The sequence below is a fragment of the Cherax quadricarinatus genome, chromosome 7 (genome assembly GCF_038502225.1).
Source record: "Cherax quadricarinatus isolate ZL_2023a chromosome 7, ASM3850222v1, whole genome shotgun sequence".
NCBI lineage: Eukaryota > Metazoa > Arthropoda > Malacostraca > Decapoda > Parastacidae > Cherax > Cherax quadricarinatus.
In genome coordinates, this window is record NC_091298.1 from 27,968,076 (window position 1) to 28,040,164 (window position 72,089).

The 72,089-nt window shown below is 43.3% G+C and overlaps 1 protein-coding gene across 1 annotated transcript; it reads right to left on the bottom strand.

Moving 5' to 3' along the window:
* Positions 1–26,936: 26,936 nt before the first annotated feature.
* Positions 26,937–59,330, bottom strand: LOC128686731 (synaptogyrin-2). Its single transcript, XM_053773757.2, has 3 exons — positions 55,415–59,330; positions 46,637–46,817; positions 26,937–31,151 (listed from the first exon to the last, which is right to left on the bottom strand). Exons 1-3 carry the CDS (start codon positions 55,457–55,459, stop codon positions 31,126–31,128), a joined length of 252 nt encoding a protein of 83 aa, XP_053629732.2. The 5' UTR covers positions 55,460–59,330; the 3' UTR covers positions 26,937–31,125.
* Between the last annotated feature and the right edge of the window lie 12,759 nt (positions 59,331–72,089).

The following is a 72,089-nucleotide window of genomic DNA, read 5'->3' on the forward strand; positions in this document are numbered from 1 at the left end:
AACTTTATTCCGAAACGTTTCGGAATAAAGTTGTCTAACTGTTGCATATGTGTCTTACCTAACAACCTGTCGGTATTGTATACCATTTTGATGTTGTTAGGTAAGACACATATGCAACAGTTAGGTATCTTTATTTTGAAACGTTTCGCCTACACAGTAGGCTTCTTCAGTCGAGTACAGAAAGTAGGCAGGAACAGTAGAGATGTGAAGACGATGTAATCAGTCCATCACCCTTAAAGTCGTAGAATTTGAGGTTGTCAGTCCCTCGGCCTGGAGAAGTTCAGTTCCATAGTCAGGAACTGAACTTCTCCAGGCCGAGGGACTGACAACCTCAAATTCTACGACTTTAAGGGTGATGGACTGATTACATCGTCTTCACATCTCTACTGTTCCTGCCTACTTTCTGTATTCGACTGAAGAAGCCTACTGTGTAGGCGAAACGTTTCGGAATAAAGTTGTCTAACTGTTGCATATGTGTCTTACCTAACAACCTGTCGGTATTGTATACCATTTTGATACCATTTTGATGTTCATCTTGTCAGGTACAAGATAAGTCTTAGTACTATTAACTTCTTGGCTATCTTGCATGCAAGATCTTCTACGTAGACAGCCTCCCATTCTTTCTTACCATTGTTCTAACATTAGCATTATGGTGCCTAGTGACCATCATTATTTGAGCTTTCACCTATGCAAATGTAACCTGGCATCGTTTCCCCAGGCTGATATAGTTGTTGATAAATTAGTAAGCTGGTGATTGTTGTAACTGAAAGCAACTGCCACTTGATCTCTTGGATAGGCAAATGGCAGAGTACAGTCATCTGCAAAGGCATGGGATTCTGGGATGTAATTGACCATAACAATGGCCCAAGCACACTTCCCTGTGAAACACTGGCACCGATTCAGTGTCTAATTGACTCTGTCCCATTTATAATTACTATTAAAGAACTACCTAAGTAGTCAGTAAGCCATTAAATTAAGTCAGCCCATAATGCGAAGGCATACCATTGCAACCCATTATTGTAAAAATATAATCTCAATGAACTACTTGCAAAGAAATAAATGAATTTGAATTTGAGAACCAGAAGACTCCTAGTGCTTGCAGTTTTGCCAAGAGTCCCTAGTGCCATACTCGGTGGAAGGCACCAACAATGTCCAAGGCTACTACACAGCTGACCTTGGATTCATACAGTGACTGGTGTAACTTAGTGGAGAGGTTTAACAACAGATCAGCAGTAGAGTGACCATTTTTGAAGCTGTATTGACGTTCACAAAGAAGCGAGTGGTAGTCGAAAAACGTTGTCATTTGCCATGAGATTATGTCTCAAGAATTTTCCCAGTGATTGACTGGATTGACACTGGTCTGTCGTTGCTGATTTCACCTCTGCTTTTCTTTTTATGAACAGGGAGGACCACATTTACCTCTTTCCACAGACCAGTACTGTGCTAAGGAGTGCCAATAGATATAAGTTAGGAGTGATGCTAGTTGGTATGTACTACATCTATCTACCCAGTAATCTTGGGCTCTCCTTATCTGGGCCCACAGCCTGGATCAAGCAACGTCCAGGGATTTAAGGAAGAGATATATATCACCCTGCCTTATTGTCACCTCTGACAACTTTGACATGGTTCTTGCGGGCTAGAAGAGGAGGTTCCCTAACTGGATCAAGAACCTGCATTTTTGCAGCAAGGTGATTAGTGCCCCTTCTCTCTCTAATCCTTTTTCGCTCTACTCACCTCTCTCTCTCTCTCTCTCTCTCTCTCTCTCTCTCTCTCTCTCTCTCTCTCTCTCTCTCTCTCTCTCTCTCTCTCTCTCTCTCTCTCAACAACTACACCACTAAGAGCATTTCAACTTCATAATACCATGGCTCATTCCAGCTCACCTAAATTCTGAGTCATTAATTTAGCCAAAATAAGATTGTGTGAAGGTAGGCGAGGAGTGACAACAGGTAGGCGAGGAGTGACAACAGGCAGGCGAGGAGTGACAACAGGTAGGCGAGGAGTGACAACAGGTAGACGAGGAGTGACAACAGGTAGGCGAGGAGTGACAACAGGAAGGCGAGGAGTGACAACAGGCAGGCGAGGAGTGACAACAGGCAGGCGAGGAGTGACAACAGGCAGGCGAGGAATGACAACAGATAGGTGAGGGGTGACAACAGGTAGGCGAGGAGTGACAACAGATAAGTGAGGAGTGACAACAGGTAGGCGAGGAGTGACAACAGGCAGGTGAGGAGTGACAACAGGTAGGCGAGGAATGACAATAGGTAGGTGAGGAGTGACAACAGGTAGGTGAGGAGTGAAAACAGGTAGGCGAGGAATGACAACAGGTAGGTGAGGAGTGACAATAGGTAGGTGAGGAGTAACAACAGGTAACCGAGGAGTGACGACAGACTAACAGCTCCACTAACAGCCAGCACTTACTGCTATCGCTAGGCTCTATCATCCCCCCATCCTCTCAGCCCTTCTTATCTCTGCCACAGGCGCTGCTGATCTGGCTGCTGTCACCCTCCCAGCCACCTGGCAGCTGTCACCCTCCCAGCCACCTGGCTGCTGTCACCCTCCCAGCCACCTGGCTGCTGTCACCCTCCCAACCACCTGGCTGCTGTCACCCTCCCAGCCACCTGGCTGCTGTCACCCTCCCAGCCACCTGACTGCTGTCACCTTCCCAGCCACCTGGCTGCTGTCACCCTCCCAGCCACCTGGCTGCTGTCACCCTCCCAGCCACCTGGCTGCTGTCACTCTCCCAGCCACCTGGCTGCTGCCACCCTCCCAGCCACCTGGCTGCTGTCACCTTCCCAGCCACCTGGCTGCTGTCACCCTCCCAGCCACCTGGCTGCTGTCACCTTCCCAGCCACCTGGCTGCTGTCACCCTCCCAGCCACCTGGCTGCTGTCACCCTCCCAGCCACCTGGCTGCTGTCACCCTCCCAGCCACCTGGTTGCTGTCACCTTCCCAGCCACCTGGCTGCTGTCACCCTCCCAGCCACCTGGCTGCTGTCACCCTCCCAGCCACCTGACTGCTGTCACTCTCCCAGCCACCTGGCTGCTGCCACCCTCCCAGCCACCTAGCTGCTGTCACCTTCCCAGCCACCTGGCTGCTGTCACCCTCCCAGCCACCTGGCTGCGGTCACCTTCCCAGCCACCTGGCTGCTGTCACCCTCCCAGCCACCTGGTTGCTGTCACCCTCCCAGCCACCTGGCTGCTGTCACCCTCCCAGCCACCTGGCTGCTGTCACCTTCCCAGCCACCTGGCTGCTGTCACCCTCCCAGCCACCTGGCTGCTATCACCCTCCCAGCCACCTGGCTGCTGTCACTCTCCCAGCCACCTGGCTGCTGCCACCCTCCCAGCCACCTGGTTGCTGTCACCCTCCCAGCCACCTGGCTGCTGTCACCTTCCCAGCCACCTGGTTGCTGTCACCCTCCCAGCCACCTGGTTGCTGTCACCTTCCCAGCCACCTGGCTTCTGTCACCCTCCCAGCCACCTGGCTGCTGTCACCCTCCCAGCCACCTGGCTGCTGTCACCCTACCAGTCACCTGGTTGCTGTCACCCTCCCAGCCACCTGGCTACTGTCACTCTCCCAACCACCTGGCTGCTGTCACCCAGCCACCTGGCTGCTGTCACCCTCCCAGCCACCTGGCTGCTGTCACCCTCCCAGCCACCTGGCTGCTGTCACCCTCCCAGCCACCTGGCTGCTGTCACCCTCCCAGCCACCTGGCTGCTGTCACCCTCCCAGCCACCTGGCTGCTGTCACCTTCCCAGCCACCTGGCTGCTGTCACCCTCCCAGCCACCTGGCTGCTGTCACCCTCCCAGCCACCTGGCTGCTGTCACTCTCCCAGTTACCTGGGTGCTGCCACCCTCCCAGCCACCTGGCTGCTGTCACCTTCCCAGCCACCTGGCTGCTGTCACCCTCCCAGCCACCTGGCTGCTGTCACCCTCCCAGCCACCTGGCTGCTGTCACTCTCCCAGCCACCTGGGTGCTGCCACCCTCCCAGCCACCTGGCTGCTGTCACCTTCCCAGCCACCTGGCTGCTGTCACCCTCCCAGCCACCTGGCTGCTGTCATCTTCCCAGCCACCTGGCTGCTGTCACCCTCCCAGCCACCTGGCTGCTGTCACCCTCAAAGCCACCTGGTTGCTGTCACCCTCCCAGCCACCTGGCTGCTGTCACCCTCCCAGCCACCTGGCTGCTGTCACTCTCCCAGCCACCTGGCTGCTGCCACTTTCCCAGCCACCTGGCTGCTGTCACCTTCCCAGCCACCTGGCTGCTGTCACCCTCCCAGCCACCTGGCTGCTGTCACCTTCCCAGTCATCTGGCTGCTGTCACCTTCCCAGCCACCTGGCTGCTGTCACCCTCCCAGCCACCTGGCTGCTGTCACCCTCCCAGCCACCTGGTTGCTGTCACCCTCCCAGCCACCTGGCTGCTGTCACCCTCCCAGCCACCTGGCTGCTGTCACCTTCCCAGCCACCTGGCTGCTGTCACCCTCCCAGCCACCTGGCTGCTATCACCCTCCCAGCCACCTGGCTGCTGTCACTCTCCCAGCCACCTGGCTGCTGCCACCCTCCCAGCCACCTGGTTGCTGTCACCCTCCCAGCCACCTGGCTGCTGTCACCTTCCCAGCCACCTGGTTGCTGTCACCCTCCCAGCCACCTGGTTGCTGTCACCTTCCCAGCCACCTGGCTTCTGTCACCCTCCCAGCCACCTGGCTGCTGTCACCCTCCCAGCCGCCTGGCTGCTGTCACCCTACCAGCCACCTGGTTGCTGTCACCCTCCCAGCCACCTGGCTACTGTCACTCTCCCAACCACCTGGCTGCTGTCACCCAGCCACCTGGCTGCTGTCACCCTCCCAGCCACCTGGCTGCTGTCACCCTCCCAGCCACCTGGCTGCTGTCACCCTCCCAGCCACCTGGCTGCTGTCACCTTCCCAGCCACCTGGCTGCTGTCACCCTCCCAGCCACCTGGCTGCTGTCACTCTCCCAGCCACCTGGGTGCTGCCACCCTCCCAGCCACCTGGCTGCTGTCACCTTCCCAGCCACCTGGCTGCTGTCACCCTCCCAGCCACCTGGCTGCTGTCACTCTCCCAGCCACCTGGGTGCTGTCACCCTCCCAGCCACCTGGCTGCTGTCACCCTCCCAGCCACCTGGCTGCTGTCACCCTCCCAGCCGTTTGGCTACTGTCACCCTCCCAGCCACCTGGGTGCTGTCACCCTCCCAGCCACCTGGCTGCTGTCACCCTCCTAGCCACCTGGCTGCTGTCACCTTCCCAGCCACCTGGTTGCTGTCACCCTCCCAGCCACCTGGTTGCTGTCACCCTCCCAGTCACCTGGCTGCTGTCACCCTCCCAGCCACCTGGCTGCTGTCACCCTCCCAGCCGCCTGGCTGCTGTCACCCTACCAGCCACCTGGTTGCTGTCACCCTCCCAGCCACCTGGCTGCTGTCACTCTCCCAACCACCTGGCTGCTGTCACCCAGCCACCTGGCTGCTGTCACCCTCCCAGCCACCTGGTTGCTGTCACCCTCCCAGCCACCTGGCTGCTGTCACCTTCCCAGCCACCTGGCTGCTGTCACCCTCCAAGTCACCTGACTGCTGTCACCCTCCCAGCCACCTGGCTGCTGTCACCCTCCCAGCCACCTGGCTGCTGTCACTCTCCCAGCCACCTGGTTGCTGTCACCCTCCCAGCCACCTGGCTTCTGTCACCTCCCCAGCCACCTGGTTGCTGTCACCCTCCCAGCCACCTGGTTGCTGTCACCCTCCCAGCCACCTGGCTGCTGTCACCTTCCCAGCCACCTGGTTGCTGTCACCCTCCCAGCCACCTGGCTGCTGTCACCCTCCCAGCCACCTGACTGCTGTCACCCTCCCAGCCACCTGGCTGCTGTCACCCTCCCAGCCACCTGGCTGCTGTCACCCTCCCAGCCACCTGGTTGCTGTCACCCTCCCAGCCACCTGGCTTCTGTCACCTCCCCAGCCACCTGGTTGCTGTCACCCTCCCAGCCACCTGGTTGCTGTCACCCTCCCAGCCGCCTGGATGCTGTCACCCTCCCAGCCACCTGGCTGCTGTCACCCTCCCAGCCACCTGGTTGCTGTCACCCTCCCAGCCACCTGGCTGCTGTCACCCTCCCAGCCACCTGGCTGCTGTCACCCTCCCAGCCACCTGGCTGCTGTCACCGTCCCAGCCATCTGGTTGCTGTCACCCTCCCAGCCACCTGGCTGCTGTCACTCTCCCAGCCACCTGGCTGCTGTCACCCAGCCACCTGGCTGATGTCACCCAGCCACCTGGTTGCTGTCACCCTTCCAGCCACCTGGCTGCTGTCACCTTCCCAGCCACCTGGTTGCTGTCACACTCCCAGCCACCTGGCTGCTGTCACCCTCCCAGCCACCTGGCTGCTGTCACCCTCCCAGCCACCTGGCTGCTGTCACCGTCCCAGCCACCTGGTTGCTGTCACCCTCCCAGCCACCTGGCTGCTGTCACCCAGCCACCTGGCTGATGTCACCCAGCCACCTGGTTGCTGTCACCCAGCCACCTGGCTGCTGTCACCTTCCCAGCCACCTGGTTGCTGTCACACTCTCAGCCACCTGGCTGCTGTCACCCTCCCAGCCACCTGGCTGCTGTCACCCTCCCAGCCACCTGGCTGCTGTCACCCTCCCAGCCACCTGGCTGTGATCAAGCACAGCGCATCAGAGATAGGTTTAAGTCGCTCTTGAGTGACAGTCATGTCAATGTATACACTCGCCTCACCCTCAAAATATGCTCGTGGAATCACTTATTTTGTGGAATTGAGACTGTAATAAGTGGAGGGAACCCCGTGTGTTTACCATAACAATGACGAATGCGAAGCCGCTTAGTGATTTAACCAATGAGGAGAAAGACAGCCTGACGTATCAATTTTGATTGGCAGACTTTTTGTGCCCCGCGATTTTGCTCTAATATTCATGGTCAGTATTTAGTGGTCATTTCTCCCATCTCTATTACCGTTCTTGAATTTATTTTGGCTACAAAGGTGAGGCATGTAGGGGAATTTAATATTACGAAAAGTATGTGGTAGGGTAAAACAGTAATAACAGCGATGTAATAATGAAGTAGGAAACCGAGGCCGGAGTCGTGTTCATGGAGTGGGACGCGGGCACAAAGACCATTAGGATCCATGATTGGAAAATTGCGTGTTGAGGAGGACTCCGTGCAAGAGGGGCACCTCTCCCCCCCCCCGGCCTACCTTCGTTATCCTGGACTTATTGCAATTTGTGTGTCAACTCACCTCCAGATGCGTTAATGGTCTTTTTTTGTCTTTTTGCTCGTTTTTCTTTGTATAAGGAGGTATATGTTGATTATTGGGGTGTGTTGAGGTGGATGAGACAGGCTTCCGGGTGTTGTGAAGAGTGTGACCTCAACCTTCTTGTGTCTATGACTTTCTTCACATATCTCCAGTAATCATTATATTCGCTTTTATATTTTTGTTTACTAAATAACCTGGTTTAGAAAAACACGTAAGCAAACACTATAACATATTTATTAGAAAACGTTTCGGTCCTGGGACCTTGATCACTTCGAACATACTTAATGTTCACAAAAATGCATGCAGAAATGATGACCGCAAAAACGCATGTGTTCAACATAGAGACGATGTTGGACACCTCATGAAATTCAATGAAGCTAAACTAGTTATTAAAGAAGACGACTTAAGACGGAGAAAATGCATTGAAGCTGCACTAATTTCTGTCAGTAACACTATAAAGCAAAAATCCGGTAGTTACAGTATTTCAAAATTACTAAGCAAGAGGATATTACCCATCCTGGGAACTGGTGTTACTTGATGCCAGCAGGTCCCTCTCTTGCCTCACCTCCTTAGTTCCATTACTAATACTACTACTACTACTACTACTACCACCTCTACCCACGCGTCACCTCACCTGACTCCTGCCACTATATATATATATATATATGTGTTTTCTTAGTTTTCTCTGTATTAGGACTGAAGAAGCCACTCGTGGCGAAACGTTTCCTTTAATAAATGTCCTGAACTGTAGATAAGTGTCTTTTTCCACATATTGTTTTTTGTTGGGTCCCTGGTCATGTTGACGTACAGGGCAATGAACAGGCAGACACTGCTGCGCGGTCAGCAGTACATGACCTACCAATTTCATATAGAGGTGTTCCATTAACAGACTATTTTGCTGTAATAGCTACCCACCTTCACCGTTGGCAACAACGTTGGTCAACTTTACTCGGTAACAAACTTCATTCTATTAAACCGAGAATAGGTTACTGGCCGTCTTGTCATCGTGCAAGACAGGTATACAATACCGACAAGATGAAAGTTAAGACACTTGTGCAACATCTGGTTATCTTTATTGTAGACGTTTCGCCATCCAGTGGCTTTATCAATACAGATTCTTGGGCATAATTAGAAAACAGAAGTACTATATACCTGTCTTGCACAACTTGTCAGGCACTGCAACATCATGGTATCTTGATTCAGAGGACATCTACATGACCTTCTTCACGACTTCTACAACTAGCCCATGTTAGGTAAGACACATATGCAACAGTTAGGTATCTTTATTATTATTTGATGTTCATCTTGTCAGACACTGCAACACGTGGCATCTTGGTACAGAAAACACCTTGGACAACCTTTTCAAGTGAGAATTGTTGGATCTGAGAGGGACATGAACTCTCAGTGGCTACATTCTCACTACTACTACTACTACTCTGCACCTCTCCTTCCGACAGTATTTAAGTCTCTGCACTGTCGCTTGATCTTCAGATAGTTCCTGACTATGGAACTGAACTTCTCCAGGCTGAGGGACTGACAACCTCAAATTCTTCGACTTCAAGGGTGAAGGACTGATTACATCGTCTTCACATCTCTACTGTTCCTGCCTACTTTCTGTATTCGACTGAAGAAGCCTACTGTGTAGGCGAAACGTTTCGGAATAAAGTTGCCTAACTGTTGCATATGTGTCTTACCTAACATGGGCTAGTTCTAGAAAAGCACCATCGCATAAACGTAATCCTTGGTGATGGATGGGGTTAAGGCTAGAGAGAGTAGCAGGAGAGGCCGCTGAATAGATCTGGTCACTATAATCGAGTTTCGATAAAATGAGGGCTGAATGTGGGTGAAGGAGAGTTCGACGATCAGCTCCCCATGAAAGATGAGCAAGGGTTTTAAGAAGGTTCAGCCGGCTGTGACAAGTTGCCTTTAGAGAGGTAATGTGGGGTTTCCAGGATAACCTACCTGGAGTTTACCTGGAGAGAGTTCCGGGGGTCAACGCCCCCGCGGCCCGGTCTGTGACCAGGCCTCCTACTGTCAAAGAGAAGGCGTAGAAACCTGATTGTATCACGTTCAGGGATACGGGAGCCATAGAGGTACAAAGGATGATCGGAGATGACAGAGCGTCTAGTGAAAGTAATTTGGTGAGTTTTGGTACTGGAAAATTTAAACCCATGCGTGGTGGCCCAATTGGGAACACGGTCGACTGCATGTTGGAGAGAAACTGTAATGAGGTGACAGTCAGCGCCTGCACAAGCAATAGCGAAGTCATCTACATAGAGTGATGACCAAATATTGGATGGGAGAACAGAGGCCAAATCATTTATAGCAAGGAGAAAAAGTGTTGTGCTTGGAACACATCCCTGAGGGACACATTCAGTTTGGACAAAGTCCGGGGAGAGCACATTATTGACTCGAACACAGAAATGTCTCTCAGTTAAAAAGTTCTTAAGGAAAGATGGTAGATTGCCTCGGAGGCCTAAGGAGTGGGCTTGGGCCAAAATATTATACCTCCAAGTTGTGTCATATGCCTTCTCAAGGTCAAAAAACATGGCAATAACTGAGTGATTATTCGCAAAGGCATTACGAACATACGTATCCAAACGTAGTAAGGGGTCTATGGTAGAACGGCCCTTACGAAAGCCATATTGACGAGTGGAGAGACTGTTGTGTGTCTCCAAATACCACATTAAACGTCGATTTACCAGACGTTCCATCACTTTGCAAACTGCACTGGTAAGAGCGATGGGACGATTGTGGGAGGCTTCATGTCCCGTAGTACCCGGTTTGCGGAAAGGGAGAACAATGGCAGATTTCCACAGCTCTGGAAGAACTCCTTGTGACCAAATAAGATTGAAAAGGCGTAAGAGGACTGCAAGAGCTGACTGATGTAAATGTTGTAACATACGATTATGAATGTCGTCGAGCCCAGCTGTGGATGATCGGCAAGCTGAGAGTGTTGCCTCCAGTTCCTGAAGTGTAAAAGGCACATTATACTGTTCTCCTCTGAGAGAAGAAAAATCCAAGGAAAAGAAACGAGGGGCAGAGATTCAGCCCTAGAGAAATATGGACCAGATGATTGCAAATTTCAATGGCAACATGTAGAGGGTTTGCTATATCAACACCGGCAACCCGCAGAACAGGAGCCGGATCAGGAGAATATTTACCACTCAGTTTCCATACTTTTTTCCAGACTGCACTCAAAGAGGAAGCAGAGGTGATGGTTGAAACATAATCTCGCCAGCAAGCACAATTAGCGTCACGGATGACACGGCGAGAGATCACACGCTTCTGCTTAAAATCAAGAAACCTCTCAGTGGTTCTATTATACTGGAACCTGCCCCACGCAGCACGTTTCAAACGTACTGCACGAGCACAAGCAGGAGACCACCAAGGCACGCATTTCTGAGAATGCCTGCCCGAGGTTTGGGGTATAGAATGAGAAGCTGCAGTTAAAACTGAGGACGAGAAGAGGTGTAAAAGCTCATCAATGGAGGACGAAGAAGGAACCTCACTAAAAACAGTTGTGAGTAAAGGTCCCAATTTGCCTGATCAAATTGCCAGCGTGGGTTATGAAGAGGTGGTGAATATGAAGGGGAAGTAAGAATGATTGGAAAATGATTGTTGTCATGTAAATCAGGGAGAACAGACCAGGTGAAGTCTAGTGCAGCGGAGAAAGAGCAGACTGAGAGATCGATGCAAGAGAGAGTATGAGTACGAGGATCAAAATGGGTGTGAGTACCTGTATTTAAAACATGGAGGGGGTGGGAAGCAAGAAAAGCCTCTAGCTGAATGTCACGGGAATCACAGTGAGACCTTCCCCAGAGGAAATGATGGACATTTAAATCGCCAAGTAACAGAAGTGGTGGCGGTAATGATAAAACAAGAAAGGCAATATCTGGAATAGATAATGCTCGAGAAGGAGAGAGATACAAAGAACAGAGTGTATACCACCTATGCAGGTGGATACGGGCTGCTGTGCAATGCAGCGAAGTACAAACAAATAGCTGATAGTACGGAATATCAGTGCGTAGAAGAAGGGCACTTTTGTTAAAGGTCCCATCAGGAAAAGGATCCGAAGAATACAATAAATTATAGCCTGAGATGGGATAGATAACAGCAGAGTGTAATTTTGGTTCTTGTATGCAAACACCAACAGGGGAAAATTGGGAGAGCAACATCTGAAGCTCACCCCGATTACCCCTGAGGCCGTATATATTCCACTGTAAATAGGCCATGATTGGCAACGATAAAGATACTAGAAATCCGCAGGTAAGGGTAATTATGGACTAGAGGGGTTAGAAAAGTCTACATGTGGTGGCAGCGGAAAACGTTCAAGCAGCGAAGGAACGGTGCGCTGTGAAGAAAGGAGTTGCACAGATGGAGAAGAGGAAAGAGAAGGAACAGGGGGTGGATCAGTGTCCATTGATGGTTTGGTCTCTGCAGTATATTCAGAGACTGCTTCAAGTGTTTCGGCGTTCAGAGACGTCGTATGGGAGACAATATTGGAGATGGAAGGAGGAGGAGTTTGAGTAAAGATCGGAACTGTAATGGACTGTACCAAGGTAGGGGGGGGGCAAAAGGGTGGAGGGAACTGGAGAAGTGTGGGAGGGGACAGAAGAGGCAGAAACCTGGGAGGTGGCAGAAGAGGAAGAAACTTGGGAGGGGACAGGGGAGGAAGGCACAGTACGACGAGGAGGATGAACCTCCACACTTGTAACAGAGCCAGTAAAAGGGGAAGACCCAGGTACAGAGATCGGGAAGGTAAAGTGTGGAGGTGGATGAAGGGAAGGAGGGGTTAAAGGAGATTTTTTTTGACTTCTGAGAAGTAGAGGGACAATTGGGAGGAGGTGTCGTACGAGGTCTTGTCGGTACTGGAGTTTGTGAGGGAGAACATGAAGTGAGAACAGACTGAGGTGTTGAAGTAGGGACGTCTGAGCTCAAGACAGCAAAATAATTAGATACAGGAGTGACTATGGGACTGGCAACTGCAGAGGAGGCTGCAGAAGATGGGACCCTAGAAGGGGGGGGGGACGTTTTGAAACACGAGAATAAGAAACACGGGGTAGTCTCCCTTGGAGGCAGAGATGGGAAACTGCCATAGCATAAGAGAGACCTTCTGCTTCTTTGAGGCAACGAATTTCCCGCTCATTTAAGTAGACCTGTCAATGGCGAGAGTACGAAGGGTGAGCCTCATGACAATTAAGGCAAGAGGGAGGTCGAGTGCAAGACGTATTAGAATGGTTATCGGCACCACAGACTGGGCATTTGGCTATAGATCTGCAATATTTTGCTGGGTGGCCAAATCGCCAGCAATTTCTACACTGTTGCGGTGTAGGGATCACCTTTCGAACTTGTAACCGATGTCCTGTTACATAAACAGAGGACAGGAGTTCACGGCTGTCGAAAGTTAATTGAGCCACATTCCAAGGGTATCGTCTCTGCCCGCAGGCAGGAAGGACATAAGTATCTACTTTAAGGATTGGTAGATCCTGGAGTTCCAGCTGTTCAAGAATGTTGTCACATGTCTGGAAATTCTGTTGGACTATGGTATGGGGCAGAATGACAGCACCACTACAAGAATTGAGAGAAAGATGTTTTTCAATAGTGATAGGAGTAGTATCGATATGAGAAAGGAGAGAAAGATCATGAGCTTGGGTAGCATTCTGGACAGTGACCATGCGCATACCATTTTTGAGAGCATGAAATGAAATATCTCTACCAACATGGTGTAGGAGTGCTTTGCCAATACTATGGTTGGAAAGATAGGCAGTAGAAGAAGTCGGTCTTAAAGTAAAGAATTTAGTCCATTGTGTGGTCCAAAACTGAGCGTGGAGAGGGAGTGCATGATGTGTCGGTCTTTTCCGAGTAGAATGGGAAGGTAATGAAGTAACATCATCAGGAGATTGTCGTTGGCGTTTAGAAGTGGGACCAGAGTTGGTCCAACGCGGGACGGGCTGGCGATTTGAAAATTGACGCACCGTAGAGGGAGAGGCTGGAAGCATAGTCAAAGGAGAGTGAAGGTCAGACAAATCGAAGGAGTCAGTCGAAACCCCGGCACCTGAAGCAGGTGATGAAACAGCACCTGCAAGAGGTACAAAGGCCTTAGGAGTGTCCAAAGAGTGGTCAAAAGACGAGGCGAGGTCAGAACGAGGTGCGGTAACAAGAAGGGGCCTGGGGGTAGTGGGGTCATGGATCAGGAACTCCATGGTTAGGTTACTTCTTTCTTTTTGTTTTTAAGAAAAAAAAAGAAAGAAGAAAAAAAAAGAAAAAAAAGAATTAAAAAAGGGGGGACCAGGGAGGAATAGTTCCTAGGAGGAATGAAAGGGCCAGAAATCTCCCTCCATGCCCAAGAGGACCTCAGCACCGCAAGTAGCGCAGATGCAGCATGGAACCTGTGCCATACCCTACCCTTCAAGCCAGTAAACCAGCAATCAGGGATAGCACCCTCACTTCTGCCGAGCTACTTCGGTGGACAAAAGAGAGGACGGCCGGATATTCGCCACAAAGCATACCTCCTTCGGCCACCACCCCCGAAATCCGAAAGGTGGCTTCCAGAGATACACCCGTCGCCCGAAAGACACCCAAAGCCACTCTCCGGGATACCAAAGAGGGTTCAGGACATCCCCAGGCGATCCAGATTCCACGGCAAACGACGCCACCGCCAAGAACCTCAACGGAATGGGATGGACCTCGGTACCCTTTCCCCTACCTAGGAACTAGTGAGCCTGTGGGAAAAATCCCAAAGGACAAAAAGAGAAAGGGGTAAAAGGGAGGGGTGGGGAAGAGGAGGAGGAAAGGAAAAAGAAGAGGATGGGATAGGGAATTGGGGATTGGGGGGTAATAGGTTCGGTCTGAGGAAGGAGACCAACAAGTCTAATTCCTCAGACTAAGAGCCTCTTCACCACGCCAAGGAGCCTCCCTTGAAGAGCTGGGTATTAACAAAGGGGATATGAATAAGGTTTTGAGGATATCCCTTCAAGAAAGAACCCACAATAATGGATTCAAATTAGGTAAGTCTAGATTTCGAAAGGATATAGGAAAGTATTAGTTTGGAAATAGGGTAGTTGATGAGTGGAATAGTCTGCCTAGTAGGGTTATTGAAGCTAAAATGTTGGGTAGTTTCAAATTTAGGTTAGATAAATACATGAGTGAGAGAGGTTGGATTTATGTGAGACTTGCGTAATGAGCAAATAGAATCGTCAAAACTTATTTCTTGATTAGCATTGAATATTTTGTTAGGCAAATATTTTGTTAGTGGGAAGGATTGTAAAGGACCTGCCTAGTATGGGCCAACAGGCTTGTTGCAGTTTCCTCCTTTCTTATGTTAAGATTGAGACACTTATTCAACATATGGGAATCTTTGCTGTAGAAACGTTTTGCCACACAGTGGCTTCATTAGTCCAATACAAATCAGAAGGGTGTAAGGAGAGGAGGAGTTTGAGGTAATCAGTCCCTCAGCCCAAAGTCGATGTGTTCAGTCCATCAGTCTTGTAGAAAGTACAGCATAGGGCCGGAGAAGTGGCTTTTATACTGTAGTCAGGTGAGTGGAAGCAGGAGGAGGCGGGATCACAGTGGAACCATCCACTAGTCTAAGTAGGTCTTCGTCCAAAGGTTGGACAAGGTTGAAGAATTCTTTGTATCAGGATCCCATGATGCTGCAGTGTCTGACAGATGTGATAAATGGTTTAAAAAAACGACAAGTTGATTGAGACACTTATGCAACATATGGGAATCTTTATTGAGGAAACGTTTCGCCACACAGTGGCTTCAAAAGTCCAATACAAATCAGAAGGGTGTAAGGAAATCAACAAAGATTCCCATATGTTGCATAAGTGTCTCAATCTTCAACTGATCGTATTTTTAAACCAATTATCACATCTGTCAGACACTGCAACATCATGGGATCTTGATACAAAGAATTCTTCATTCTTGTCCAACCTTTGGACGAAGACCTACTTCGAACAGTGGATGGTACCACTTTGACCCCGCCTCCTCCTGCTTCACCTCACCTGACTACAGTATATTAGCTACGTCTACGGCCCTGTGCTGTACTTTCTGAAAGATTGATGGACTGAACACATCGACTCCAGGCTGAGGGACTGATTACCTAAAACTCCTCTCCTTACACTCTTCTGATTTGTATTGGACTGATGAAGCCACTGTGTGGCGAAACATTTCCTCAAGATTCCCATATGTTGCATAGGTGTCTCAATCTTCAGACTAAAACTGAGCGGCATAATCTAAATGAGGCCTCACTAGTGATGTATAGAGCTGTAAAATAACTTTTGGACTTCTGTTACTTATACTTCTTGAAATAAATCCTAGTAATCTGCAGTCTTGGCTTTAGATTTCTGCTTATCATGACTCCCAAGTCTTTTTCACATTGTGTATGATCAAGTTCTACTTCACCTAGTTTATAGCTTCGAGGGTTATTTTCATTCCCAAGGACTAGCACCTTACACTTATCCACATTGAACTTCATCTGCCATTTTTCAGACCAAGACATTAATTTGTCCAAATCCTCCTGGAGTTCATTGGAATCCTCTTCAGAATGATTCATATGGCCTACCTTTGTATCATCAGCAAATTTGCTCATGTCACTTGTAATTTCTTCATCAAGGTTATTAATGTAAATTATGAACAACAGAAGGCCTAAAATTGATCCTTGTGGAATGCCACTAGTGACTGATCCCTATTCAGATTTGACCCCATTAATGGAAATTCTCGGCTTTCTGTTGGTAAGCCATGCCTCTATCCATGCTAGAACTTTGCCTCCTATACCATGAGCTGCCACTTTTCTTAAGAGTCTCTTGTGAGGTACTCTGTCGAAGGCTCTACTAAAATCCAAATAAACAATATATTTTTTATCACTGTCTACTGCCTCAAATGTTCTATTGAAGAATGTCAGTAAATTTGTCAGGCAGAAACGACCTCTTGTGAACAAATGCTGAGATTCATTAATCGAATTATGTCACATGTGCAACATCTTGGTATCTTTATTGTAGACATTTCGCCATCCAGTGGCTTTATCAATACAAATTCCTCTGACCACCACAGAGGAAACAAATCCTCTTCCCAGCAACGAAGGAAGCCTTGGATCTGTTAATTCTCCTACACCTGACATCTCTGCTTCAGCCACTGCCAGTCCACTTGACAGTGCACATACCATCTCTGACCCTACACCTGTCAGCACACGTGCCGACACTATTTCAGAATCTGGTAGCAGTGCTTCATCAGCAAGTGGAGGAGGAAGACATCTACAGCTGTCTCACCCTCCACTAACACAGTACCAGCAGCAGAACCTGAGGACAAATCTGCAAAACACAGGAGGTGCAACAAGTCATAGTCCACCCTCCCAGGCACCTAGGCTGTGCTCTTGCTGTCATCGGAAGGGGCACACTGCCAACAACTGCCTGCGAGATACCAGGTGCAATTACTGCTACAAGAAAGGACATCAGGAGGACCAGTGTCGGAAGAAAAAGGAACTTGACAGACAGGACCACCTGTTTAGAGACCTGTTCTCAGAACAAACCAGCAGGATCTCTGAATTGGTGAACACTCTCACACGTCACCCACTCAGCTACTCCTATCCCAGCACATCTGGTGGTATTGTGCCTTATACAAGACTACAGACCTACATCCCTGCAGCTGCCTCAGTACACTACCTCTCTCAAGGGCAGGCACCTTACATGCCCTACACACCCACCACCTCAAGCTGACCACATCATGAGGAGCCAGTCTATCAGCATCCTGTCGGCCAACATTAGAGGTTTCATTACTAATGTTGGAGAGCTCACACATAGTTTTGTGAACACTCGACGTCCCGACATGATAGCTGTTGAAACATTTTTGGATGACAGGACTCCAGGAAATTTTGCAAAAATTGCTGGCTACACCTCATGGATGAGAAGAGACAGGCAAAGGCAAGGAGGAGGTGTTGCTGTGTGCTTCTCTAAGTGTTCATGCCCAGCACATTGATGTTGCCACCCCTACACATCTTGAAATGATGCAATTAATGACTCCTCGAAGTTAGCTTTAGCTACCGTCGTTAGGACCTGCCTGCAGGTCAAATTTACGGCAATCCACTCTCTGAAGGACTCCTTAATTGTCGTCTGCACAGACGACACGGAAGCATCAAAACTAATGGACGACTCTTCAATCAGTGGTGACGTGTACTTAGCTCTGTGAAGACCTGTTTGTGTGCTCTCTGTGAATCTGAACCAGGATGCCCTCTCTTGAGCAACTTTACCAGCAGCTGTCAGAAGAGCTCAGAGTTGCTAAGCTGGAGATACGGCGATTAACGGAGGAGAACAAGAGGATTCGTAGTAATCCTCCTGTTGTGAGTCCCCAGGTTAAGAGGGGAGCTTGGTCAGTGGCCGGGCAACATGGAACCAAGCTGAGGATCAAGAAAACGGTTGGAGAGGCAGAAACAACGAGAAACCAGAAGACTACCGCAGAAACTTCCATACCATTCTCGGTGCTACCTGACGAATGTGAGTGTTCTACTGGGAATGCCACGAGCACCAAGGAAGCATTGGCAGACGTGAGTGAGACATCCCTAGAAACCCCAACAAAGACCATCGAGAACGTCTTGACGAATTCCACAAGTAGTGTAATGCTACCTGACGAATGTGAGTCGACTACTGGGAGCATCACGACGGACGACGCCAAGGAAGGTAAAAACATTGTTTTTGTTGGGGATAGCCAGATTAGGTACATGGATAGGGCATTCTGCTTGAAGGATAGGAGTAGGAGGCAGAGAGTGTGTTTTCCTGGGGCTGGGATGAAGGATATTGTTAGCCGTCTGGATGACATCATGAGAGGTAATGGGAGAAATCCTATTATCTGTCTCAGTGCTGGAGGCAACCATGTTGGCAGTCGTAGGAGTGAGGACCTGATTAGCAGGTATAGGTCAGCAATAGAGATAATTAGGAGGAAGGGTAGGAAACCTGTCATATGTGGCATTTTGCCAAGGAGAGGAGTTGAAAATGAATGGTTGTCCAGAGCAATTGGTGTCAATTGCTGGCTGGACAAATACTGTAAGGAAAATGCGGTAACATTCATTGACAACTGGGACCTCTTCCATGGCAGAAATGACATGTATGCCAGGGATGGGGTTCACTTATCTAGGTGTGGGGTGGGAGCACTGGCCAACGCAGTGGAGGGAGCTGCTAGGTCTTTAAACTAGGAATAGTTAGTGGTATGGGTTTTGGTGGGAAAACTGTGAAGTCGCAGGGTAGTAATATGAGTACTAGGAGAACTAGTAATAGGCAAAATGAGGTGGATATTGGAAAGCCAGTGGCACTAATTGACAAGGACAGTAATAGGTTTAGTGGAATAACAGAAAGGAGAAGGAAGGGTAAAGAGAACGGAGGGTCTTTAAATATTTATTACACAAATAGTCGCAGTGCTAGGAATAAGATGGACGAGTTGAGACTAGTTGCTAGTGCAGGTAACATTGATGTATTTCAAATTACTGAGACGTGGTTTAATTCAAAAAGTCGGGACATGCCTGCAGAATGTCACATTCAGGGTTTTGAATTGTTCCAAGTAGATAGAAGTGTCGGGAAGGGGGGTGGGGTGGCATTGTATGTCCGAGATCGCTTGAACTGTTGCATAAAAACAGGTATTAAGTCTGAAGCAACACATACAGAGTCTGTTTGGATAGAATTTTCAGAGAGGCATGAAAAATTAATTTTAGGTGTGAAATACCGTCCCCCAAATTTAGATAGGGACCAAGGGAGACTACTATGGGAGGAAATTGTTAAGGCCACAAGGCACGATAATGTAGTAATTCTAGGAGACTTTAACTTTAGTCATATTGATTGGAATTTCTTGACTGGGAATTTAGAATCATACCACTTCTTAGAAGTAGTTCAGGATTGTTTTTTGAAGCAGTTTGTGACTGAACCTACAAGGGGTAATAACCTGCTTGACTTAGTTCTGGCAAACAATGAATCCCTTGTTAATAATTTAGAAGTTTCAGAGGAACTGGGTGCTAGCGACCACAAATCAATTACATGTAGCATTGAATGGAAGTATGATAGTAGGGATAACTCAGTAACAGTCCCAGATTTTCGCTTAGCAGATTACGATGGGCTTAGAGAACACTTATCATCTGTTGACTGGGGTAACGAAGAGAGCTAACAATATGACAGTTTTCTGAACACTATACATGCTGCTCAAAGAACGTTTATCCCATATAAAGAAATTAGATCAAATAGAAATGACCCAAAATGGATGAATAATAGGCTGAAATATCTACTAGGGCATAAGAAAGGAATTTATAGGCGTATCAAAAGAGGCGAGGGTCATCTTATGAATCAGTATATTGACATTAAGAGGGACATTAAAAAGGGAATAAGAAAAGCTAAAAGGGACTATGAAATTAAAGTTACTAGGGATTCTAAAACTAACCCAAAAAGTTTTTTCCAGGTATATAGAACAAGTCAGAGATAAGATAGGTCCTCTTAAAAATAACTATGGGCATCTTACTGACAAAGAGAATGAAATGTGCTCGATTTTAAATAATTATTTTCTCTCGGTTTTTACACAGGAAGACACTAATAATATTCCGGTAATTAATTTTTATAGTGGGCCAGAAGAAGATAAATTATGTAACATCACAATCACTAGTGAAATGGTTGTGAAGCAGATAGACCGACTGAAGCAAAATAAGTCACCGGGTCCTGATGAGGTTTTTTCAAGGGTTCTTAAGGAATGCAAAATGGAAGTCTGTGAACCATTAACTAATATTTTTAATTTATCTCTTCAAACAGGTGTAGTGTCTGATATGTGGAAGATGGCTAATGTAATTCCTATTTTTAAAACAGGGGACAAATCGTCACCGTCAAATTACCGCCCAATAAGCCTGACCTCAATTGTAGGCAAATTACTAGAGTCAATTATAGCTGAGATTATAAGAAGCCATCTCGATAAGCATAGCTTGATTAATGATACTCAGCATGGATTCACAAGAGGCCGGTCTTGTCTAACTAATTTATTAACTTTCTTCAGTAAAGCTTTTGAGGCTGTTGACCACGATAAAGAATTTGATATTATTTACTTAGATTTTAGTAAGGCATTTGATAGAGTTCCGCAACAAAGACTGTTGAAGAAAGTAGCAGCTCATGGCATTGGGGGAAGGGTGCTCTCGTGGATCGAATCATGACTCACAGACAGGAAGCAGAGAGTGTCAATAAATGGGGTTAAATCCGAGTGGGGATCAGTAACAAGTGGCGTTCCACAGGGATCAGTCTTGGGCCCGTTGTTGTTTATAATATATATCGATGATCTTGATGAAGGAATTACTAGTGATATGAGCAAATTCGCCGATGACACGAAGATAGGTAGGATAATTGATTCAAACGTAGATGTTAGGGAACTTCAGGAGGATTTAGACAAACTCTACTCTTGGTCAGAAAAGTGGCAGATGCAGTTCAATGTAGATAAATGCAAGGTTCTGAAGCTTGGGAGTGTCCATAACCCTAGCACTTATAAGTTAAATAATGCAGAACTTAGTCATACAGATTGCGAAAAGGACTTGGGGGTTTTGGTAAGCAGCAACCTCAAACCAAGACAGTAATGTTTTGTAAAGTAAAAGGACACAAGTGCAACTAATGTGACATTTATTGTGGCAACGTTTCGCTCTCCAGGAGCTTTATCAAGCCATTACAAACAATACATGGACACAGAGGGTATATAAAGGCTCAGAGTGAGGTGAATACTAGTGAGGTACCATTTCGATGTTCACTAGTGGTAGTAGTAGTAGTAGTAGTGGTAGTGACAAAAGTAATACAATATGGTAGAGCAATTAATTCGTACATGAGTAAATGGATATAAAAGCTATTACTTGGGTAACATAAAAATAGGTTGGACAAATATAAACTGGAATGAGGCAGCTTGTTTCAGTGTTCACTCTGTGCTTTGTGTAGTATAACAGGAGAGACTATGTGATGGCAGGGTTTACTGTTTTCAGGAGGATTCTTGCTAAGACTTCAGAGATGGTGAAGCTGCCGTTGTTTTGTTTAATTGTATTCGAAACAGCGATCAGTGCTGATTCGAGGCACTTGCGTCTGCGGAAATTAGTTTCTTTGATCACTAATTGGGCGTCTCTGAATTTCATGAGATGATTGGTGGAATTTCGGTGTTGTACACAGGTGTTGTTCAGGTTATCGTTCCTACATGCGTTAACGTGTTCATTGAGGCGGGTGTCGAGGTTTCTGGCTGTTTCACCTACGTAAATCTTGTCACAGCCTCCACAGGGTATAGTGTAAACTCCTGCATTGACTGGTTCGTGGTGTTTGGATTTTGTCCTGGTTATATCCTTTATTGAAGTGCTAGAAGCGATGGCGACTCTGGTGTTAGCTTGTGAAAGTGCTTTTGAGACGTTCATTGCAACCTGACTGTTGGGAAGAATTATAACTTTGCTGGGAGTGGTGTTGATGCGTGGAGAATTTATGATCTGAAGAGCTCTTTTCTTGCAGTCTTTGATGAAAAAAGAAGGAAAATGTAACTCTGTGAATGTTTGGTGAATGTATGTACACTCCTCGTCAAGAAACTCAGGACTACAAATTCGGTATGCTCTTAGGAAAAACCCGATGATGATGCCTCTTTTGGTCTTGGTATCTTGACTGGAATAGAAGTGTGTGAGATCATTTTTATTGGTGGGTTTCCGATAAACTTGAAATCTTAGGTTGTTGTCTACTTTGTGAATGAGGACGTCGAGGAAAGGTAGCTTGTCATTGGACTCTTCTTCTAGTGTAAACTGGATCGCCGGTTCAACTGCGTTGAGCCTTGCCTGAAGATCCCGTACATCAAAACGTTTTGGAGTTATTACGAGGACATCGTCCACGTAACGTAACCAAGCGACGCTTGAAGGGATGATGTTGGCGAAGTGTTCGGACTCTAGGTGTTCCATGTATAAGTTGGCTAGGACGGCACTTATGGGGGACCCCATTCCCATGCCGTAGGTTTGTTTGCAGAGCTTGTTATTGAAAGAAAAACAGTTGAAATTAACACAGAGTTCAATTAAGTCAACAAAATCTCCGGGAGGTAGAGGAAGATTAAGGTCCTGATTGACTTTACGTCGTAGAACCTCGATGGCTTTTTTGGTAGGTACTTTTGTGAAGAGGGAAGTCACATCCAAACTGCTTAGTTTCTTGTTACGGATGGAGAGGTTACGGATGCGGTTGAGAAGGTCACCTGAGTGTTTAAGATGAGCGAGGCTGATGGTCCCCAGAAGGCAGGAAAGATGTTTGGCAAGAACTCCGGCTAGTTTGTGTGGAGCACTGCCTATTCCTGACGTGATTGGTCTGAGAGGAATATTGTGTTTATGGGTCTTGGGTAAACCATACATGTGTGCTGGTTTGGGGTTGCTTGGTAACAAGTACAGAAGTTTCTTCCCTTCTCTAGTGCGTTTGAGTATTTGTCTGGTTTTGTATAGAAAATCTTTGGTGAGCGTCTCCCACTGTTGAGTGCTGATGGGTTCGTATGTAGATTGATCATTCAAAAGGTCCATCATTTTAGTGTTGTAGTCACTGGTGTTGAGGATGACGACTCCACCTCCTTTGTCGGCGGTGGTGACGATAATGTTGGGGTCGTTGGCGAGGTTCTTAAGGGCAGTGATGTATCGTCTAGGAAGATTAGAAGTAGAAGGTTCACATAAAGCTGCAGTGAGAAGGCCCTGTATATAACCCTTCTGGAAGTTGCTGTCACTGTGTCTATGGTTCCTGGTAACTAGATTTAGTTGATAGTTAGGTTTGCGTATGTTGGTGGTAAATTTGAGTCCCAGACTCAGTGCTTGTTTTTCGTAGTCGGTTAAGGTGCGTGACGATAAGTTGTTTATCAGGGATTCACGTCCCATTTCCTTCCATCGACTGTTAGAGCAGACTTCAGTACCTCTGCTCTAACAGTCGATGGAAGGAAATGGGACATGAATCCCTGATAAACAACTTATCGTCACGCACCTTAACCGACTACGAAAAACAAGCACTGAGTCTGGGACTCAAATTTACCACCAACATACGCAAACCTATCAACTAAATCTAGTTACCAGGAACCATAGACACAGTGACAGCAACTTCCAGAAGGGTTATATACAGGGCCTTCTCACTGCAGCTTTATGTGAACCTTCTACTTCTACTTTACTTCTACTTTAGCGATGGGCTAAAGGATACCAGTGAATAGAAGGGACAAGGAAGGGATATTCACCTCGCTAGACACAGGCAATATGGGTGTAGTGGCAGATCACTTGCACCAAGTTCTACAGCAATTTCCAGATTATTTACCAGTGTTTCCTTATTTGACAAGACTAGGTCGAGCAAATTATTACCCCTGGTAGGCTCTTGTTACACAGCTTCATAAAAGTCCTGAACCACTTCCATGAAGTCACTGGACTCCAGATTACCAGTCAAAGAAGTCCAGTCAATTTGACTGAAGTTAAAATCCCCTACTATCACTACGTTATTGCGTCTAAAAGCCCTTACAGTTTCGTCCCAAAGAAGTCTCCCTCTATCATGATCCAAGCCTGAAGGTCGGTATATTACACCTAAATTAGTTTTTCTTGACCTACAAACTGTACCCAAACAGATTCTGTTACTAGTCCATTATTTTTATACCTGTTTTTATGCAACAATTCATATTTTCTCGTACATATAAAGCAACTCCTCCCCCCTTCCCATTATATCCACATGAAACAACTTAAACCCTTTAATGTTACACTCGGCAATCATATTCCGACTCTTTAAATGATACCATGTTTCAGTTATTGCAATGACATCAAAGTTTACAGCACTTCGACTGTTAACATAAAATACAGTCATATGTTTTTTCTTCTGCACATTTTTCCTATTCACCTTTGCTTTTACATAATTTCTGTAATTATCATTACCCAGTGTTACTCCATGACTGTTATTATTAAGTTTCATAATATCAAAGCCTAATTCAATGTATCTATACTAATTATTTTTCATTTCTAAACCCATACCTCTAACTAATCCTAGTTTAAAGTCCTAACAACACCCTCAACTGAGCTAGCAAGAAATCCCGCACCTGCCCTGGATAAGTGAACCCCATCCCTGGCATAAATGTCATTTCTGCCATAGAAGTGGTCCCAGTTGTCAATGAATGGTACTGCATTATCCTTAGTGTTTGTCCAGTCAATACCAATTGTTCTGGACAACCATTCGTTTACAACACCCCTTCTAAGCAAAATGCCACATAACAGGGCACCCCCCCCCCTTCTTCCTAATTATGTCTATTGCCGTCCTGTACCTTCTAACTAAATCCTCACTTCTACGCTTGCCTACATCATTGCCTCCAGCACTGAGGCAAATAATCGGATTGATCCCATTACCATTCATGATGTTGTCAAGCCGGCTAACAATATCCTCCATCTCAGCCCCAGGGTAGAAGAGGAAGAAACCTGGGAGGGGACAGGGGAAGAAGGTACTGTACGAGGAGGATGAACCTCCACTCGTAACAAAGCCAGTCAGAGGTGAAGACCCGGGTACAGAGACTGGGAAGAAAAAATGTGCATTTTGCAGAAGGGAAGGTGGGGTTAAAGGAGATTTTAACAATGGGGATGTTTTGGACTTTAAAGGAGAGGGTCGATGAGTAGGTGTTGTACGAGGTCTTTTAAACACAAACTAGTGAGTGAGAACAGGCTGAGGTAGGGACCTCAGAGTCCAGGACAGCAAAAGAATTAGAGACGGGTGACCATGGAATGGGTGACCACAGAGGAGGCTGCAGAAGTTGGGACCCCAGAGGAGAGGGGTTATATTTAGTAACTTGAGAGTAAGAAATATGGGGAAGTTTCCCTTGGAGGCATAGATGAGACTGCCATAGCATATGGGAGGCCTTCTGCCTCTGAGACAATGGATTTCACACTCATTTAAGTAAACTGTGCAGCAGCGAGAGTAAGATGGGCGAGCCTCATGACAATTAAGGCAAGAGGGAGGTAGACTGCAAGACGTATTGGCATGGTCATCAGCACCACAGAATGGGGATTTGGCCATAGACCTGCAATATTTTACTGGATGACCAAAACGCCAGCACTTTCTACACTGTTGCAGTGTAGGGATCACCTTTCTTACTTCTAAATGGTGTCCAGCAACATATACAGAGGACGGAAGCTCATGGCAGTCAAAAGTTAAGCGGGCAGGGAGGACATAAGTGTCTACTTTGAGGATTGGGAGGTCTTGGAGTTCTAGCTGTTCCAGAATGCTATTGCCACATGTCTGGAAATTCTGTTGGACAATGGTATGGGGGCAGAATGACAGTACCACTACAAGAATCGAGGAATAATGTTTTTCAAGTTACTGGAATAGTAACGACAGTTGTAAGAGAAAGATCGTGAGCTTGATTAGCATTGTGGACAGTGATGATGCATGTACCGCTCTTGAAAGCACGAAAGTATATATCTCTACCAACATGGAGTAAAACTGCCTTAACAGTACTATGGTCAGAAAGATAGTAGAGGAAGTCGGTTGTAGAGTAAAAAACTTAGTCCCTTGTGTATGCTGAAACACAGCATGTAAAGGGAGTGCATGACGTACCGGTCATTTCTGAGAAGAATGAGAAGGAAGCGAAGAAGCATCTGGGAATGGTCTTGGGCATTTAGGTGAGGAACTGAAGTGGGTCCGACGTGGTATGGGCGGGCGGTCTGAAAACTGCTGCACCATAGAGGGAGAAGCCAGAAGCAAAGTTAAAGAAGAGCAGAGATCAGACATATCAAAAGTCAGTTGAAACCCTGGTACCTAAAGCAGGTGACAAAACAGCACCAGCAAGAGGTACAGGGGCATTAGGAATGTCCAAAGAGTGATCAAATGAGGCAGGGTCTGAACAGGGTACAGTATCAGTAAGGGGCCCAGGGGGAGCAGGTTCATGGATTTGGGACTCCATGGTTATGTCACTTCTTTCTTGTTGTTTTGTAGAAAAAAATGAATGAAAAAGAAAAAAAAGGGAGGGGGGTATGTGGAGGAATAGCTCCTAGGAGGCAAAAATGGGCCATAAATCCCCCTCAATACCCAAGAGGACCCAAGCACCGCAAGTAGTGCAGATGTAGCATGGAACCCATGCCATACACTACCCTTCATGCCAGTAAACCAGCACTCCGGGATAGCAACCTCACATCCACCAAGCCACCTCGGTGGACAAAAGAGAGGGCGGCCAGACACCCGCCACAAAGCATACCTCCTCTGGCCACCACCCCCAGGAATCTGACAGGCAGCCTCTAGATACCCATCACCCGAAAAACACCCAAAGCCACCCTGCAGGAGACCGGAGAGGGATCGGAACACCACCAGGTGATCCAGATTCCACGGCAAACTACACCACCGCCAAGGACCTCGATGGAATAGGATGGACCCTGGTACCCTTCCCCCTACCTAGGAACTAGGGTGCCTGTGGGAAGTCTCCCAAAGAAAATAGGAAGGGAATAGGGGAGGATGGGATAAGGAATGGGGGATTGGGGGGTAATTAGGTTCAGTCTGAGGAAGGAGACCAAAAGGTCTAATTCCTCAGACTTAGAGCCTCTTCACCACACCAAAGAGCCCCCCTTGAAGAGGGCAGGATTGGTACAGTTTCTTAGATTAAGAGTCCCACTTTCCCTGAAGAGTACAAACATTACCTTTGACGATTCCTGATTAATACAAAGGACAAAAACAGTCGGTGAAGCATTTTTGGTTTATTGTGTGCATTACAATACATTCCATTATGGATGGTAAATACATGAACGCAATTTTCGCACTCAGAAAATAACACAAGGGCCTAGGAGTAGTGGAAAGTGTTGGCCAAATGCCTCTTTCTTCCCTTACGCAGGGGTCTTGTGAGCAGAAAGATTCGTTGATTTGCAGCACAGGTCCCAAGCTGTAATGACGCACTGGCTACTCGATGAGAATCTACACCTTCAAAAATTATAATACTTTTTTCAGGAAGAGCTGTACAATATCTAATTAAATTCATATTTTATTTCTAAATCAAAGAAAATTTTCCCTAAGAAATAACTCTGAAGAGGATGCATGAAAGCACAGTACGGTAATACAGTATACAATAATCCCTTGAAATTCGCTAATTTTGACTAAATTATTTAATAAATTATTTTTGTAGAAATATCTTGTGAATACACACACACTCACAGGTCCCATCCACAGTGCTGTAAGTTAAAAAGGTATAAATAACATTTTCATTTTTTTACAAAAAATTAACAGTTTAGCCCAGACCAGAGGCTTGGGTAGTATACTGCAAGTTTATTTTACAACACTATGTAATGCAGGCAATGTACTGGTACTCTCAATTTTAACATATGCCATAGTCTGACACACATCCCACACAAATTATCGAGGGATTACTGTACTGTGGAATCTGAACTAAATATGACTAGCTAAGTTTTTCATTTATCCCACCAACTTCACACCACAGGCATCTTGAAATAAAATTGAAGGACACCAACCTGATTTTGCTTTACATCTGCTAACCTTTAAATAAACTACTGTACATATATGAACAAAATGAATGCAGAACTATGTGGAATGTATAGTACTTAACAACAACAATAATGGGAATACTCAGTCATCAAGGAATGCCTCTATATACAAACAAATATCCCTTCATGAACCACTCTCTCACTGATATTGTATCACTGACAGTAAATGAAGCCAGTCAGGTAAAAAGCATCCTCAATATATATATATTATATACACATGCAAGTAATAAGGTCCCTAAGTGAAAATTTAGGAAAAAAAAAATTTCATTTGCATTTGCCAGATATTCCTTGACTGCTGACCCATTAACGCTTTCAAACATCCTCACCTAGCATAGCAACAGTATCTACAGCACTGAATTTATCACTATACAATTAATACCAGAGATCGCTTGTGTAGTTTCACAGCCTCTGTATTATCATTTATGCCAACACTTACGAAGCTATTATTATTATTTATTTAGCACTCTGTTTTCAATAAACGAAAATTACAAACAAGAGACATTACAGAGACACTTTACCTTCAGGATACAACAAGAGGGGCAAATTTCTTGCAATTTTTTTTCAGGCTACACTCACGAACTCTGAAGTTCCAATAAACCTGCATACATTTATACACCAATATCTAGATATAATTACATAAAGAGAACCTGGCTACTCTGCCTTTTCACATAGGTACAACATTTACACAAAAACAAAAATATAGTCTTGTCAACTAAATAACAAAGACTGGCGGTGGTTCAATAATACGCAATAATAATACATGTACCACCATTAGTGTGTTTTCCCAGAGAATGTGTTAGTACTGGTGTAGGCAGTGTAAAATTAGCGAGATTAAGAAAATAGATCTTGGTAGCATTGCCAGATCTGTTTGAACCTTTTTCGATTGAGAACAACACTAGCATATTATCCCTGATAATACCATTTTGTTTGCATTCCCTTTATAAACTAAGTTTTAGAATCAAAGAGCTCTAGTTTGATATGTGGAAGTATGTCAGAAAGAGTGAAACAGTATGCAGAAGATTTTAGCACTTAATGGCAAAAATAATGGCTTTGTGATCAAAATATACAAATATATCCACATTTTTACATTTCTGCTTCAAGGAAAATACATTAACATTGTTAATCTCTCTTTTGTTTCCATCCTATATACATAATGCACATTTCAAAATATAAAGTGAAATTTCATAGGAAAGTCAAGGAGTCAACACTGCCTTTACTCCTCACAATTCTGAATGTTTATGTACCAACTGCTGCAGGGTTGCCAGATGAAAATAAACTTATTAGGTGCACTGAACTAAAGCAATTTAAACTGAAATGTTGAGCACTGAGCCAAATTTTTCCCCATCAATGTTATTTTCCTCATTTACTGCCTGATTTACAACAGAATGCTCAGCTTAAAAAACTAAAGGGAGAAATAAAAGATGTTTCCTTAAATAACATTCATGCTTGGGCAATAAAGTATAAAGGGTTAAGAAATCTCAATCTTTTATGAAGAAAGAGTCACTAGAATTTTTAATTCCAGACCTAAAGAAAAATATGCTGGTGGATAAATCTAAATTACTGTAAACAGCATTTTAAACCAGTATTTAAAAAAAAAAATATTGTGCCAAGTACATTATGAATATCATAATTCTTAAAAAAATTATATATACACAATACATATACATAATATACAATATACATATGCACATACACATATACAAATATGCATATATACACATACATATATATAGCCAGGTGTGTGTGTGTGACGTGTGTGTGTGTGTGACATGTGTGACGTATGTGCGCGTGTCGAGGTCGAGGTTCTGACCAGAGCTTTGGTGAGATGGGGAAAGAAGAAAGATGGATAAGGATAGAATGTGTGAAAGATCAGGGTGGGTGGGGGGAGAGGTGGGGTTTTAAAGGTAAGTGGTCTATCCACTTTGGTGCAATATATGTATGAATGAATGAATGTATGTATGTATGTATGTGTGTGTGTGTGTGTGTGTGTGTGTGTGTGTGTGTGTGTGTGTGTGTGTGTATGTGTATGTGTATGTGTGTATGTATGTGTATATATATATATATATATATATATATATATATATATATATATATATATATATATATATATATATATATATATATATATATATATATATATATATACTTGATTGCCTAAAACAAAGGTGGCAACCCTCGCAGAATGCACATTTTAAGAGACATTTCACACTTCCATTACTAAATGCACAAGACTAAATGTCAAATTTCTGTACAGTAAACATTTGAATCAAAGTAGTGTTTCACACCTTAAGTAGTTAAGATTTTTACTTTATTATTGCAGGTTATTGGCACATGAGTAAGGGAAAAAAGGTTGAGAGTAACAGTTTCTGTCATAACAAATGCAGGGTTATCCAGTCAAAAAATAAACTAAAAAAATAAAGCTTTCCATGTGAGTTAACTTACCCATACCAACCAAACCACATGAGGTTTTAGATACATACTATTTATTCTTTAGGATGCAGTTAAGAGGTGATTCTTTCCATCATTATTTAGGACAGCTGGCCTTCTCGTGATCAATGTAAACATAAAACTATTAGAATAGAATAGAAAAACTTTTTACAATTATAAATTATGTATATTGTACGTTATAACCCAAATTATTCAAAATTAATTGATAGCAACAACAAAAGCTTATTTTACAAAATGCACAAAATATAAATCAAATTTCTGACCAAGATAAAAGTTCATCAACAAAGCACTAAATTACCAAAGCACACCATACTGTACTGACGTACCATAGTAGTGCTAATAGGAATATCTACTGAGGAAATAACACTGCTACACACTACCACATCTGTATGCAACTTGTTGTTACCGTGAAGTAAAAATACACTTTAATAAAGCCTGTCTTTCATGTGAAATACATTTACACCTTTTGGGTTGCTACATTGCATGTTAAATGTAGATCCTTCCAAAGTGTTAAATTTAACTAAACTGGTAAAGCTAAAATTACCAAAATATCTTCTTAAGAGTTAACACCTCAGTAACAGAACAAGAGCTTAGCTTCAAAGGTTCATGTTATTAAGAGATCCTCTGAAAGTTGCGCTAAGATGAGCAAGGCGAGTTCTTGAGTCAACATAACATTTGTTCTCATACCCAAGCCTCACCTTTGGTAAAATAATGTTTCTAGTTCTTCTACAATCTCAGCTTAACATAACACTGTGCAAGGGCTGTGTCCTCCCCTGACTAGTGACACTTCCTAGATGGCCTGGCCACCAGGAAAAGCTGGCAAATATCAGGCAATACTTGGTGGCTAGTGGCAGCAGAAGTGTTAGTGCTATCCAGCTGAGTGGTGCCGACTAGTAAAGTAACTGACTAGCTGAGCCTCGTATCCGCAGTCTAATAGGGCGGTGCCTGCTGCATACCTGTATACAAAGATTGAAAAACTTTAAAAAAGCTAAATTCTGTCAAGAATGCAAAAAAAATATGCAGCAACCACACATCCAGAATTTTTTCAAAACATTTGTCAGCACACTAGCTATCTCCCATGAAGGTAGTGACTCCTCACAGAAGGAAACACATTCACCATCATTCATTCAAAGCTTTCTTTCCAGAAGTGCACATACATTCTAATTTAAATAATCCTTTCAACTGCAACTAGCCCCACCCCTCCTTCAGAGACTTAAGTCTGACTAACCATTTTTCCTGAATCCCTTTCATTAATATCATCTTGATCCTTCTCCATCAGCACTTAAAAATAAATAAATAACTTTCCTCTGCAATCCTGGTCTCTGTCTTACCCCTAACCCTTTCAGGGTTGGTGCTGTACTAGTACGCATAAATTCTAGCGCCTTCAAATGTAGCGAGAGAAAGCTGGTGGGCCTACATATGAAAGAATGGGTCTATGTGGTCAGCGTGCACAGTATAAAAAAAATCCTGCAGCACACAGTGCATAATGAGAAAAAAAAAACTGTGTTTTTGGTTTAAAACAACAACTTTGCAGTGTATTTTCGTATGCTATTTATGGTTGTATTCTAGTTTTCCTGGTCTCATTTTATAGAATGGAAGACACATTACAGAAATTGAGATGATTTTTATTGGTTTCACAATGAAAAGTACCTTGAAATTGAGCTCAAAGTAGCAGAAATGTTCGATTTTTGCCAAAGTTCAAAAGTAAATACAGTGGACCCCAAGTTTCGTGATTAATCCGTTCCAGAGTGTCTGCCTAAAGTCGAAATTCACAAAACTTGAAACCATTTTCCCCATAAGAAATAATGGAAATAAAATTAATCCGTTCCAGACACCCAAAAATATTAAAATATTTTTTTTCAAATTAAATAAAGATTTACATACTGAAAGCAATCAGAAATCAAGTACATGCATATAAAAATAATAATAATAATATTACACTTACCTTTACTGAAGACTTCTGGGTGGATGGAAGACGGGAGGAGGGGATAGGAGGAAGGTGTACACTATTGTTTGGAAGGAGAATCTCCTTCCATTAGGACTTCAGGTAGCAAGTCCTTTTCTGGGGTTACTTCCCTTTTAATGCCACTGGGAACAACTTGAGAGTCACTGGACCCCTGTTGCACAAAATATCTGTCCAGAGAGGTCTGTTTCTGGCATTTCTTTATGATTTGCCTGAAGTGGGACAAGGTTTTGTCACTGAACATGTTGCAGATATGGCTTGTTTCAGCTTGGTCAGGGTGATACTTTTCAACAAAACTTTGTAACTCATTCCACTTTGAACATATGTCCTTAATCGCCGAAGAAGGCACCTCCTTCACTCTCTTTTCCTCCTCCTCTGAAGCAAGTTCCTCAGCTGTGGTCTGATGCTGTTCCAGTTGAAGCTCTTGCAGTTCGTCAGTGGTTAGCTCTTCCCTGTGGTCCTCCACCAACTCTTCCACATCCCCGTCACTCACCTCCAACCCCATGGACTTGCCCAATGCCACAACACCTTCCACAACAGGCAGAGGGTCGGCAGGGTCAAGGTCTGCCTCAAACCCTTCAAAATCCCTCTGGATCGTGTTCTTCACTTTCTTTACCAAAAGGCTTGCACTAGCTTTCCTTGGGCCCATGGTGACTTATTTAGCAGTTGCAATCACAAAACACAATGGATTATTACATATGAACCCGCGGGGTGATGGTCACGTGTTGGTAAACAATGGCACACTGAGCATGAATGGCATGAGAGACTGGCTTTGTGTATGCGGTGACGGGCGGACGGGTACCAGACGGTCGCCGAATAACTAGTCTAACCACTAAACTTGAGGCCAAATTTTGCCAAAAAAAAAATTGCCAGAAGTCGAATTTCACGAATTTCTATGCTGACAAAACTCAGGGGGTCCACTGTAAATCAAGCTATGCATCCAATACACATCAAATGGTGAGTCTAATATTCTTTCAAAGTGTGCTGATATTATTTATACCATTTCTACACTAATGCAGTAGTCTGCATAACAGTAAATCTTCTATTTTTTGTGAGAATAAAAATTCTAAGTGGAAAGCAAAAGAAATGTAACAGAGGCCTAGGGACATGACTAATGAACAGAGGAAATGTTATTTTAGTGCCAGGAATGTCTGTCTTATTTATTCTGGACCCTATTTGGAAATTGGCATCTTTTGAAATTTGTGTGAAATTGGCAAAATTGCCAATTTTGGACCAGTTTACTGGATAGTTGAAATCAGTAAATGGGTGTTTCTTGTACTCAATCGATAGAAAAAATGTAGCTCTAGCAAAACAGTTATGATTTTTGTCGACTGGTACATAATAATTGGCCGAAAATAGGGCTCAAAGTGGGTGAAATCACCAGTGCATAAACATCGTCGAGATCACTAACTTCGCGAGAGCATAATTCCGTAAGTTTTCCATCAAATTTCATATTTTTGGTGTCATTATGATCGGGAAAAGCTTCTCTATTATTTCATAAGATTTTTTTTTTTTTTTTTTTTTTAAATTTCTGGCCCTCTTCCCCTTTTCTCTTTCCTTTTCTCCTCTGGGTTGTCTTTCTCTCTTCTGTCTCGTGTTTCTGTTCCTTCTTCATTTATTTCACCACTTCCCCTTTCACGCACCTCTGTGCGCTTGCTCTCCCTCTGTGGGCACCCAGCTCTCTTGCAGTGCTCCCCTTCCTTTGTATTTGACTGGCTCGTCCTCCTTATTCCCCACTTCTACCACTACCACTACTACTACCTCTTCTACTACTACTACTACTACTACTACTGATGAAATTAAGACACATGTGCAGCATCTGGTTGTCTTTGTTGTGGACGTTTCGCCATCCATTGGCCGGCTGGATGGCGAAACGTCTACGATAGGGATGCCCGGGTGTTGCGCATGTGTCTTAATTTCATCTTGTCGGTATTATACAGTGGACCCCCGCATAGCGACTTTAATCCGTGCAAGAGGGCTCATTGTTATGCGAAATGATCGGTATGCGAATGAATTTTCCCCATAAGAAATAATGGAAATCAAATTAATCCGTGCAAGACTCCCAAAAGTATGAAAAAAAAAATTTTACCACATGAAATATACATTTTCCTACACACAAAGAGAAGGATACATGCACAATAGTAGAGTAGTACATGCACAATATATATTGTGCATGTACTACTCTACTAAATGAAGAATAAATGACTGATGAGACACTGTGTCCTGGGAGTGCCTTTTCCTCCTGAGTACTGTAGGTCCTGTTTGGCATTTTCTTCCAGAACAGGCCTTATCACACTGTGTATGCCACTACGATTCTTAAATCTCTCAAACCAACCTTTGCTGGCTTTAAATTCACCAATATGAGCACTAGTTCCAGGCATTTTTCCCTGTTCACCTGGGTGTTAGTCGACTGGTGTGGGTTGCATCCTGGGAGACAAGATTAAGGACCCCAATGGAAATAAGTTAGACAGTCTTCGATGACACTGACTTTTTTGGGTTATCCTGGGTGGCAAATCCTCTGGGGTTAATTGTTTCTTGGTATTCTCAATAAGCCACACCAACAACGGTGCTACAGCAGCAGCAGCAGCAGCTGACAGTGCTACAGCAGCAGCAGCTGACAGTGCTACAGCAGCAGCAGCTGACAGTGCTACAGCAGCAGCAGACGATGCTACAGCAGCAACAGACGATGCTACAGCAGCAGCAGCAGCTGACAGTGCTACAGCAGCAGCAGACGATGCTACAGCAGCAGCAGATGGTACTACAGCAGCAGCAGATGGTACTACAGCAGCAGCAGCAGCAGCTGATGGTGGTACAACAGCAGCAGCAGCTGTACCACCAACAGTAGCGATCGTTGATTGGGGTTTATTATACAACCTGGCCAGCTCGGAGACACGCACTCCACTTTCATACTTATCAATGATCTTTTTCTTCATCTCTATAGTAATTCTCACCCTTATTGCTGTAGGGTTGGCACTAGAAGCTTTCTTGGGGCCCATGGTCACTTATTTTGCAGATAAAATCACCAAAAACACTGTAATAATACGAAATGTTCCGATTGTATGCTTGGATGTTACCGCGGAGGCTGGCTGGTAAACAATGCCACCGGCGGCACATGTGAGGCTGGCTAAGGGCGCACATTGGACGTGTCTCGGACGAAGAGCGGTGAGTGGGTTTTTGAGCGGTATGCGAGGCAAAATTTTTGCGATAAAAGCGAGCGGTATGCGGATTGAACGTATGGTATGCGGGGGACCACTGTATACCATTCTTGTACTACTACTACTACCACCACCACCTCTTCCTGCCTATATATAGCCGTCCTGCCCCACTTCTGGTTAGTGTGACTTTGTAAATGGTCCAAGTCGGACCGAAACGTCGTCGTAAGCTTCTCTCTTTTATGTGCGGGTTATTTGTGTATTGTTCCAGTCACGGTATTGTGCCTTTTTTGTTATTTAGGAGAGGGCCTGCCGACCCTGAAAGGGTTAATTCTTTCAATAATACCTACCATACACCTTTCCAGGTATACACAACAGGCTTTTTTCCCTATAATTTCATGCACTTTTATTCCCCTTTCCTTCATACAAAGGAATTATGCACATGCACTGCCAATCCTTAGGTATCTTCCACCCTTTCATACATTTATTGAACAAGTGCACCAAATGCTTTTAACATTTCTGTCTTTATCCCATCAATCCCAGGTGCTTTAGCCCCTTTCAATTTGCTCGCTGCCACACCCATGTCCCACACACACATCTAGCTCTTCCTCACTCCTAAAAGATGCTATACCTTCCTGGCCTCCTTTCCACAGCATGTGTGTAAAGAACCTAGAATAACCCCAAAAAGTCTGAGTGTGTGACTTATTTCCATTGGGGTCCTGCCTTCCCGCCTGCCTGCTACACTCCTTGCCTTCCTCTTATACTCCCTGCTACACCCTGCCTCCCTATTACACTCCCTGCTACACCCTGCCTCCCTACTACACTCCCTGCCTGTCTGCTACACCTCTCCCTCCATGCTACACTCCCTGTTTCCCTGCTACACTCCTTGCCTCCCTGCTGAACTCCCTTCCTCCATGCTACACTCCCTGGCCTCCCTTCCACAGCATGTGTGTAAAGAACCTAGAATAACCCCAAAAAAGTCAAAGAGTGTGACTTATTTCCACTGGGGTCCTGCCTCCCCTCTACACTCTCTGCTACCCTCCCTCCCTACTACACTCCCTGCCTGCCTGCTACACTCCCTGGCCTCCCTTCCAACCCAAAAAAGTCAGAGAGTGTGACTTATTTTCATTGGGGTCCTGCCTCCCTGCCTGTCTGCTACACTCCCTGCCTTCCTCCTATACTTCCTGCTACACCCTGCCTCCCTACTACACTCCCTGCCTGTCTGCTACACTCCCTGGTAAACTCCCTTTTGCAACATTATCTTCTTTGATTTCTACTCTCTTTGCCAGGATGGAAGCGACTGTTGATTTGGATTTCCCATAGATCCTGGCAAGTTCTAGCACTTAAACACCACTCTCAGACTTTTTCAACAACTTCTTTCTTAAATTCCATTGTTTTTTTCACTTTCTACACAAAAGGAACTTTACTAGGAACTTTCTTTGGACCCATGGTTTCTTATTTCACAGTTGCACTCAATCAATAACCACAAAAATCAATGGATTACAATGAACCCCCGCGTTTTAGCGGCTGCAACATTCGTGAAATCCGACATTCGGCAACATTTTTCAGCAAAACATAGCCTCATGGTTCCTGATTGGCCTTGTGATTCGGTGACCATCTGATACACATCCAGCATCAGCACGCACACAAAGCCAGTCTCCTGCAGCATTCACACTCAGTGTACCATTGTTGATCAGCAAGTGACCATCATCGCATGCATTCATACCCCCCATTTCGTAACATTCCATTCTTTCTTGTGCTTCCAACTGCTAAATAAGTCACCATGGGCCCAAAGAAAGCTAGTGCCAGCCCTTTGCTAAAGAAAGTGAGAAACACAATCGAATTAAATAAAGAAATCATTGAAAAATATGAAAGTGGAGTGTGTGTTTCAGAGCTTGCCAGGACGTATGGCAAACCCCATTCAACCATCACTTCGATCGTGGCGAAGGGAAAGGAAATCAAGGAAGCTGTTGTTGCAAAAGGGGTAGATATGCTGACAAAAAAAAAGAGATCGCAAATCCTTTAACAAGTGGAGAGGCTACTGTTGGTGTGGATTACCCAAAAACGGGTAGCAGGAAATAGTGTTATGCAATCGGTCATTTGTGAAAAGGCAAGGCAGTTGCATGACGATCTCGTAAAGAAAATGCCTGCAACGAGCGCTGATGTTTGTGATTTTAAGGCCAGCAAAGGCTGGTTTGAGAGATTTAAGAAGTGGAGTGGCATACACAGTGTGGTAAGGCATTGCGAGGCTGCGAGTGCTCAGAAAAGCGGCTGAAAAATATGTTCAGGGGTTCAAGGGGTACTTAGAGATTGAACAATTCAAACCCCAACAAGTGTTCAATTGTGACGAAACAGGCCTGTTTTGGAAGAAAATGCCAAAGAGGACCTACATCATGCAGAAAGAAATGGTACTGCCAGGGCACAAGCCTATGAAAGACAGGCTAATTCTTGTGTTTTGTAGTAATGCTAGTGGGGATTTCAAAGTGAAGCCTTTACTGGTGTATCACTCTGAAAATCCCAGTGTGTTCAAGAAAAACAGCGTTGCCAAGGCTAATTTCTGTGTAATGTGGAAGGCTAACAGTAAGGCATGCATGGGTCATTATTATTATAATCAAAAAGAAGCGCTAAGCCACAAGGGCTATACAGAGCTGCAGGGTAGGGAAGGAAGCGAGGGTATTGGATGGCAGAAGGGAGGAGGGATGATCAGTAGGTTACAGAAAACAGCGGGGCAGGGGATAGTACGGGGGTAGAGGGTAGCAAGAGATTGAAGTAGAAAGGGCTGAAGGTATCAGAATTTGTGAAGTAAGTCAGTTGTTGTCAAAAAGTCAATGAGAGAGTCTGGATGAAAGGTGGGTCCATCAGCGAGAAGGGAAGGTAAAGAGAGAGCAGCAGAGTGAAGACGACGACGGAGGTAAATTCTGAGTGCTCGTTGATAAAGTGGGCAGTCCAACAGAATGTGGCTGACTGATAATGGAACTTGGCAATTCTCACAGAGAGGAGCAGGGCACCTCTCCATGAGATATCCATGAGTAAGACGAGTATGGCCAATGCGAAGACGGGAGAGAGTAGTCTCCCAACCTCGACACTGGTGATAAGAAGACGGCCAGTAACCTATACTCGGTTTAATAGATTGAAGTTTGTTGCCGAGCATAGTAGACCAACGTTGTTGCCAACGGGTGTGAAGTTAGGAAGATATTGCAGCAAAATAGTCCGTAAATGGAATACCTCTACATGAAACTGGTAGGTCATGTACTGCTGACCGCGCAGCAGTGTCTGCCTGTTCATTGCCCTGTACGTCAACATAACCAGGGACCCAACAAAAAACAATATCTTTATGCTTGGTAAAGATGCAGCGTAGCCAAAGTTGGATACGGAGGACTAAGGGGTGAGGTGTGTCAAATTTCTGTATAGCCTGTAAAGCACTAAGGGAGTCTGAGACAACCACAAATGATGACACAGGCATAGATGCAATACGGATAAGTGCTGTAAGGATGGCATACAATTCAGCAGTAAAAATACTAGCCGAAGATAGTAAATGCCCTTGTACGACGCTGTCCGGAAACACTGCTGCGAATCCTACGCCGTCAGAAGACTTAGAGCCATCTGTGTACACAGCAATGGCATGAGAAAGAGTGAAAGTGGTCAAGAAAAAGAGAGCGGGAAGCGACCGTAGACAGTGGGGCTTTCGAGCAAGGGAGAGAGAAATAACAGACTCGAACAGCTGGAACTTCCCAGGGGGGTAGGGAAAAGTGAGATGCTACATGTACATAGAAAGGTGGTAATTGAATAGAAGACAAGAGCGAATGAAGGAGTAAACAGGGGCGGCGAACAAATAAAGAATGTCTACTAATATCAGTGACCATTCTATAAATGGAAGGATTGCGGAGATCATGAGAGCGTACATAGTAGCGAAGGCAATGGGCATCATGGCGATCGGATAAGGATGGAACGTTCGCTTCTGCATAGAGGCTCTCGACAGGGGAAGAGCGAAAAGCACAAAGGCATAAACGTAATCCTTGGTGATGAATAGGGTTAAGGCTAGAGAGAGTAGCAGAAGATGCCGCTGAATAGATCTGGTCACCATAATCAAGTTTCGATAAAATAAGGGTGGAATGTAGGCGAAGGAGGGTTCGACGATCAGCTCCCCATGAAAGATGAGCAAGGGTTTTAAGAAGGTTCAGCCGGCTGTGACAAGTTGCCTTCAGAGAGGTAATGTGAGGTTTCCAGGATAACCTACGATCAAAGAGGAGGCCCAGAAACTTGACTGTATCACGTTCAGGGATACGGGAGCCATAGAGGTGCAAAGAATGATCGGAGATGACAGAGCGTCTAGTGAAAGTAATTTGGTGGGTTTTAGTGCTGGAAAATTTAAAACCACGTGTGGTGGCCCAATTGGAAACACGGTCGACTGCATGCTGGAGAGAAACTGTAATAAGGTGACAGTCAGCGCCTGCACAGGCAATAGCGAAGTCATCAACATAGAGTGATGACCAAATATTTGATGGAAGACTAGAGGCCAAATCATTAATAGCAAGGAGAAAAAGTGTTGTGCTCAGAACACATCCCTGGGGAACACCTTCAGCTTGGATAAAGTCCGGGGAGAGCACATTATTAACCCGAACACGGAAATGCCTGTCAGTTAAAAAGTTCTTAAGGAAGGATGGTAGATTGCCTCGAAGGCCTAAGGAGTGGGCTTGGGCTAAAATATTATACCTCCAAGTTGTGTCATATGCCTTCTCAAGGTCAAAAAATATGGCAATAACTGAGTGGTTATTCGCAAAGGCATTACGGACATATGTATCCAAGCGTAGTAAGGGGTCTATGGTAGAACGTCCCTTACGAAAGCCATATTGATGAGTGGAGAGACTGTTGTGTGTCTCTAAATACCACACTAAATGTCTATTTACTAGGCGTTCCATCACTTTGCAAACTGCACTGGTAAGAGCAATGGAACGATAGTGGGAGGTTTCATGTCCCGTAGTGCCTGGTTTGCGGAAAGGGAGAACAATGGCAGATTTCCACAGCAGTGGAAGAACTCCTTGTGACCAAATAAGATTGTAAATTCATAATAGGACTGCAAGGGCTGACTGATGTAAATGTTGTAGCATACGAATATGAATGTCGTCGGGCCCAGCTGCCGATGATCGGCAAGCTGAGAGTGTTGCCTCCAGTTCTTGAAGTGTAAAAGGCACATTATACTGTTCTTCTCTGAGAGAAGAAAAGTCCAAGGGTGCTAACTCTCTGGCAGACTTTGAGGAAAGAAATGAGGGGCATAGATGATTGCCAATTTCATTGGCAACATCTAGTGGGTTTGCTATATCAACACCGGCAACCCGCAGAACAGGAGCCGGGTCAGGAGAATATTTACCACTCAGTTTTCGTACTTTTTTTCCAGACTGCACTCATAGAGGAAGCAGAGGTGATGGTGGAGACATAATCTCGCCAGCAAGTGCGTTTAGCGTCACGGATGACACGGCGAGCGATCGCACACTTCTGCTTAAAATCAAGAAGTCTCTCTGTGGTTCTATTGTACCGGTACCTGCCCCATGCAGTGCGTTTCAAACGTACTGTATGAGCACAAGCAGGAGACCACCAAGGCACGCATTTCTGAGAATGCCTGCCCGAAGTTTGGGGTATAGAATGAGAAGCTGCTGTTAAAACGGAGGACGAGAAGAGGTGTAAAAGCTCATCGATGGAGGACGAAGAAGGAACCTCTCTAAAAACAGTTAGGTGTGAGTAAAGGTTCCAATTTGCCTGATCAAATTGCCAGCATGGGATGCGAAGAGGTGGTGAATATGAAGGGGAAGTAAGAATGATTGGGAAATGATCGCTCTCATGTAAGTCCGGAAGAACAGACCAAGTGAAGTCTAATGCGGCGGAGGAAGAGCAGACTGAGAGATCGATGCAAGAGAGAGTGTGAGTCCGAGGATCAAAATGGGTGTGAGTACCTGTATTTAAAACATGGAGGGGGTGGGTGGCAAGAAAAGCCTCTAACTGAATGCCACGGGAATCACAGTGAGACCCCCCCCCCCCCAGAGGAAATGGTGGGCATTAAAATCACCAAGTAACAGAATCGGTGGTGGTAATGACGAAACAAGAAAGGCAATATCCGGAATAGATAATGCCCGAGAAGGAGAGAGATATAAAGAACAGAGCGTATACCACCTGTGCAAGTGGATACAGGCTGCTGTGTAATGCAGCGAAGTACGAACAAATAGCTGATGGTACGGAATATCAGTGCGTAGAAGAAGGACACTTTCATTAAAGGTCCCATCAGGAAAAGTATCTGAGGAATACAATAAATTATAGCCTGAGATGGGAGAGATAACAGCAGAGTGTAATTTTGGTTCCTGTAAGCAATCATCAACAGGGGAAAACTGGGAGAGTAACATCTGAAGCTCACCCCGATTACCCCTGAGGCCGCGTATATTCCACTGTAAATAGGTCATGATTGGCAATGATAAAGATACCTGAAATCCGCAGGTAAGGGTTCCTACGTACTAGAGGGGTTAGAAAAGTCCACATGCGGAGGCAGTGGAAAACGTTCAAGCAGCGAAGGAACGGTGCGCTGTGAAGAAAAGAGTTGCGCAGATGGAGTAGAGGAGAGAGAAGGAGCGGAGGGTGGATCAGTGTCCATTGATGGTTTGGTCTCTGCAATATATTCAGAGATTGCTTCAAGTGTTTAAGAATTCAGAGACGTCGTATGGGAGACAATATTGGAAATGGTAGGGGGAGGATGAGTAAAGATTGGAACTGTAATGGACCGTACCAAGGTAGGGGGGGGGGCGAAAGGGTGGAGGGAACTGGAGAAGCGTGGAAGGGGACAGAAGAGGCAGAAACCTGGGAGGTCGCAGAAGAGGAAGAAACTTGGGAGGGAACAGGGGAGGAAGGTACAGTACGAGGAGGAGGGTGAACCTCTACACTTGTAACAGAGCCAGTGAGAGGGGGAGAACCAGGTACAGAGACAGGGAAGGGAAAATGAGGAGGTGGAAGATGGGTAGGAGGTGTTAACTGACCTTTTTTTGACTTTTGAGAAGTAGAGGGACAATTGGGAGGAGGTGTCATACGAGATCTCGTCACTACTGAGGCTTGTGAGAGAGAACTCGAAGAAGCGAGATCAGACTGAGACGTTGAAGTAGGGACGTCTGAGCAAAGGAATTAGCTACAGGAGTGACTATGGGAGAGGTAACCACAGAGGTGGGTGCAGGAGATGGGATACCAGAAGTGGGGGGACGTTTTGAAACACGGGAATAAGAAACACGAGGTAGTCTCCCTTGGAGGCGGAGATGAGAAACTGCCATGGCATAAGGGAGACCTTCTGCCTCTTTGAGGTAACGGATTTCCCGCTCGTTTAAGTAGACTTGACACCGGCGAGAGTACGAAGGGTGAGCCTCATGACAATTAAGGCAAGAGGGAGGTCAATTGCAAGACGTATTAGAATGGTCATCGGCACCACAGACTGGGCATTCGGCGATAGATCTGCAATATTTCGCTGGATGGCCAAATCGACAGCAATTTCTACACTGTTGCGGTGTAGGGATCACCTTTCGAACTTGTAACCGATGTCCTGCTACATAAACTGAGGATGGGAGTTCACGGCTGTCAAAAGTTAAACGAGCCACATTGCTAGGGTATCGTTTCCGCCCGCGGGCAGGAAGAACGTAAGTGTCTACCTTGAGGATTGGGAGATCTTGGAGTTCCAGCTGTTCAAGAATGTCAGTGCCACATCTCTGGAAATTTTGTTGAACTATGGTATGGGGTAGAATGACGGTACCACTACAAGAATTGAGGGAATGATGCTTTTCAATAGTTACAGGAACAGTATCGATATGGGAAAGACGAGAAAGCTCATGAGCCTGGGTAGCATTCTGTACGGTGACGATGCGCGTACTGCTCTTAAGAGCATCAAAAGAAATATCTTTACCAACATGGCGTAGAAGTGCCTTGCCAATACTGTGGTCAGAAAGATAGGCAGTAGAGGAAGTTGGTCGTAAAGTGAAGAATTTAGTCCATTGTGCAGTCTGAAACTGAGCGTGGAAAGGTAGTGAAGGACGTGTCGATCTTTTATGAGAAGAACGAGAAGGTGGAGAAGTATCATCAGCAGGTAATTGTCGTTGGCGTTTAGGCGTGGGACCAGAGTTGGTCCGACATGGAACGGGCCGGCGATTCGAAAATTGCCACACCGTAGAGGGAGAGGCTGGAAGCATAGTCAGAGGAGAGCGAAGGTCAGATAAATCGAAGGAGTCAGTCGAGGCCTCAGTACCTGAAGCGGGTGAGGAAACAGCACCGGCAAGAGGTACAGAGGCATGAGGAGTGTCCGAAGAGTGGTCCAAAGACGAGGCGGGGTCAGAACGGGGTGCAGTATCAAGAAGGGGCCCGGGGGTAGCAGGTTCATGGACTAGGGCTGCCATGGTTAGGTTACTTCTTTCTTTTTGTTTTTAAGAAAAAAAAGAAAGAAAAGAAAATAAAAATAAAAAAAAGAATAAAAAAAGGGGGGACCGGGGAGGGATAGTTCCTAGGAGGAATGAAAGGGCCAGAAATCTCCCTCCGCACCCAAGAGGACCTCAGCACCGCAAGTAGCGCAGATGCAGCATGGAACCCGTGCCATACCCTACCCATCATGCCAGTAAACCGGCAATCCGGGATAGCAACCTCACATCTGCCGAGCTACCTCGGTGGACAAAAGAGAGGGCGGCCGGAAATCCGCCACAAAGCATACCTCCTTCGGCCACCACCCCCGGAATCCGAAAGGTGGCTTCCAGAGATACACCCGTCGCCCGAGAGACACCCAAAGCCACCCTCCGGGATACCGGAGAGGGATCAGGATATCCCCAGGCAATCCAGATTCCACGGCAAACTACGCCACCGCCAAGAACCTCAACGGAATGGGATGGACCCCAGTACCCTTTCCCCTACCTAGGAACTAGCGTGCCTGTGGGAAAAAAAAAAAAAAAACCAAAGGCCAAAAAGGAAGGGCAAAAGGAAGGGGTGGGGAGGAGGAGGAGGAAAGGAAAAAGGGGAGGATGGGATAGGGAACAGGGGATTGGGGGGGTAATTAGGTTCGGTCTGAGGAAGTAGACCGACAGGTCTAATTCCTCAGACCAAGAGCCTCTTCACCACGCCAAGGAGCCCCCCTTGAAGAGGTGCATGGGTCATGAGACATTTTCCTTGACTGGTTCAATGAAGTGTTTGGCCACAGTGTGAAAAAATACCTCCTGGAAAATAAATTGGAACTCAAGTGCCTCCTGGTAATGGACAATGCTCCTGCTCATCCTCCAGACTTGGAAGAGCAAATGGTGCAGGAGTTTTGTTTTATGAAAGAAGTTCTTGCCCCCTAATACCACTCCTCTCCTTCAGCCCAAGGACCAGCAGGTCATTTCAAACTTCAAAAAACTGTACACCAAAGCAGTGTTTCAAAGGTGCTTTGAAGTACAATAAGGCACCTAAACTACTGGGAACGGCTGAAGGTCCTTGATCTGTATTCGCTCGAACGTAGGCGAGAGAGATACATGATAATATACACTTGGAAGGCCCTGGAGGGATTGGTACCAAACCTGCATATGAAAATCACTTCCTATGAAAGTAAAAGACTCGGCAGGAGATGGAACATTTCCCCGATGAAAAACAGGGGTGCCACGAGTACTTTGAGAGAGAACACAATAAGTGTCCGGGGCCCAAAACTGTTCAATTGCCTCCCAGCATACATAAGGGGGATTACCAATAGACCCCTGGCTGTTTTCAAGAAGGCACTGGACAGGCACCTGTGGTTCGTACGTCAGCTTGCGTGCGGCCAGCAGTAACAGCCTGGTTGATCAGACTGAGCCACCACGAGGCCTGGTCTCAGACCGGGCCGCAGGGGTGTTGACCCCCGAACCCTCTCCAGGTGAACTCCAGGTGACCTCAGACACTGAAATGACCTTAAGAAGAGTTCTGGAAAGATCACTTCAATATCCTCCATTGCATAAACCTTACAGGTAAGGCTCGGGAGGGAGTGACTTCCAGGGGGTTGGACATGAGTTTCGAGGATGTGGAAGAGTTGCTGGAGGACCACTACAGAGCTGCAAGACCTGCATCTGCAACAGCAATAGACCATAGCTCAGGAAATTGCTTTAGAGGAGGAGGAAGAGAGATGGAGGAAGGTGCCTTCTTCAAAGATTAAGGACATTTGTGCAATGTGGACAAAGGTGCAAACATTTATGGATGAACTTCACCCTGACAAAGCTGTTGCCGGCCGTACTGGCAACATGTACAATGACAATCTTGTGTCCCATTTTAGGGATGTTTTAAAGAAACACCAGAAACAGTTCTCTGGACAGATATTTTGTGCAACAGGATAAAAATATTATGGGGACCAGCTTGAGAGTCCAGTGACTCTCAAGCTGGTCTCATTGCCATTAAAAAACAAAGAAGGGAATGAACCCCAGTACACTATTGTTTGGAAGGGGATTCCCCTTTCAAACAATAGTGTACCTTTATCCTCTCTCCTCCTCCCATCTTCCATCTACCCAAAAGTCTTCATTAAGGTAAGTGTAATATTATTATTTTATATATGTATGTACTTGATTTCTCATTGTTTTCTGTATGTAAATCTTCATTTAATTTAAAAAAAATGTTTTTTTTTATTTTTTGGGTGTCTGTAACAGATTAATTGTATTTCCATTATTTCTTATGGGGAAAATGGTTTCGCCATTCATGAATTTTGATTTTCAGCAGACTCTCTGGAACGGATTAATCACGAAAAACAAGGGTTCACTGTATAGCGAAATGTTTGGATGAATGAGCATAAGTTTCCTGACTCGCCCAGAGACACAAACAGACTGACTCACGAGCCGTGGGCGTGCGGGTGGACACGTCCAATACGGCCGATGAGCGAAATAATAGCCAATAACAGGAATAAAATTTCGGCCAAAAAAAGGGCGATAACCAGGTTGGCCGATATCCGGAACAGCCAATAACCAAGGGTCCACTGTATTTCTTTATATTTTAATAACTTTAATACAGTAAATAATTTATTACTTTTTTTTTTTTTCAACAAGTCAGCTGTCTCCCACCGAGGCAGGGTGACCCAAAAAGAAAGAAAATCCCCAAAAAGAAAATATTTTCATCATCATTCAACACTTCCACCTCACTCACACATAATCACTGTTTTTGCAGAGGTGCTCAGAACACAACAGTTTAGAAGCATATACGTATAAAGATACACAACATATCCCTCCAAACTGCTAATATCCCAAAACCCCTCCTTTAGAGTGCAGGCATTGTACGTCATTTATCATAAACCAAGCCTGTGACTTGTAGTCAATATTAAGATGTACATTCTTATTACCTGACTGAGGTTGGGCTGGCTGCCCAGCAAATGGAGGCTGAGAATACCCTCCATCAGGATCTGTGGCATCTGGGTAACTATTGTATCCTCCCATGTTGGTAGGATCGGCCTCATAACTTGGGGCAAAGGCTTGGTCTGCTCCCTGCCTGTACCTCAAGAATGCCAGGTAAGCAGCACCTGCCTAGAAAGAAAAAAGCTCTTATACATAATTAAATACTGGTGGCAATCTTGTCTTGTGCCCTGGTGAACACACAATAATGCCTAATAAATATGAAGATCAACACAAATAATCTGCAGAATACATGGCACAGTTTTACAGACCAAATATGGAAGACAAAACACCACAAATTTACCTATGCTCCTGTAGCTATAGATAGATCCTAGAATCACACCAACTCAAATTTCAAATTTTTGTTATTACTGGTAGGTAGGTAATAGATGACCAATGTATTAAAATAACAAGAAAATAATAATAATAATTCAGTAAAATCTCTCATTAATGAAATTCTGTAATATTGGACACAAAAATAGCCCGACAAACCTTGGAAGCATCGGGCAAAATGGAAAAAAGTCTACAAATCCAAATTTTGTTTGTTAATGCCTTAGGAATACGTATGAGAGTATGGCGGTACAAACACTTAGATGGGTGTGATTAATAGGTTGTGAATGTTGCAGCGAGGAAGCAGCTGGACAGAGTGGAGATGTTATGCCTTAGGGGATGTGTGCTGTGAACATTATGCAACGAATTCACAGTTTGGAGATTAGGAGGAGGTGCAAGGCTACTAAAAGTATTATCCAGAGGGATGAGTTGTTTGGAGCAAAACAGGATGACTTGGAAGGTGCACAAATCTGTAGTGGAGGGAAAGCAGGGTAAGGATCATCCTAGGAATCTCCCAAAAGCAAAGTGTCATCAGCAAAGAGCAACTGTGAAAACACCCACTTTGTGCTAGATTCTTTATCTTTTAACCCCACACTTCTTGCCAACACCTGAGCATTCACTATTCATTAATGTTTTTAACCCCTTGACTGTCGCAACCCCCAATCCTGAGGTGTCTCCTGGTGTCGCAAAATTTCAAAAAAAAAAAAAAAAAAAAAAAAAAATCTTATGAAATGATCTTTCCCGATTGTAATGGCACCAAAACAAAAATGAAACTTGATGGAAAACTGATGGAATTACGCTCTCGCGAAGTTAGCAACATCGGCAATATTTACAAATCGGCGATTTCGCCCACTTTGAGCCCTATTTTCGGCTAATTCCATTGTACCAGTCGACCAAACTCATAGCTATTTCTTTAGAACTCCATTTTACTATCGATTGAGTACAAGAAAGTGCCCATTTACTGATTTCAACTATCCAATAACGTGGTCAGAAATTTGCAATTTGGCCAATTTCACAAAAATTAAAAAATATAACAATTTCAAAATAAGGTCCAAAATGAACAAAGCAAAATGAACATTTTCTTTGTTCATCAGTCACATCTCCTGGCCCCTATGATATTACTCTTGCTTTCTATTTTGAATTTTTATTCAAACAAAAAATAGAAGATTTACCGTTATGCAGACTACTGCAATACTGTAATAATTGTACAAATAATGTCAACCCATTCATGACTGTACATTAGAATGGCTAGTTGGACATTTATTGGACAATGACATCATTTGTTTACTTTTGAACATCGGCAAAAATCAAACATTTCCCCTAATTTGAGCTCCATTTCCAGGTTCTTTTTATAGTAAAACCAATCAAAATCACCTCTATTTCTATAATATGTTTACCATTCTACCAAATGAGACAAAGAAAATGAGAATATAACCATAAATACTATAGGAAAATAGACCACAAAGTCGGCATTTTAATTAAAAAAGAAACGGTTGGAGTTTTTTTTTCTCATTATGCACTGCGTGCTCCAGGATTTTTTTTATATGGTGCACACTGACCACACAGACCCATTCTCTCACATGTGGGCCTACCAGCTTTCTCCTGCTTGATTTGAAGCCGCTAGAATTTATGAGTATACTATATAAGTCAAACACGGTACCTCGCAAGACGTATATATACGACCGAAACAGTCAAAGGGTTAATAATTATTAGTATGTGGTTTTTGCACTGTAAAGGTTTTAAACAGATGGCTTAGGCATGAAATCTTCTGTTCATATTTATATGGCCTAGGGAAAGACAAATGCTGACCCTGGCTCAATAAAGAATATGTTGAAGTGGTCCTCTTAACCTCAACACACAACTGGCACGAAGTCATCAGCTGATATAACAAATGACTCGCACTGTCTACTACTCAGTACTCACACCTATCTCTAAACACTTCTTTATCAATAAGCAAGAGAACCATGAACTGAACCCTTTGAGGGTCCGTGCCGTAGATCTACGGCTTTACGTTGAGGGTCCAAACAGTAGATCTACATCATGAGCTCAGCTCACTCTGATAAGCTGCGAGTGGTAAATTTTGGCCTAGATATGAGAGAATACATCTATGTGGTATGTGTGCACCACATAAAACAAACCCTGCAGCACATAGTGCATAATGAGAGAAAAAACTGAGACTGTAATTTTCGATTAAAACAGCAACTTTGCAGCGTTTTTTCGTATATTTTTTATAGTTGTGTATTTGCGATTTCTTGGTCTCATTTGATAGAATGGAAGATATATTACAGAAATAGAGATGATTTTGATTGGTTTTAGTACTGGATATGGCTTGAAACTGAGCTCAAAGTAGTGGAAATGTTAAATTTTTGCTAATGTTCAAGAGTAAACAAATGACCTCACACGTCTAATACATGCCTGCTGGTGTAGACGGTCTAACATACGTTCACAAATGTGGTGATATTATTTATACAATTATTACAATATTGCATAACAGTAAATCTTCTATTTTTTGGTTTGAATAAAAATTCATTATGTGAATAAAAAATCAAAATGGAATTCATTAGTAAAGCCTGAAAACATAACTAATGAACAGAGGAAATGTTAGTTTAGTTCCAGGAATGCATGCATTGTTTATTCTGGACCCTATTTTGAAACTGAAATATTTTGAACTTTGCATTAAATTGGCTAAATTACCAATTTCCGATCACTTTATTTTGTAGTTGAAATAGTTGACTTGGCGAATTCTTGTGCTCAATCGATAGAATAGAAGTAATACTAGTGAAATAGCTAAGAATCTGGTCGACTGGAATAATGTAATTAGCCTAAAATGGGAGTCAAAGTCGGCAAAATCGCCGATTCGTAAGTATCGCTGACATCAAAATTCGCGAGAGCATAATTTCATCAATTTTCATACTTTTTGTTTTATTACCTTCAGAAAAAGATTCTCTTAACATTTCATAAGGAAAAATAACAAAATTATTTTTTGAAAATTCTTGGACACTGGTGCACACTATGAAATTTGGCCTCTGGACCCTGAAAGGGTTAAGGAAGGATAAATTTCTTACCTGTCACTATTACAAACAGGAAAATTGTATACTGAAATGCATAAATGGTATCAGCTAATAAAACAAAGGATCACAACCATCTACTCGAATGAACTCAGTCACTGTCTCCAAACAATTATACATACATTGAATATACAGTGGTCCCTCGTTTATCATAATTAATCTGTTCCTGGAGGTGTTACTATTATCGAAATCTATGATTTTCGAATCAATTTTCCCCATAAGAAATAATTAAATAATTAATCTGTTCCTGACACCCAGAAGTATCAAAACAAAAAAATTTTTTACATGAAATATAGATGTAGTACATAAACAATACAATGGGACATGATGAATGAAACATTAACAGCATAACACTTACCTTTATTGGCGATTCTTCTTAGTGTATGGAAGACTGGAGGAGGAGAGAGATTGGATTATTTACAGTTTGGAAGGGGAATCCCCTTCCATCAACACCAAGTACCAATTGCTTTTCTGGGGTTACTTCTCTTCTCTGTTTCTTAATGCCACTAGGACCACCTTGAGAGTCACTGGAGTCCTGTCTCGCAAAATAACTGTCCAGAGAGCTCTGTTTCTGGCGTCTCTTTAACACTTCCCTAAAATGGGTCAAGACTTTGTCACTGTACATGTTGCCAACATGGCTTGCAACAGCCTTGTCAGGGTGATGTTTCTCCATAAATCTTTCCATCTTACCCCACATTTCAAAAATCTCCTTAATTTCTGAAGAAGGCAACTTCTTCCATCTCTCTTCCACCTCCTCTGCAGCAAGATTCTGAGCTGCGATCTGTTGCTCTTCCTGCTGAAGCTCTTGCAGCTCCTCAGTGGTGAGCTCTTCGTTGTGGTCTTCCACCAACTCTTCCACATCCTCCAAACTCGCATCCAACCCCATGGAATTCCCCAGTGCCACAATAGATTTAACAACAGATATAGGCTCATCAGGGTCAGCCCCAAACCCTTCAAAATCCCTCTTGTCGACACAATCTGGCCACAATTTTCTCCAAGCAGAGTTCAAAGTCCTGGTAGTCACTCCCTCCCAAGCTGTACCTATAAGGGTTATGCAATGGAGGATGCTGAAGTGTTCTCTCCAAAAATCTCTTAGGGTCAAGTGAGTGTGAGGTCACATTCAAGCACCTTTGAAACATTGCTTTGGTGTAGAGTTTTTTAAAGTTTGCAATGACCTGCTGGTCCATGGGCTGGAGGAGAGGAGTGGTATTCGGGGGGCAAGAACTTTACTGTGATGATCCCAAACTCCTCCAAAATTAGGTAATCCAAGTTTGGAGGATGAGCAGGTGCATTGTCCATTACTAGGAGGCACTTGAGATCCAATTTCTTTTCCAGGAGGTAATTCTTCACACTAGGGCCAAACACTTCATTGAACCACTTGACGAAAATTTCCCTCGTGACCCATGCCTTACCATTAGATTTCCAAAACACACACAATTTACTCTTCATAACATTGTTTTTCCTGAACACTCTGGGATTTTCAGAATGGTACACTAGTAACGGCTTCACTTTGAAATCCCCACTAGCATTAGCACAGAACATGAGTGTCAGCCTGTCTTTCATAGGCTTGAGTCCTGGCAGTGCCTTTTCCTCCTGTGTAATGTAGGTCCTCTTTGGCATTTTCTTCCAAAAGAGGCCTGTTTCGTGACAACTGAACACTTGTTCAGGTTTCAGTCCTTCAGCCTCTATGTACTCCTTGAATTCATGCACATATTTTTCAGCTGCTTTGTGGTCCGAACTGGCAGCCTCACCATGCCTTACCACACTGTGTATGCCACTATGGTTCTTAAATCTCTCAAACCAACCTTTGCTGGCCTTAAATTCATTAACATCACCACTAGTTGCAGGCAATTTCTTTACCAGATTGTCGTGCAACTGCCTAGCCTTTTCACAAATAATCGACGTCATAATACTATCTCCTGCTAATTGTTTCTCGTTTATCCACACCAATAATTTCTCAACCTCTTCGAGTACTGGTGATCTCATTTTTGTCAGCATATTTACCCCTTTGCAACAACAGTGTCCTTGATTTCCTTTTTCTTATCCACGATGGAAGATATGGTTGTATAGGATTTGTTATACATCCTGGCCAGTTCGGCCACATGTACACCACTTTCATACTGTTCAATGATATTTTTCTTAAATTCAATCGTATTTCTCACTTTCTTTACCAAAGGCTTGGCACTAGGAGCTTTCTTTGGAGCCATGGTAGCTTATTTAGTACTTGCAAGCACTAAAATGAATGGAATACAGTGGACCCCCGGTATACGATGGCATCAGTATACGTTAAATCCGGTATACGATACATTTTAACACAAAAATTTTGTCTTGCCACTCGTTAAAAAACCAGCCACACGTGATTCGTCCGGGACGTATCCACATGTGGCCTGAACTGCCCCGTGCTTGCCAGTGTTTACAAGCCAGCCAATGTGCTTGCATCTAAGCATACATTCGGTACATTCCATATTATCACAGTGTTTTTGGTTCTTGTTTCTGCAAAATAAGTCACCATGGGCCCCAAGAAAGCTTCTAGTGTCAACCCAGTTGTAAAAAGGCTGAGAATTAGTATGGAAATTAAGTAAGATTTTTAAGGGTTTGGGGCTAACCCTGAGAAGCCTCTGCCAATTGTGGAATCCATTGTGCCTACTTCCAAAATTAAGGAAATGTGTGCAAATTGGGTTGAATTGCAAACCTTTATGGATGAAAATCACCCTAACACAGCTATTGCAAGCCATGTTGGTGACTATTACAATGACAATGTTATGGCCCATTTTAGACAAATCTTAAAGGAACGGGAGGTACAGACCTCTACGGACAGATTTGTTGTGCGACAGAGGTCCAGTGACTCTCAAGCTGGTCCTAGTGGCATTAAAAGAAGGGAAGTAACCCCAGAAAAGGACTTGCTGCCTCAAGTCCTAATGGAAGGGGATTCCCCTTCTAACATTAACAACTTCGACACTCTCCCCTCCTCCCATCCCATCAATCATCACCAGATCTTCATTAAAGGTAAGTGTCATGTACTCTATTGTTAGTAGAGTACTACAAACTGTGCATGTCTTCTTCAGTTTGTGTGCATTAAACTTAATATTTCATGTGGTAAAATTTTTTTTTTCATACTTTTGGGTGTCTTGCACGGATTAATTTGATTTCCATTATTTCTTATGGGGAAAATTAATTCGCCTTCCGATAATTCTGGCATACAATGAGCTCTCAGGAACGGATTAATATCGTATACCGGGGTTCCACTGTATTATGAAATATTTCGTATGAGCAAGTGAGGGGACCGTCGCTCACTGACTGATAAACAATGCCACACTGGCTGGGAAGGGAGGCCGCCCCGGCTCTGAGCCTGAGTACGCATCCCAGATGAATTACTATTCGCAAGTCAATCTACGATTAACGAGCCCATGTTTTGACGAAAATATCGCTACGATTTCTGAAAATTACAACTCTCGAGCCCTACGATTATCGAAGGACCACTGTACAGTGGAACCATGAGTTTCAGCCGCTCCAAGTTTTGGCTGTTTTGAGTTTGTCACTTTTTTCAGCTAAATTTTGTCTCGAGTTTCGAACTGTACCTTGAGTTTCGGCCACCGTACCAGACCTGTCCACCTACCCATGCCCACACAAAGCATCCCACGCATGCATAGTGAGTCAGTGTGGCTTTGTTTCTCCTCGAGTGAACATCACCCTGTGCTTTCATCCAAACATTTCACAATAATCCATTGTTTTTTGTGCTTGATGATTGAGTGCGACTGCTACATAATTAACCATGGGCCAAAAGAAACTTCCTAGTGCCAGCCCTTTGGTAAAGAAAGTGAGAAACACGATAGAATTGAAGAAAGAAATTGTAGCAAAGTACGAAAGTGGAGGAGGGAGAGGGAAGAATGTGCCTTCTTCAGTGATTCTACGATATGCACGATACTAAAGCAGCAGAAGTTGATAAAGGCTATAGCGACAGCCAGCGATAAAGTGTAGCATTAACAGTGTAGCAAGTAAATTAAGCAATTAAGCAATAGAAAAAGGACACAAAACTAACTCCTCCAATGTTATTGGAGGTATACAGGGTCACTGACAACACCTCTGCTACCACCACCACTATATGGCTTATGCTGCCAGTGGCTTTGATAACCCAACACCACCACCACAACTACTCGTGATATACGTAATGACACATTTTATTCATACTAGAGTATATATCATGTTTCTATGTTATTAATATTGTTTATTGTCATATTAAATCAACTGTGATAGATAAATAAGCCATGGAGTTGATATTAGCGTCATAGTGAAGGAGAATCTTGTCCTGTCTCCAAACAAACTCTCCTCTTCCCTATCTTCCATAAGCCAACAAGAGTCTTCAATAAAGGTATGTAATGTTTATATTTACTTCTCATTTTTTCTATATGTAAAATTATATTTATTCTTTAAAAAATTAATTTTTTTGTGAATATTTTGGGGTGTCTGGAACAGATTAACTGGATTTACATTATTTCTTATGGGAGATATTGCTTTGACTTTCGAACAATTTGAGTTTCAGCAGAGCTTCTGGAATGAATTACGGTGAAAACTCGAGGTTCCACCATATAGTATTCTGCATCAGACACCTGTTACCCCCCACCCACAGGCTTTATAAAGAAAATTTAGGGTTTGCATACATGACATTTCTAGATTAACAAGCAATGACATATACAATGTAAGGTGTAAAAAGCTTCATTATTTTTAATAAATTTTAAAACAATCTGCTTTGTCTTTTTTCTGAGGTGTCAATCCAATTTTTTCCCAAATATATTCACATTACATAGCATGAAATAACATAAAGCAGCAATTTCAGGAACATGAGCCTCATGTTATGTGAAGTTTCACTATATATGTAGTAATATCAGCTGGAGAGCTCATAGGAAACTGAAGGAAGTATTTGATATTAGAATAAACCATATGACAGAATCTGCTATGAAATACAGTGGACCCCGGCTTACGATATTATTTCATTCCAGAAGTATGTTCAGGTGCCATTAATGAACGAATTTGTTCCCATAAGGAATATTGTGAATTAGATTAGTCCATTTCAGACCACCAAACATACATGTACAAACGCACTTACATAAATACACTTACATAATTGGTCGCATTGGGAGCTGATCGTAAAGCGGGGGTCCACTGTATATCTACTGTCTTGAAAATTATTTTGCAGCCCTTAACATTTACTTAAACTTAACAACCATGGTCCATTCTCAAATGTAACCAGAGGGGATTACCACCACTACTACAACTGAATTTAGCTTTTTAAGTTATTCTAGTTTTCATGTTTAGAAGAATGCATTATCTTACCCAAGGGAAGATTGAAAAGAAGCTGAAGGCAATGGCTGCTTGCATGTTGTTGACACCAAATGGAGGTGTCTCAGCATTGCTCCACTGGTTAGTCAAGTAACAGAACCCAATGAAGTACAGGAATGACCAGAAGGCTGAAAATATATTATTTATTGCAGATTGTCTTACACAAAAAAAATTGTGTGAAACTATATTAAAGAAATTAATTACTTATATTGTAAATATAAACATTTATAGTTATTGTATGATTTATTTAAGTTTGTGAAATTGTGGCAACAGCCGACATGTAGTGATTATATTTAAGTTTACAGGGACGCCAGTGTCCAATGTGCCATGTTTCAGTAACCATTAGCTAAAACGTTTCTTTTTTTTACCCTTCTTACACACTACTTAAATGGCAATTAATACTTTATCTCATGAAGCATGAATAAAGATGCTACAGTTCTGAAAGTATTGTAATTTAAATTGCTATGTCCATGCACTTCTGGCAATACAACTACTGAACAAGTGCTCTCACAGCAGAAACTAAGTAGTTCATGGCTAACAAATAGCAACCTCAGGTCCCCTGATAAAAAACATAACTATGAAAAGCAATACAGATTGGGCTTAATAACTATAGAACAAATAAAAAACAACACATCAGTACTTACCACACTTATAAGGAACAGTATTATGCTAGTAGGTTCACTGAAATAAAAGGTGATACGAAGACGACCAGGTACGCACGTGCATGCATGCACGCACATGCACACACGCACGCAATCAAATCCTGGGTTCTCAGAGATTTACCAACACAGAGATATTGCCCTAACCAAACCCAATGAACCACATATCTAGCCTACTGAAAAAGCCAATACTATAAATAATTTCATCTCTACCATAGGATCATCTCTAGCTAGCACACTCCCAAGTACTGATCACGTTGATGATAAACTCACTAAAAAACAAATCAGGAAACTGAATGCAAGTACCACTACTATTGCTCAAAACAGCAGCTTGTGTGCTTTCACCTATCATTACAATATGGCTCAAATCATTAACGACCAACATATTCCTAACAATGCTTAATACAGCAGGAGTTACCCAAATGCTCAAAGGAGACCCAAATGATGTAAATAACTATAGACCTATATCTAAACTGCCATTTTTATATAAAAAATCTTTGAAAAATTAATCTGTAAGAGATTATATTCTTTCTAGTGTCACTCAACATAACCCCAGCCAGTTTGGTTTCAGCCCAAATAACAGAACAAATGATGCAATTATAAAAATACTAGACTTTGTTTATGCAGACCTAGAGAATAATAAATACCTAAGCCTCTTTATAGACCTTAGGAGAGCATTCAATACAGTAGACCACAACATTTTGCACCCTGAACTTGAACATTATATAAATCTAGTCCTACCTTAATAACAGATATCAATACATCTCCATCAATGAAACCTATCAACAGTGTACTTGGCCCACTGCTTATCCTCATATACCTCAATGATCTTCAAAATGCATCTCAACAACTTAGCCCAAATCTGAATTCTCTCAATAACATATTTAATGAGGTCATAAAGATATCAACCTCAATGACTACCAACTAACTTATTCTTAACACTGACAGAACCTGCATATTTGGGAAAAAGACCCACAAATATTTGTTCCATATGTAATTCCTAAATTTGTTTGTATACCTTTAATGTCCTTATATATAAGCAAATAAAAATCACTGCCATTGTAGTCTTAAGTTAGGCTTATTAAGCTTGCCTGGAATGCTCTGCATAACCATGGGCTTTCTGCATGCACAACCATATGTCACCCATCGCTGAACATTGTATCATGTGGAAATAAATCTTGATTCTGACAACATGACTCTCAAAATTGAAATACACGACTATAAACAAGCCATGGAATGGGTTGGGTTCAAACCCCACCTGTTACATGATTTGTTTCCTTGACAACAACTTGAAATTCAACACCCACATTCAACGCATAAACAGTATCCAATCAGTTGGCCTCCAATCTAAGATACATTACTATGTACCTCAAACAGCACTACTTGCATTATATTACTCTCTAATCTATCTTTACCTCACCTATGCTATTTGTGCCTGGGAGATCCACTATGGCAAATCACCTAAGGCCAATAATAACAAAATGCACCTGTATGAATGATTACCCAGTCTAGTGCCAGTTTAAACTTAATATATGAACATAAAAATTCACTGATACTGTTGTGCATTACTACATATACAGAACAATCAAATCTAACATCAATCCTGCTCTGAAACTCTTTCTTGATAACTGCAAAAGAACTAACAGGCATAATATCAGACACAAAAATCTCTATGATATTCCCAGTATCAACTCAACATGTGTAAAAACTCAATGTGCATAAAAGGACATAAAACCTGGAACTCTCTGCCTGAAGACTGCAGAGGCTCCCTGTCTGTCAACCATCTTCAAAACTGTTAACACTTAAATTGTCCAAACATAGATCTACGTGTTCACTGCCGGCGCTCTGAATATTTTTAGAAAAAAAAAAAAAAATAGAGGGCAATTTTCTGTGTGTAATAAGACCAAAAAAAACAAAATTTTTTTAGGGCTTAGAACTTGCTGAGATATAAGGCTGCAAAGTTGCCACTGGATGCTCACCTGACAGCAACATGGAGTCCTGCCGCTTGCAGAAGTGTTACCAAAATACGTTTTTTCTCGTTTTTATTTTAATTTATATAATTTTTATGTTCTGATAATTACAATTGTATTAGCTCTTGTGTTTTTATAGCCAATCTTTGTTCCGACACTAATATTAGGTACTGAAATAGTACACAAATAGTCACACACTGACAGGTGAACATTTTCACCTGCCTTAGTCACATACTATTGTCTAGAAATACAGTGGTCCCTCGCTTTTCGTAGTTCTCGGCAATCGTAAATTTCGCCAATCATAGGGGTATTTTCATATAAACATGGACTCGCTTTTCATAGGTTGACTTGCGAATAGTAGTTCGTCCGGGACGCGTACGCACAGTGTGAGCCGGGGCGGCCTCCCTACCCAGCCAATCTGGCACTGTTTACCAGTGAGTGAAGGTCCCCTCAAGTGCTCCTACGAAATATTTCATAATATTCCACTCATTTTAGTGCTTCCAATTACTAAATATGCTACCATGGCTCCAAAGAAATCTCTTAGTGCCAAGCCTGTGGTAAAGAAGGTGAGAAATATGTACAGTGACAAGTCTTGGGCCATTTTCGGGAAGTGTTAAAGAGACGCCAGAAACAGAGCTCTCTCCATAATTACTTTGCGAGACAGGACTAGAGTGACTCTCAAGGTGGTCCTAGTGGCATTAAGAAACAGAGAAGAGAAGCAACCCCAGAGAAGCAATTGGTACCTGAGGTGTTGCTGGAAGGGGATTCCCCTTCCAAACTGTAAACAATCCAATCTCTCTCCTCCTCCAGTCTCCCATACACTAAGAAGAATCTCCAATAAAGGTAAGTGTTATGCTGTTAATGTTTCATTCATCATTTCCCATTGTATTGTTTATGTACTATATGTATATTTCATGGAAAATTATTTTTTTTGTTTTAATACTTCTGGGTGTCAGGAACAGATTAATTGTATTTACATTATTTCTTATGGGGAAAATTGATTCACAAATCGTAAATTATGTTTATAGTAACAGCTCCAGGAACGGATTAATTACGAAAAACGAGGGACCACTGTATACCCAAAAGTATTTATAGGTCACAGCAGTGTTTTGAACACACTGGAGTATACATGAAACTCCTTGAAGGACGGTGTAAGACGTATCACTTCACTGCTAACAGTGCAGCAGAGAAGTGACATCTGATGATCGTGCACTGCTCTATTCAACCTTGGCTTTTTGTTTTCATTGTTACACAAACATGCCTATCTGTCTGTCTGTCTCTGATTATCCCCGTCTCTGCTTATCCCCGTTCCTGTTTATCTCTTGGTATCTTTCTCTCTGTCTCTATATCTCTCTCTCTATATATACATCTCTCTCTCTATATATCTCTCTCTTTATATATATCTCTCTCTCTATATATATCTCTCTCTCTATATATATATATATATATCTATCTCTCTATATCTCTCTCTCTATATATATATATATCTCTCTCTATTGCTGCACTCTAACAGCACCTTTCAAGGCAGGTGAAATTGCCGACCTAGAAAATGTACAGAGAACTTTCACGGCGCGCATAACGGAGATAAAACACCTCAATTACTGGGAGCGCTTGAGGTTTCTAAACCTGTATTCCCTGGAACGCAGGAGGGAGAGATACATGATTATATACACCTGGAAAATCCTAGAGGGACTAGTACCGAACTTGCACACGAAAATCACTCACTACGAAAGCAAAAGACTTGGCAGACGATGCACCATCCCCCCAATGAAAAGCAGGGGTGTCACTAGCACGTTAAGAGACCATACAATAAGTGTCAGGGGCCCGAGACTGTTCAACTGCCTCCCAGCACACATAAGGGGGATTACCAACAGACCCCTGGCAGTCTTCAAGCTGGCACTGGACAAGCACCTCAAGTCAGTTCCTGATCAGCCGGGCTGTGGCTCGTACGTTGGTTTGCGTGCAGCCAGCAGCAACAGCCTGGTTGATCAGGCGCTGATCCACCAGGAGGCCTGGTCACAGACCGGGCCGCGGGGGCGTTGACCCCCGAAACTCTCTCCAGGTAAACTCCAGGTATATATCTCTATATCTCTCTCTCTCTATATATCTCTCTCTATATATATCTGTCTCAATCTATATCTCTGTCTCTCTCTATCTCTCTGTCTCTATACATCTCTCTCTGTCTCTATACATCTCTCTCTGTCTCTATACATCTCTCTCTGTCTCTATACATCTCTCTCTGTCTCTATGTATATCTCTGTCTCTATATATATCTCTGTCTCTATATATATCTCTGTCTCTATATATATCTCTGTCTCTATATATATCTCTGTCTCTATATATATCTCTGTCTCTATATATATCTCTGTCTCTATATATATCTCTGTCTCTATATATATCTCTGTCTCTATATATATCTCTGTCTCTATATATATCTCTGTCTCTATATATATCTCTGTCTCTATATATATCTCTGTCTCTATATATATCTCTGTCTCTATATATATCTCTGTCTCTATATATATCTCTGTCTCTATATATATCTCTGTCTCTATATATATCTCTGTCTCTATATATATCTCTGTCTCTATATATATCTCTGTCTCTATATATATCTCTGTCTCTATATATATCTCTGTCTCTATATATATCTCTGTCTCTATATATATATCTCTGTCTCTATATATATATCTCTGTCTCTATATATATATCTCTGTCTCTATATATATATCTCTGTCTCTATATATATATCTCTGTCTCTATATATATATCTCTGTCTCTATATATATATCTCTGTCTCTATATATATATCTCTGTCTCTATATATATATCTCTGTCTCTATATATATATCTCTGTCTCTATATATCTCTGTCTCTATATATCTCTGTCTCTATATCTCTGTCTCTATATCTGCATCTGTCTCACAGGTACACATAAGTACAGTTATGGTGTAAATTACTTAGGATAACCCAAAAAAATCCAGACAAAGTGCTATACAGCCTCTCCTCACTTAGCGATGTACTCGTTTACCAATACCTCGGACTTATGACAGGCTCTTTGACCAGTACACATGCCTAAATAATGTACACTAGAGCTGATTTTCTCTATTCTGTTTATTACAATATACAATACACAACTGTATAAGCACTGAAAAATATACCCAAAATGTTATAAATGGTGCAAAGGTGACATTAAAACAATATCAAAGATAGTTGACACAAACCCACTATCATTATAGTATGCTCCTCACTTAGCGATGAATTTGTTTACCTACGTGGTCTTAGGAACAGAACTCCATCGTTTGTTGTTTGTTTTACTATCTTATTGAAACCTGGGCAATGTATGATGGAAAGATGCTTCTTAACGTGCACCAAAATTGAAAGAAATCAAACCATAAATAACGAAGTTCACTTCTCACCCATTAGCCGCCCCTTAAGGGTATATTATGGTATGATTTTTATGGTTGTATTCTAGTTTTTTTGGTCTTTGATAGAATGGAACATATATTACAGAGATAGATATGATTTTGACTGATTTCATGGCGGAAAGTACCTTGAAATTGAGCTCTAAGTAGCAGAAATGTTTGATTTTTTGCTGATGTTCAAGAGTAAACAATACGTACCTGTCTGAGTGGCCATTCCAAACACGCAGTCATAAATGGGTTTACATTATTTATACAATTATTACAATAATGCAGTAGTCTGCATAACAGTAAATCTTCTAAGAATTTTTCGTGTGAATAAAAATTTCAAATGGGAAGCAAGAGTTTCAAAATAGCAATAATACGTACAATATAATAATTACAGTGGATCCTCAGTTAACGATATTAATCCGTTCCAGAGAGCTTGTCCTTAACCGATTTTATCGTTATCCGATTTAATTTTCCCCATAAGAAACAAAAGAAATCAAATTAACCCTTTGACTGTTTCAGGCCCCTCTCTGAAACTGTCATTCTATGTCGCCAAATATTCGAAAAAAAAAAAAATTATTTTTTCTTATGAAAATGTTAGGAATATTTTTACTAGTGTTTTAAGCCTAAAAAAAAATTTTTTGCCATCAGTACTTACCGAGATATAGAGCCGCAAAGTTTGCAGAAATTGACGTGCGTACGGCAACAGCGGCGACTGCCGCCCACCCGGTATTCTTTTATTTACTCTAATTCAAAGGTTTCTTGCATTTTTCAATATTTTTCTTTTCCAGGTAACTTATGTGGCCTGTGAGACCAATGTAAGGTGCATTGTTCAAATATACACTCATTATTTACAACACAATAACAGAACAAACTTTATCACTATTAGTTTGTGTATACACTTTGTTTACACAAACAAACAATACAAAACAATGTTTATTACTATTGTTCCATAATATATATACATATGTACAGTCACTAAACACGTTCCTAGAACTGCTGCAGCTTGTGGAACTCTTTGAAACATGGGTATATGCAGAGGGGCACTTCACACTCCTCACACATAAAACGAGTGTCTCTGCGTGTTTGTGGGCGTTTTGTGGTATGCATACATACATAACACCTCTTCTGAGCATTTTTCTTGGCAGTAGTAGGAGGCAGTTGTATGGGGTAGTGATCACCAGGCCTCATACGAGATGACGTCTGTGGGCGCTGGTCTATTGCAGGAGTTGCTCCTTTGTACTTTGCAATTATTTGTCTGATTACTGACAGGCAAAATTCACCATATTTTGGTGTTTTGTTGGTCTTCAACTTGTATATGTTATAAGCATTTAGCATAGAGATATCAACAAGATGGAAAAAAAGTTTGATATACCACTTATAACTCTTGCGTACACAGTCTGCAAACCCAATCTGCATGTCACATTTGTCCACTAAGCGCATATTGAGGTTGTAGTCCATGACAGCTGCAGGCTTTAGAATGGGTTCATTGGTCTCTCTGTTGTCCCTGCCACTGGGTACCATTTCGTTTGTGTGAACTGATGTCAACAATGTGACATCACGTTTGTCATGCCACCGAAATGCCATGATGTCATTGGCAGCAAAGGCTTGCACCTCACCTCTGCGAGTGCCAGCGTCGAACCTTGGCATATGTTTGCGATTACCACGCACTGTGCCACACACGTCTGTCAAGTTCACTCGCAAGAAATCACTGAGTAAGGGGCTTGTGTACCAGTTATCAGTAAATAACATATGCCCCTTACCAAGATATGGTTCCATCATTGTTCGAACCACATCACCAGAGATACCCAATAACTTCATGGTATCTCTCAAAGTATTACTGCCAGTGTACACAATAATATCTAAAACAAGACCACTTCTGCAATCACACAGTACAAATAGCTTTATACCAAAGCGTTTCCTCTTGCTTGGTATATATTGCTTGAATGAGAGTCTTCCTTTGAATAAAATCAAGGACTCATCAATAACAAGCTTCCTGAAGGGATAAAAATACATGCAGCACTTTTGTTTCAGGTACATAAACACATTTCTTATCTTATATAACCTGTCGCTTCTGTCAGGCCTGGTTTTGTCTGAAAAGTGTAACATACGCAACAGTATCAAGAAACGATTGACACCTATAATGTCACTAAAACCTGGAGTTGAAATCAGGCGATCTGTTGTCCAGTATGTGGTGACAGTGTGCTTATACACATGTGGCATAAGCATTATTGTGGCAAAAAACAGGTACATCTCTGCCACAGTTGTCTCCTTCCACTTGTGTAGCCGTGATTTTGGTGAGAGAATTGTATTTGCCATGGTGTATTCACAGTATGTGTTGGTTTCCCTGACAATGATGTCCATCAGGGGTTCATCGAAGAATAACTCAAAGCAGTCCAGTTCACTGGCATTGTTCCCAAGTGGACAAGATGGCTTTATTCCACTTTGTGTTTCATCAACGTCATGGGGACTGGGAACAAACTCGTCACCGTCCTGCCAATCCCAGATGCGGTCTGCTGGTGGGGTCTGGATATTGTACCGTGGTTGTGGCTGTGGTTGTGGCTGTGCAGGTTGTGGTGGTGCAGGTTGTGGCAGTGTGGGGTAGGGTGAGGCTGGTTGTTCTGCTGAGTCAGCCGCGTGGCTAGTAGCGTGGCCCGGTGATGGTGCCACATGGGCCGTGCCACCCTCACTATCACCACCACTGCCTCCTCCCTCACTGTCACCATTCATACCCATCGTTACAATATCGTCATCTTCACTATCAGGTCGTGGTGTTGGGCCACGGGATGTGCTCCCAGAGTTTCTCCTTCCCCTTGGAACAACATATGAAACACTACCAGACCGCATGCTACGTCGTACATACTGGCGCTTCACTGGGGAATATTCACTCTCACTGTCACTAGAACTGCTTTCAATGACCTTGAAATCACTATCACTATCACTGCTATCATCAGGGTGTTGTACACGACCAAATAGTTTCCTCTTTCGTCCTGGTACAGGCGAAGGTGAATGTGAACAAGCCGGCACAGCACCAGAGGTCGAAGGTTGTGGGTCATCTGGGTTTTCGTCACTATTTACGTTATCCTGGGCACTTTTTTCGGTAACACTCACTTGAAAACCCTTGAATTCACTGTCACTGACACTTTCATCGCTGTTAGAGCTATCACTTGGGAACAAAAGACCTCCAATCCGCCGAGGAGTGAGGAACTTCTTACCGAGAGGCATGGTGAAAATGGACTGACAACATGGCGTTCCCACAATGCACCGCTAGGTCCCAGATTTTTTTCACAGGGTGCACACCGACCACTGAGACCCATTCTCTCCCGTGTAGGCCTATCAGGCCTTTGGCGCTCGATTTGAAGCTGCTAGAATTTGTGCGTATAAATACGTCAGAAACATTGGCTCGTAAGACGTATTTATACGTCGGAAACAGTCAAAGGGTTAATCCGTTCCAGACACCCAAAAGTATTAAAAAAAAAAAATCTCACATGAAATATACATTTTCCTACACAGAAAACAATGAGACATGAAGAATAAATACATTAATAATTCATAAAATAACACTTACCTTTATTGAAGACTTAGTGATGAGACAGGAGGAAGGGAGATGGAGGTGTATTATTGTTTGGAAGGAGAATCCCCTTTCATAAGGACTTTAGCCCTTTCAGGGTCCGTCCCGTAGATCAACGGCTTTACGTTGAGTGTCCAAACCGTAGATCAACGCCAAAATTCTAGCGCCGTCAAATTTAGCGCGAAAACGCTCATAGGCCTACATGTGAGAGAACGGGTCTGCGTGGTGGGTGTGCGCCATAAACAAAAAATCTAGGCGCCCGCACAGCATTGTGGGAACGCCGGCTCAGTTACCCTTGTTCACCATGCCTCGTCGCAAGTCAGCTCTCACTCCCCGGAAAATTGGGACTCTCCTCTTCCTATCTGATAGTTCTGACACTGATGGAAGTGGAAATGAAGACGAATTCTACGGCTTTGATCAGTTAGTGACCGAAAAGAATGACCAGGATATCGATAATAGTGCAGAAAACCCTGACAATCCTCAACCTTCTACCTCTGGTGTGGGCACTCATGACTCACGGTCGGTTGTTCCTCATCGCAAGAGAAAACTAATATTTTCGCGTGGCCAGGCCTCTGACTTCAGTAATGATGATGATAGTGACGTGGACTGTGATTTTATTGCGCTCGACGATCAATCGAGCAGTGATAGTGAGGAATCATATTCACCAGTGAAGCGTCAGTATGTTCGCCGCTGCATGCGCTCGGGTAGTGTACCCTATGCTGTGCCCAGGGGACGGAGTACATCCCGGAGTACATCCCGTGGCCCAACACCAGTTTTAGGTAGTGATAGTGAGGATGATGTGGCTACACTTGGCATGGATAGACCACAGGCATCAGTGGATGGTGTTAGTGGTGATGGTAGTGGCACCGCCATGCGTGACTCACCAGGCCACGCTGGGACCCACGCTGCTGACTCGTCAGTTCAAGGACAAAGCGGAGCGCCAGCCACCAGCCCACCACAACCACAACCACCCGCACAACCAGCCTATGATGTCCAGTATCCACCAGCAAACCGTATGTGGGATTGGCAGCAAAATCCCAATTTTGTTCCCAAGCCTCACCACTTTGATGATTCTCAAAGTGGAATTCTACCTACTTGTCCCCTTGGAACCACGGCCAATGAACTGGAATTCTTTGAATTATTCTTTGACCAGGGAAAGTAATAAGTATTTTGAGTACACCATGGCAAATACGATCTTATCACCACAGTCAAGACTACACAGGTGGAAAGAGACGACTGTTGCAGAAATGTATTTGCTTTTTGCAACAATAATGCTTATGCCTCACGTCTATAAGCATAATATAAAAGCATACTTGTCCACAGATCGGCTAATTTCTACCCCGGTCTTCAGTGAAATCATACCAGTGAACAGGTTTATCTTACTCTTACGTATGTTGCACTTCTCTGACAAAACCAGGCCTGACAGAAGTGACAGGTTATACAAGATTAGAAATGTTTTCATGTATCTCAAACAAAAGTTCAGCATATACTTTTATCCATTCAAGAATCTTGTAATTGACGAGTCTTTGATTTTGTTCAAAGGTAGACTGACATTCAAGCAGTATATACCGAGCAAGAGGAAACGCTTTGGTATAAAACTGTTTGTACTCTGTGATTGTGACAGTGGCCTGGTGTTGGATATTGTTGTATACACAGGTAGTAAAACATTGAAAGATACCAAGATGTTATTGGGTATCTCAGGTGACATAGTGAGAAACATGATGGCACCTTATCTTGGTAAGGGGCATACATTATATACCGATAACTGGTACACAAGCCCATTACTCAGTGATTTCATGCGAGTGAACAAGACAGATGTGTGTGGCACAGTGCGTTCTAATCGTAAACATATGCCCAGGCTCAACGCAGGTGCTCGTGGTGATGACGTGCAGGTGTTTACTGCCAATGACATCATGGCATTACGGTGGCATGACAAACGAGATATCACATTGTTGACAACCATTCACCGTAATGAAATGCAAGACAGTGGCAAAGTTGATCGAGTGACTAATGAACGTATTCGAAAACCAGTGTCAGTGATTGATTATATACAAAACATGCGCTTGGTTGACAAGTGTGACATGCAGATTGGTTTTGTTGACTGTGTTCGTAAGAGTTACAAGTGGTACATGAAACTTTTCTTCCATCTCATGGACATTTCAATGCTCAATGCATATAATATGTACCAAATAAAGACTGGCAACAGACCACCGTGTGGTGAATTTTTTTTGTCTGTTGTCAGACAACTCATAATGAAGTACCAGGTAACAACACCTGCTATACAACATGGTCCTCGAATTCCTCAGGATATACCCAAGCACTTGAGGAGAGAAGGTGATCATTTCATAATACAGCTTCCTTCAACTAAGAAGAAATTTGCTCAGAAGAGATGCATTGTCTGTGCACAAACAAAACGACGGCAACAAAGACGCAAAGACACTCGGTTTATGTGTGAGGAATGTAAGGTGCCTCTGTGCATGGTGCCTTGTTTCAAGGAGTTCCACAAGCTCCAGCAGTTTTAAAACCATGTCCAGTGATTGTAAATATGTAAATATATGATAGAACATTAGTATTATACAATATTTGTGCATGTTTATTGTAATAAACAACAGTGGTAAACAATAATATGATAATAACTTTAGTGCGGTTATTGTGTTCAATACAGTGAGTTTATATATATACATTATATACAGTATTGGTCTCTCAGGCCCCAAATGTTAGTAGGAATAGAAAAAAATTGGAAAAGAAAAGAAAAAACAACTAAAACCACAAAATAATGTAATGCGCGCATGTGGAATTCGTCGATGTTACCGCCACCACATCATTTTTGACAAACTTCTTGGCACTGTATCTCGGTAAGTACTGATCAGATTTTTTTTTTGTCTTATTACCTTCACAAAAATATGCTCTTTAATTCTGTAAGAAAAAATAATTTTTTTTTTTTTTCAAAATTTCTTGGACACTGGAGCACCACTTCAGATTTTGGCCTTGGACCCTGAAAGGGTTAGGTAGCAAGTCCTTTTCAGAGGTCACCTCCCCTCTTTGTTGTTTAAAGTCATTCATCCCGAACGTGTCCGCATGGAGTGTGCGCCTGGACACTCCTTGTACAGCCAGTGTGCCATTGTTTACAAGCCAGTAAGGACGATTCCACACATACATGCAATACATTTTGTATTATTCCATTGTTTTAGTGCTTGTAACTGCTAAATAAGCCACCATGGGCCCAAAGAAAGCTTCTAGTGCCAGCCCTTTGGTTAAGAGGGTGAGAAACTACAGAATTCAAGGAAAAATTTGTAGAAAGATACGAAAGTGGTGGTGGTAGAGGGTGGTAGTGATGATGGTAGAGGGTGGTAGTATGGGCCAACAGGTCTGCTGCAGTTGTTCCTGCTTTTTTATGTACACCAGCCAGAGTACTGTACCTCCCCACATACCAGCCAGGGTACTTCCCACACACCAGCCAGAGTACTTCCCCCACACACCAGCCAGAGTACTTCCCCCACATACCAGCCAGGGTACTTCCCCACCCACCAGCCAGGCTACTTTCCCACACACACGATTTGATTTGATTGGGACTTGCGAATGAGTGAACAGAATTATCAAAGCATATTGTTTGGGAAGCATTGAAAATTGGGTTGGGCAAATACAATTCTGTTAGTGGGATGGTTTGTGAAGGATCTGCCTAGCATGGGCGAACAGGCCTGCTGCAGTGCTCCTGCTTTCTTATGTGCAAACATTTATGGATGAATATCACCCTGACACAGCTGTTGCAGGCTGTGCTGGCAACATCTGCAATGACAATATTGTGTCCCATTTTAGGGAAATCTTAATGAGATACCAGAAACAGAGCTCTCTCTACAGATTTTTGGTGTGATGGGTCCAGTGACTCAAGCTGGTCCTAGTGGCATTAAACAACAAAGGGAGGTAACCCCAGAAAAGGACTTGGTACTTCAAGTCCTTATGAAAGGGGCTTCCCCTTCCAAATAATGTAAACTCCTCCATCCTCTGCCCTCCTCCGATCTCATCACTCATCAAATACGTCTTCAATAAAGGTGTCATTTTATTAACTGTAAATGTATTCTGCATGTCTCATTGTTTTCTGTGTAGGGAAATGCATATTTCATGTAAAAAAAATTATTTTGTTTAATACTTTTGGGTGTCTGGAACAGATTAATTGAATTTCCATTATTTCTTATGGGGAAATTAATTTGGATAAGGACAGAATCGGTTAAAGACAAGCTCTCTGGAACGGATTAATGTCGTTAACTGAGGGTCCACTGTACTACATTTATATCTTTACATTTTTATGGAATTCCTTGTACCTCCAACAATCTCAATCTGATACATAACTTAGATAAAGACCTATCATCAATTTTTTTTTTTTTTAAACACTTTAGACATCTTCCACCAAGATAGGGTGACCCCCCCCCCAAAAAAAAAATAAAAGCATTCACTGTCAGTCATTCAATCACAGTCTTATCAGAAGGGCTCCGACATCACAGTACAGATGACCTTCCTTTAACGTGCAAGTACTGTAATTCCCACCCCCAGAACTCAAGTCTGGCCAACTGGTTTCCTAGAATCCTGTCATAATTACCTTGCTCACATTCCAAGGGCACATAAGTGATAAAATTCACTTGCTTCCATTCATGCAGGCCAGTTAGATTTCCAAAACCAACACAAATTATCGAAACTTCCTTCACCGCCTTCCCCGTCCTTTCAACCTTTCCAGGGATAGCCCCTTACCCTTCTTTTCCCTCACCCCACATTTACAGTGCTCGTTAAAGTATGTCTTTTGCTTCCACCAGACATACTTTAATCCTGTCATTGTTCATTATGTAGACTTATTTTATTGACGCCAGGATCCCTCATGTAGATCTACATTATTGGCACCAGGGTCCATCATGTAGATCTACATTATTGATGACAGGGTCCATCACTTAGATCCATGTTACTGATGCCAGGATCTGAGGATATGACTGATGATGTCACTAATGAGCAGAGGAAATGCTGCTTAGGTGGTTGGAATGCCTAGAGTGCATTTCGGACTTATTAAATTGGAATTATTTGAATTCATGTAAAAATGGCCAAATTACCTACTTCCGTGCACTTTAGAGAGTAGTTCTGATAGCTGAATGGGCAGTTTCTTGTGCTCAATCAATAAAACTGAAGACATATTTACTAGCAAAAACTGCTAAAGATTTAGTTGACAATGGAACTGGCTTAAAAGTGGGCAAAATCACTGATGCGTAAATCTCGTCCAGACTACCAACTATGTTCCTGCATAATTCTGCAAATTTTCCATCAAATTTTATATTCTTGGAATCAGGACAGAAAAACATTTTCTATCATTTCAGAATTTTTTTTTTTAAACTCCTTACATTATAAGCACATTTAATTTTGATGATCCTGACAGTGAAGGGGCTAACAGTGTGATGCTCTCTTATTTTCTGTCTAGAAGTGTGGATTTTACATTCTCTATCCCTCTCTCTCTCTTGCTTGCTTGCTAGTGAAGATGACTGACCACCACAGTTCTGGGTAAATACACCAGGCTGCCCTGGTGGTAGGTTATCGTGCCAACCTACGAACTTGGCATTTCCCTATGTAAAGGGCACAGAGAATGTAGTGGCTGATACATTATCCCTTACGTAAATAATGTACATAATGTAGTGTGTAGATCACTTATCTGCTCTTGTTCTGCAGTGGTGTGCAGTGGGCGAGTAGATGGCATCTCTCTGACCACCTAGAGGAAAGAAGAGAGTTGAGCTGGAGGTGAGGGGTATCAGATTTTCCTGATTTATGTTTCTGGTGGTAGTCATCAGTTTTACATGCCTAGGTAAGGTATGTTATTTACCTTTTTTTTTTTTTTTTTTTTTTATTAAGGACTGGCTGATGTGTCTCGTGTGTTCTATGTCGTTGTCCCTCGGGCTTCTGGGCCATATGTTTTAAGGGATACAGTTTATGGGAAAACTTGGTCCCTAATGGATTTTGAGCCATGAAAAATTATCCTTTTTTTTTTTTTTTGTTTGTTTTGTTTCTCCAGGATCCATTTATAATTTGGATAGGGGGGAGGAAGGGGGATCACCACAAGACAGGGCAACTCCTGGGTTCCTAGGAGTGACAGGTTAGGTGAAGGCCTCAGTGGTCCATCTTCTGAGGGTCATTAGCAATGACTCCAGTGTTTTCTAAATTCTCACAGATCAACAATTTTTTTTGGTGATTACCCACACAATCTTTTTTTTTTAGGGATGGGGGGCAGGGGGGTAGGGAGTCTGCCTTTTCTCAGATGTGTTGTAGGAGTAACCACTTTTACTTCCTAAAGACTGCTGTGGGGCACAGGGATAACATGATAAGCAGTAGTATGTAAAAATTAATGGGCACAACTGTTAAGTTCTCTTGTACTTTTGCTGGTGAAAACCTATTAAAGTTGGGATTATTTAAAGTCAATATCTATCTTCATACATGGGTATTTGTGGTACAGTGGTGCTCAGTGGTAATGATAATTCCTCATTTCTGACTTTTTCTGAATTAATGTAAACCAAGTTAATCTTATGTGGCTATGTGGAATTGTAATGTAAAGTAATAGAGGAAAACTATTCAGTAATAAATCAGATTATATGGTGTGGGTACAAGGCATCATGGCCAGTGTTCAACTAGCACAGTGTTATGATGCATTTCCCTAGTGTTAGGGTTTATGTAGGAATATGGCTATGAGGTATAAATTGTTGGCTCATTAGGCCCACTTTTACAATGAACAAGTTTCACACATCTGCTAATTGACTGCTCATTTTCTGGGGGCAGTAATTATGTTGTTTGGTTTCATATTTTTGGATTTTGGTGTATCTCTGAGTTTATACCTAGAGCACACCAAGGCAAGCAAGATAAGGATTAGTGCTTGCTATAATGATGCCCTTTTCTTGTCTTTTCAGTGATGTTTTGCTCTCATTACTGTAGACTAAATTTTTTTTTTTTTGACGAGCCGCATCAGACGGGATACAGCAAGCTAAGCGAGACCCATGGTCTGGTGGTGGAGGTGTAATGGAGGCTACTACCTTACTGCAA

What these genes read in the sequence shown, in the direction of transcription:
- LOC128686731 (XM_053773757.2), bottom strand. Translation starts at nt 55,459, where the DNA reads ATGCAAGCAGCCATTGCCTTCAGCTTCTTTTCAATCTTCCCTTGG. An exon ending in TCTTTTCAATCTTCCCTTGG is followed by an intron (nt 46,818 to 55,414) that starts GTAAGATAATGC and finishes TTTTCTTTCTAG; the next exon opens with GCAGGTGCTGCTTACCTGGC. An exon ending in GCCAGCCCAACCTCAGTCAG is followed by an intron (nt 31,152 to 46,636) that starts GTAATAAGAATG and finishes CTTTGTATACAG; the next exon opens with GTATGCAGCAGGCACCGCCC.